The 60,948-nt window shown below is 42.7% G+C and overlaps 1 protein-coding gene across 2 annotated transcripts; it reads right to left on the bottom strand.

Moving 5' to 3' along the window:
- Positions 1 to 10,857: 10,857 nt before the first annotated feature.
- PRPH (peripherin) lies at positions 10,858 to 44,609 on the bottom strand. Of its 2 annotated transcripts, none has more exons than XM_069758356.1 (9): positions 43,966 to 44,609; positions 40,361 to 40,421; positions 32,562 to 32,657; positions 30,053 to 30,217; positions 29,600 to 29,725; positions 28,526 to 28,746; positions 23,439 to 23,488; positions 12,535 to 12,617; positions 10,858 to 11,563 (listed from the first exon to the last, which is right to left on the bottom strand). In XM_069758356.1, exons 1-9 carry the CDS (start codon positions 44,475 to 44,477, stop codon positions 11,513 to 11,515), a joined length of 1,365 nt encoding a protein of 454 aa, XP_069614457.1. In that variant the 5' UTR covers positions 44,478 to 44,609; the 3' UTR covers positions 10,858 to 11,512. The 2 variants fall into 2 exon arrangements, with proteins under 2 accessions (XP_069614457.1, XP_069614459.1); XM_069758358.1 differs by having other exon boundaries at positions 12,535 to 12,614.
- Between the last annotated feature and the right edge of the window lie 16,339 nt (positions 44,610 to 60,948).

Below are 60,948 nucleotides of genomic sequence, written 5' to 3'. Positions count from 1 at the left end.
ACAAAAGCACGCACATCGTGCGACAAGGAAGGCCACCAAAAGGACTTAGCAACCAAATCTCTGGTACCAAAAATCCCAGGATGACCAGCCAACACTGAACAATGAACCTCAGAAATTACCTTACTTGTCCATCTATCAGGAACAAACAGCTTCCCCACTGGACAGCGGTCAGGCCTATCAGCCTGAAATTCCTGAAGCACCCGCCGCAAATCAGGGGAGATAGCAGAAAGATTCACCCCCTCCTTAAGAATGCCAACCGGCTCAAGGACTCCAGGAGAATCAGGCGAAAAACTCCTAGAGAGGGCATCAGCCTTAACATTCTTAGATCCCGGAAGATACGAGACCACAAAATCAAAACGGGAGACAAACAGGGACCATCGAGCCTGTCTAGGATTCAGCCGCTTGGCCGACTCGAGGTAAATCAGATTCTTATGATCGGTCAGGACCACAACACGGTGTTTAGCTCCCTCAAGCCAATGTCGCCACTCCTCAAACGCCCACTTCATAGCCAACAACTCCCGATTGCCGACATCATAATTGCGTTCCGCAGGCAAAAACTTTCTGGAGAAAAAAGCACACGGTTTCATCAAAGAACCATCAGACTCCCTCTGAGACAAAACGGCCCCTGCCCCAATCTCAGAAGCGTCGACCTCAACCTGAAAAGGAAGAGAAATATCCGGCTGACGCAACACAGGGGCAGAAGTAAATCGGCGTTTAAGCTCCTGAAAGGCCTCAACAGCCGCAGAGGACCAATTCGTCACATCAGCGCCTTTCTTCGTCAAATCAGTAAGGGGCTTAACCACACTGGAAAAGTTGGCAATGAAACGGCGATAGAAATTAGCAAAGCCCAAAAATTTTTGAAGACCCTTCACAGATGTGGGTTGGATCCAGTCATGAATAGCTTGGACCTTAACAGGATCCATTTCTATAGACGAGGGAGAAAAAATAAAACCCAAAAAAGAGACCTTCTGAACTCTGAATAGGCACTTAGACCCCTTCACAAATAAAGCATCACGAAGGATCTGGAACACCATCCTGACCTGCTTCACATGAGACTCCCAATCATCGGAAAAAATCAAAATATCATCCAAATATACGACCATGAATTTATCAAGATAATTGCGGAAAATATCATGCATGAAAGACTGGAACACAGATGGAGCATTAGAGAGCCCAAATGGCATCACAAGGTATTCAAAATGGCCTTCGGGCGTATTAAATGCAGTTTTCCATTCGTCACCCTGTTTAATACGAACAAGATTATATGCCCCTCAGAGGTCAATCTTAGTAAACCAACTAGCCCCCTTAATCTGAGCAAACAAATCAGTAAGCAAAGGCAAGGGGTATTGGAATTTGACCGTGATCTTATTAAGAAGACGATAATCAATACAGGGTCTCAAGGAGCCATCCTTCTTAGCAACAAAAAAGAAACCCGCTCCCAATGGTGACGAAGAGGGCCGAATATGCCCCTTCTCCAAAGACTCCTTAACATAACTCCGCATGGCGGCATGCTCTGGCACAGACAGATTGAAAAGTCGGCCCTTAGGGAACTTGCAACCAGGAATCAAGTTAATAGCACAATCACAGTCCCTGTGCGGAGGAAGGGAACTGGACTTGGGCTCATCAAATACATCCTGGAAATCCGACAAAAACTCAGGGACCTCAGAAGAGGGGGAAGAGGAAATTGACATCAAAGGAACGTCACTATGTACTCCTCGACAACCCCAACTAGTCACCGACATAGTTTTCCAATCCAGCACCGGATTATGTTCCTGTAACCATGGAAATCCCAGTACAACAACATCATGCAGGTTATGCAACACCAGAAAACGGCAATCTTCCTGATGTGCAGGAGCCATGTACATAGTCATCTGTGTCCAGTACTGAGGTTTATCCTTGGCCAAGGGTGTAGCATCAATACCCCTCAAAGAAATAGGGCTCTGCAAAGGCTGCAAGGAAAAACCACAGCGCCTGGCGAATTCTAAGTCCATTAAGTTCAGGGCAGCGCCTGAATCCACAAATGCCATGACAGAAAAGGACGACAATGAGCAAATCAGGGTCACAGATAAGAGAAATTTAGGCTGTATAGTACTAATGGTAACAGACCTAGCGACTCTCTTAGTACGCTTAGGGCAATCAGAGATAACATGAGCCGAATCACCACAGTAAAAACACAGCCTATTCTGACTTCTGAATTCCTGCCGTTTATTCTAGTCAAAATCCTATCACATTGCATAGGTTCAGGACTTTGCTCAGAGGATACTGCCATATGGTGCACAGCTTTGCGCTCGCGCAGACGCCGATCAATCTGAATGGCTAGAGACATAGATTCGCTCAAACCGGCAGGCGTAGGAAAGCCCACCATAACATCTTTAAGGGTTTCAGAAAGACCTTTTCTGAAAATAGCAGCCAGAGCCTCTTCATTCCATTTAGTGAGCACAGACCATTTTCTAAATTTCTGGCAGTATAACTCTGCCACTTCTTGACCTTGACACAAGGCCAACAGGGTTTTTTCTGCATGATCCACAGAATTAGGTTCGTCATACATACAAGCGCTTGAAAAAATGCATCTACATTCAATAATGCCGGATCCCCTGTTTCAAGAGAAAAAGCCCAGTCTTGAGGGTCAACACGCAGCAAGGATATCATGATTTTTACTTGCTGAATGGGATCACCAGAAGAACGGGGTTTCAAAGCAAAAAACAATTTGCAGTTATTTTTAAAGTTCAAAAACTTGGATCTGTCCCCAAAAAACAAATCAGGAGTAGGAATTCTGGGCTCTAAAGCTGGAGTCTGGACAACATAGTCCTGGATACTCTGTACTCTTGCAGCAAGTTGATCCACACGAGAAAACAAACCCTGAACATCCATGCCAAAGCATATATCCTGAACCACCCAGATATCAAGAGGAAAAAAAAGACAAACCAGAGCACAGAAAAAAAAATGGTTCAGAACTTTCTTTTCCTTCTTTTGAGATGCATTTAATTCATTTTTGGCCACTTGTACTGTTATGATACGGTGGTCTAGGAGCAACATGGAACGAGCTCTGAAGGAAGTGGTAACTGTACTGACCGCAGTCCCTAAGCTCAACACAACACTAGAAGTAGCCGTGGAATGCTCCTAACTCTCCCTAGGCATCTCATCACAGCCTAAGAGCTAACTACCCCTAAAGAAAGAAGTAGGAAAGCTATCTTGCCTCAGAGAAAATCCCCAAAGGATAGATTAGCCCCCCACAAATAATGACTGTGAGTGGAGAGGGAAAAGACATACACAGAATGAAACCAGGATGAGCACAGGAGGCCAGTCTAGCTAAATAGATAGGACAGGATGGAATACTGTGCGGTCAGTATAAAACACTACAAAAATCCACGCAGAGTTTACAAAAAATCTCCACACCTGACTAAAGGTGTGGAGGGCAAATCTGCCTCCCAGAGCTTCCAGCAAGACAGAATTAATTCACACTGATAAGCTGGACAAACATAGAAAGCACAGAATGGATAAGTCCACAATCTATGGACAGAAAAGAGCAAGCAAAAACTTAGCTTTGCTGAACTGGTCAGGATAACAGGGAACTCCAAAGAGATGTGAATCCAACCAGGAACCATTTACAAGTGGCACTGGCTGAAGAAAGAGCCAGGCCTAAATAGCAGAGCAGAATAGACGATAAGTGGAGGCAGCTGATGACAGCTAACTCCAAGGAGCAGCCATACCACTAGAAACCACAAGAGGGAGCCCAAGAGCAGAACTCACAAAAGTGCCACTTACAACCACCGGAGGGAGCCCAAGAGCGGAATTCACAACACAACCCTAACTGTAGCCTTAACCCTAGCCCCAACCCTAACCTTAGCCCTAACCCTAGCCCTAACCCTAATGGGAAAATGGAAATAAATACATTTTTTTTTAATTTTTAATTTTTCCCTAACTAAGGGGGTGATGAAGGGGGGTTTGATTTACTTTTACAGCGGGTTATTTAGCGGTTTTTATGATTGGCAGCCGTCACACACTGAAAGACGCATTTTATTGCAAAAAACATTTTTTGCGTTACCACATTTTGAGAGCTATAATTTTTCCATATTTTGGTCCACAGAGTCATGTGAGGTCTTGTTTTTTGCGGGATGCGTTGATGTTTTTATTGGTAACATTTTCGAGCACGTGACAATTTTTGATCGCTTTTTATTCTGATTTTTGTGAGGCAGAATGACCAAAAACCAGCTATTCATGAATTTCTTTTGGGGGAGGCGTTTATACCGTTCTGCGTTTGGTAAAAAGGATATAGCAGTTTTATTCTTCGGGTCAGTATGATTACAGCGATACCTCATTTATATCATTTTTTATGTTTTGGCGCTTTTATACGATAAAAACTATTTTATAGACAAAATAATTATTTTTGCATCGCTTTATTCTGAGGACTTTTTTATTTTTTTGCTGATGATGCTGTATGGCAGCTCGTTTTTTGCGGGACAAGATGACGTTTTCATCGGTACCATGGTTATTTATTTCGGTCTTTTTGATCGCGTGTTATTCCACTTTTTGTTTGGCGGTATGATAATAAAGCGTTTTTTGCATCGTTTTTTTTGTTTGTTTTTTTAACCGCATTCACTGAAGGAGTTAACTAGCGGGGCAGTTTTATAGGTGGGGTCGTTACGGACGTTGCGATACTAAATATGTGTACTTTTATTGGTTTTTTTTATTTAGATAAAGAAAAGTATTTATAGGAACAAAATTTTTTTTTGGGGGGGATTATTGGGGGAATTTTTTTTATTTTTTTTAGACATGTGAATATTTTTTTTTTACACTATAACATTGCCCCAGGGGCCGCGGCCGATCGCTATGACGTACTATCCCGTCGGTGGTCATGCGGGCCCACCCCACCTCGACGGGATAGTACGTCATATAGTACGTCATAGGGCAGCACGGTGGCGCAGTGGTTAGCACTACAGCCTTGCAGCGCTGGGGTCCTGGGTTCTAATCCCACCCAGGACAACATCTGCAAAGAGTTTGTATGTTCTCTCCGTGTTTGCGTGGGTTTCCTCCGGGCACTCCGGTTTCCTCCCACATTCCAAAGACATACTGATAGGAATTCTAGATTGTGAGCCCAATCGGGGACAGTGATGATAATGTGTGCAAACTGTAAAGCGCTGTGGAATATATATGCGCTATATAAAAATAAAGATTATTATTATTATTATATGTCAGAAGGGGGTTAAAGGGCAATTTCATTAAGGGCTCGCTCACACTTGTGTATAAAAAAAATGTCCCATTCTCATCCAGAAAACTGGGAGGAGTGTGCGATTATTTTCTCTGCTCTCATCCATATGTGATCTGTGTGACGTGTTTTTACCTTCAACTTTACATACTATAATACTCTATGTACTGCATATACTCAAGTATAAGCCGAGATTTTCCGCCCATTTTTTTAGGCTGAAAGTGCCCCTCTCGGTTTAAACTCGAGTCACTTCCACCGGTCTGTCTCCCATCACTCCCACCAGTCTGTCTCCCCTCTCCCCCGGTCCGTCTGTCTTCCCAGGGGGTGTTTCTTACCCCCTCTTTCACAGCAGCAGCGGCGGAGCATGGCGATCCTGGCATGTATTGAGTCTTTGAGGGAAGCGGACTGCTGGGATCTGGGGCCGGGTGAGGGCTTATTTTTGCGTGCCGATCTGACGTTTTTATTTATACCATATTGGTGTGTATACGATCTTTTGATAGCACGTTATTTCATTTTATTGCAATTGTTGTAGCAACCAAAAAAACATAATTCTGGCGTTTCGATTTTTTTCTCACTGCACCGTTTACCGATTGGATTTATTCTTTTTTATATATTGATATATATTGATAGATTGGGCGATTCTGAATGCGGCGATACCAAATACGTGTATTTTTTTTATTGTTTTATTTTGGGGCAAGAGGGGGGGTGATGTGAACTTTTATATTTTTATTTTTTTTAAACTTTTTTTTTTTACTTGCTTCAAAAGCAGGTCAGAGGGTTTCTGGGCATCGTGGTCTACTACCGCCAGTTTATTCCTACCTTCGCCACTCCTCTGATGGACCTCCTTAAAGGGATGAAGGTGGCTATGGCCAAGTGGTCTCCAGAAGCTGAGATGGCCTTCCAGTACCTGAAGCTAGCCCTGTGTAAATAACCAGTGTTGGTGGCTCCCGACTTCTCCAAGCAGTTTGTAGTCCAGACAGACTCATCAGATGCCGGCCTGGATTCTGTCTTGTCACAGGAGGTGAACGAGGAAGAGCACTCCATAATATATCTATGTTGGAAGCTGTCTTCCTGCGAGAATAACTACTCTATCGTGGAGAAGGAGTGTTTGGCCAGCCGTTGGACACTCTAAGGTGCTACCTCTTAGGCAGGAAGTTCAGACTAGTGTGAAACCACGACCACTGAGGTGACTATGGAAAAAGAAGGGGAACAATGCCCGAGCGACCAGTTGTTTCCTAGCACTTCAAGATTTTAGATTCCATGTAGAGCATAGGCCTGGAAATCTACATGGCAATGCTAAGTCTCTGTGGGTCCCCTGTTTGATGGTGAAAGGTGCCAAGTCCCCTGGGAGGGCTCATGTAAGATGGCCACCGGACAGGTCCTTGAGGGGAGATATGTGTCTTCAAGGTTGGTAACCTCTTTGATGTAAGCCGGAAAAGCAAGCTAAAGCAAAAATAGTTCTGAGAGAGTTAATAGGGCATATCAGGGTCGGGTTTACGAGCAGTCAGAGAGATGGGTGGAACATATCCCCACCCTGGGTCTTGTTACTGCAGATATAAATCAGACCAGTTGTTTCTTATTCAGTGTCTGTGAGCGGAGGTGTACAGACCTCCAGTGTTGTTTGTCTTTGCTAAGGACTAAAGAGCTGGAAAGTAACCCGACCGGGCGTAACCGCACTACTGTATGGACTATTTACTTTATGTTTTCACTTTGTGCTAGAAAAGGCTGTTTTGTTTTGTTATCCTGAGCGTTTTATGGATTTTAATAAACCAGCCTGGACGTTTTACTGAAACAACTTCTCAAGCCTACCTGAAAACGCCAGTGTGAGTAGAAATTATACCGTGTGTAAATATCAGATGCCATACAGATGGTCAATGCGCCATCCGTGTTTTTTTTCTCTCACCCATAGACTTTCATTGGCGAGTCTCGTCCAATATACGTGGCCACTTGCAGCATGCTGCAATTTTTTTCTCATGCCGAATACAGCTGAGAAAAAAATTGCAGATCTGCACTGCCTCATTAAATAACAATGGTCCGAGTGCAATCCAATTTTTATCAGATTGCACTCGTCCGTTTTATACTCAAGTGTCAGTGAGCCCTTATTGTGAAAATAATTAATTGCCCCCTTAACTATTAACAAGTTAACCTAAAGTGGCTCTGTCAGCAGAGAATGACTGTTCAAACTAAGTCCAGCTGCTTGGTTCTGTAATGAAGCACCAATTATTGAAATGCACCTTCAAACCTGCTTGTTTTCCCCTCACTATCCACACCCAGCCATGTTACTTGCCAGATCTGGTGAATCCAATCATCACTTAAATAGAACTTGTTTGGCAATGTGAAGAAACTATGACATTGATTCAATAAGTCTGATGTTGTACATGCCAATCTTAATGAAGGCATGTGGTGGAGTAAGAGGTGCCTTATTCATCATGAGATGCACACCACTTAATGAGTCAGATGCATTTTCCAATTGGCATGTGGAGCGCCCCCAGACACAGGGCCGCGGGTTACTCGGTACCGGTCCTCTCTGTCTCGGTGCTGAGGTTGCCACGGTGGCTGGACCCGGTCCGTGTCCCTGCTAAGGGGCGTCCAATAAAAGGGGTGATGGTAGTTTGTCAATGGTGCGTGATGCCACCTGTGGTGTTCGGTCAGGGTGACCGACGCTGCTTAGGGGTCCGCTGGGGTGATGGAATGGCAGCTGGATGGTATACCTTCCCACAGGTGAAGTGTGTCCAAGGGCTTCCCAGTAGTGTAGGTGGCGATGGTGTGAGGCGCAGTTAATAACGAGGACACAGGGTTGCAGTCTCTTTACCTCTTTACTGGTGACTTCAGTCCTCAATCCAGAGCACTGTTAACAGGGCTGTCTGAGACCGGCCGGTCCGAAGGCACATCCAGAGTTCCCTTTGCAGGTGGAGATCAGTGCCTACCACTAGCTCCTGTGTGTTGTAGTCCTTCCCTGCTGAGCATTCGGGATAGTCCTCACAACTCTCGTGTTCGTTCTTTCTCTCTCTCTCTCCGTCCCCCAAGTTTATCTGGATAGGACGCACCCGTTTGACGGGAAAGCTCGGAGCTATTCTGGGACCCTAGAGATGCCCCTCTCCACGCTTGCCCCCTATGTCTTCTTAGGTGATGTAAGGTAGACAGCCAACCTATAATTAACTGTCCTGCGGTATTTGAAGTAATGCTTGAAGTCAGTTACTCCCTCGGTGTTCCGGTCACCGGCTACGCGCCTCAGTAGGATGTTGCCGTTCTCGGGGCACGACTCCTACTGGCTCTCCTTTGTGCTTTGATCTCATTTCTCACTTTTCCACAATATCCTTCTCTTCGTGTCCTTCCTTGGGATACCGCCGCAAGGTAGTGCAGGCGCGGTTCCATCACTCTCTATCCCTTTTGCTAGGCCCCTGTCAGGAACCCATCCCTGACAGGTCCTCCCTGGAGCTCTCCCAGGCTGTGTTCTGCCTAACTTCCTATCCAACCCCCAGTTTTACCAGTGTGAGGAGTGGCCTAGTACATAATGCCTTTTGCTCCCCCTGGTGGCCGGAGTGTGAAGTGTAATGTGTGCTTGTGATACCTGGTCAGGTGAATTCCTTTAGTGCAATCAGACATAACATCACTCCCCTTAGCGGTAGAGCGACATTACTGCAACGACCAGGACTCTGGGGCGCTGCACATGCTCCTATGCCAGAAATCTAACTTCAGCCTGAGACTGGAGTAAGATTTTTGGTGTAAAATACTCATGAATTAGATGGGTGGACCTTGCCATGCCCCAGTCTCGCTTACCTATATTGCACCCATTTTGGGCCGGACTAAACTACCACAAAACTGTCAAAAGTCGCATCATTTTTGAAAAAAAAAAATGAACACATTACAAAGTGTTTTACACCAGAACGTAGACACTTTGAGGTATTGGACCCATTCTCAAAAAAGCATACAATGCTAAGTTTTAAAGAGATTCAAATATAGATCCCAAATTATTGAAATCTATGAGTCTGGGAAGGGTTACAAAGTCATTGCTAAGTCTTTGAAAGTAAAAGCTGTTCTCCACAAGTGTAGAAATCCCAGGAATGACTGCTGTATCGAAATTTCAACAAGAGTACATCAACACTAGTGATGAGCGAATATACTCGTTACTCGAGATTTCCCGAGCACGCTCGGGTGACCTCCGAGTATTTTTTAGTGCTCGGAGATTTAGTTTTCATCACCTCAGCTGAATGATTTACATCTCTTTGCTAGCATAAGTACATGTGGGGATTCCCTAGCAACCAGGCAACCCCCACATGTACTTATGCTGGCTAACAGATGTAAATCATTCAGCTGCGGCAATGAAAACTAAATCTCCAAGCACTAAAAAATACTCGGAGGTCACCAGAGCGTGCTCGAGAAATCTTGAGTAACGAGTATATTCGCTCATCACTAATCAACACTCATCTAAGACGTCACAAAAGTACCAAGATGAAAGCTTTTACTTGCTTTAGGGTCAAATTTACACAATTACTTTTTAAGGGAAACTCTGGGTAAAAATCGCAAATGTAAAAAAAATTGCATGGGGCAGCAAACCACCTTTTCACAATTAAAGCACAAAGGCTCGCATTTGCCAAAAGACATCTAGGTTACCTCTAGACTTTTGGGATAATATTTTGTGGACTGAATCAAAGGTGCAACTTTTTGGACAATATGGGTCTTGATACATCTTGCAGAAACAAAACACTGCATTTTACGATAAAGACCCAAACCACACTAGCCCAACCATCTTTTCTAGTGGCCAAGTCAAAATTCTGACTTCAATCCCATTGAGATTTTGTGACAGAACCTTTGAAAGGACCTTTCAAAAAAATTTTCATGTTGAACTGGACACACCTTAGGCTAGGTTCCCACTGCGTTAATGGGACCGCGCTAACGGACAGCGTTGCACGGCGAAATTAACGCCGTGCAACGTGTCCGTTAGGGCGCCCATTAACAGCAATGAGGACGCGCATCACTAGTGCGTGCCATTTTCGGCACGCGCTAGCGATGTGCCGGTGTTTTGTGGCGCGCCGCGGACGCTGCTTGCAGCGTTCGAGGCGCGCCCGTGGTCCGTTCCCCGCTCTCGCAGATCAAAGATCTGCGAGAGCGGGAACGTTTAACGCGACCCCTTTACAACACATTGTGTTAGCGTAATCCGCTAGCGCTAGGCGCTAGACGGATTGCACTAACGCAATCTGAACCTAGCCTTAGGCTGCAGAGCAGAATTATATTTGTTTTGTTATTTCACCTCTTTTGTGGCGATAATAACAATAAAATATTTTTCAGCTAATTATTTAACTTTAATTAAGTCCAAGTGGGTATTTACTAGATAGATTTCACTTGTGGCGCGTACTTGTGCCTCCGGTATGATGCTGACCAATCATAAACAAGTAGCAACATAGAAGTGCAGAAGGCCCTAGATGATGTCATCAGGGTCATATTACCTGAGTCCACAGATCCTGCCAGTCAGAGTGTGCAACCTAAATAAGTTTTAAATATATAATACACAGTACAGAAGTATGGCACTACTGACTCCAGTATCAATTCAAATCCTTTAACCCTGTTTGGTCGACCTGAGCATAAAGATAAAATAATATTCAGTACAAAATACACATCCATACAAATAAAAGTGATCCGACTTCTTGTGCTTAGTTGCTGCAAATGTTTTATTAGCTGGTTAAGCAGACATGGCACTTGTACAATACATTACTACAATGCTAAAAGGGTTGTCCCATTCAAACAGGAAGGAATATATAGCACCAAAGTCGCTTTACAGCCATCTCATCTTTAAGCATTTCCTGTTTTTGGGAAGCAGCCGGAGCCCAAAACCAACTTGTGAACTTACATGTATGTGGTCAAAGTTTACGGAAGGGCTACACCTGTCACATTTATTAGGTTCATGGGGACAAATATTCATCTTTCTTAAAGCAGACACTATGTATTCTAATATGTTCAGTATTTGAGTTCATTGTACACAAATGTATGAAATATTTGAGTCACTCCTATTCTTGGCCTGAAGTTCTCGGGAGATGAAAAATTGAATGGGAAAATACATCATATATATATTTGTAGTCTGAGAAATCATTAGACTAGAAAATACATAACACAGTCTGGGACATAGGCACTTAAGAGATGTTTTACACTGACAGAAATGATTACTGATAACACATGAATTCAACACATGACATTCAAAATTAAAAAAGGTCACTCGTAGTATAGCACAGGCGGCTCCATGTTCTTTAGGTGTGTGATGTTGAGGGGTGTTACGTGGGCACCAGGCTTTCTAGATCTTTAAATGTCATTTTACTTCTCCCCTTCAGAAGACTGTTCCTTCCTGGACTCGGTCACAACTTGCTGTTAACAAATCGACAAAATGATTGTTATCTACAATATATGGCCCATTAAATGGGTGCACGGGGAAAAAAGGAATTATCACATGATCTGTAAGTGACCAGGCTGCCCTTACCTCTGTAAAGAGATTGTGCCACTTACTAGGGTATGTAGATATAGCCTCATTTTATTTATGAGGCAGAGTGGAGAGCTGTTACAAAAAGCAACTAATGGTCTTGTAGACTTGACGCAACTATTTATTATGTATGTGGTCATCCATTCATTTGAATGTTTGACATGTCATACTGCATTTTTTGTCCTAGTGGACACCAGGTTCCCTGGAGAGAAAAGTAGACTCCTGGGAGTTAAAGAAACCAGAATCGCAGTGACCAGTTGATTATTAAACTTCTCCGTCCTAAATGAGGTCATATCCATTTGATTAATGTTGACCAGATTTAATGATTTTGGTGAGATTGTCGACCATTTAATGTATATTACGGTATTCCGTCTTTCCACTGACATTGAACTTCAATCGAAAGAAGACTCAAATTTGTTGGATTTCAATAATCCCAATATATTGTTTTTAAGGCAGGTTTCACACGTCCGCTCTCAGATCGCAATATCCAATCTGACTCCTGGCTTTCTTGACCTGGGATAAATGCATCATACGCATATATATTACAGTTAGCTCAGGTCAGGAGAGCCAGCGGTTGGGCCAGATATTGCAAATCGAGCATAATCCGTGTTTCATAGAAATGCAAATTCGGCCAATGGAAGATAAGCCATTGGAAGGAGTGTCTATAAGTGGATCACTGCCAATAACTGTGATACAATGGATTTCCTTTATAAAAATATTTTTGATAGGAAGTAACTAATTCTATCAATAGGCAAGAAAAACATTACTGCTTTTTGTCATCTAAATTAGGCAAGATTCTGAAATGATAATCCTAATAAATGCATTATATATGCATCGACATATAGTCATTACAGCTTACCTCTCCATCTCGAGTCTCAATAGTTTTAATCACAACAGTTTTCCTGGTGTGAACTTCAGAGCTGTGATCTAATTCAGGAGCTGCTGAGAGATTAGAAAAAATGCATGCTGCATTTCAGGTCTAATATGGTGAGAAGCAGGAGAAGGTGACCATACTTAACCCCTCGTGACATTCGCCGTACATGTATGACAGGGCCGAACCGCTGTACATGTACGGCGTGACAATCGCGTGAGTTCACTCTGAGCGACGGCGCGATCAACAGCAGGTGTCGGCAGTATATGAGAGCTGACACCCTGCAACAATGCCCACAATCGGTGCTATCGCCGATCGCAGGAGTTTAACCAATCTGATGCCACTGTAGCATAGCAGGAACTCCCTCTTTGCTCCTATTGGCACAACGCAATTGCGATCGCGTTGTGCCGATGGTCACCATGGTGACTCCAAGCCGAAAGATGGCCACGGGGTCACCCAGGGACGGTGGCCTGTAAGCTCCTGCTCAGATCATGAGCTGCCACACCTCCTCCCTGCCTGTGAGACATTGAGTTACCGTAATACCCTGCAATGCAAAATTATGAGTATTAGATCAACGATCAGGGCAAGTAAAGTTGAGGTTCCATCCTGGTTGCAAGGTAAAAAAAAGTAAAGCAAAAGATTTTAAAAATTGTAAAAATATTTTTTTCTAAATCACAAAATAAAATAAATTGAAAAAAGCATTAATCTAAAAAATACATATATTTATGTAAAAACAAAAATAAATAAATAGAGTACACATATTTGGTATCGCCGAGTCCAGAACGATCTGACCTCTTAGACTGTCCCACTAGTTAACCCTTTCAATGAACACCATAAAAAAAATTAAAAAAACGTGGTAAAAAACTGGTGTTTTTTTTCATACCACTGAACAAAAAGTGGAATAAAACACGAACAAAATGTTGAATGTAAATAAAAAAGGTATAGCTGAAGACGTCATCTTGTCCAACAAACAACAAGCTGCCATACAGCTCCATCAGCAGAAAAGTAAAAATGTTACAGCTCTCAGAATAAAGCAATGCAAAAACAATAATTTTTCTCAATAAAATATTTTTTATTACATAAATGTGGTATCGCTGTAAATGTACTGACCTGAAAAATAAAGTTGCCCTATCACTTTTACCACATGATGGACGGCATAAAAAAAAAAAAAAAACATTTCCTAAGTTTCTGGTTTTTATTCATTCTGCCTCCCAAAAAATCGGAATATAAAGCAATCTAAAAACGTTGTGTGACTGAAAATGGTTCCAATAAAAATGTCAACTTGTCTTTCAAAAAAAACAAGCCCTCACATGACTTTGTTGGCAGAAATATAGAAAAATTACAGATCTTAAAATATGGTGATGCAAAAAGATTGTTTTGCAAAAAAAGGCTCTTTTAGTGTGTGACAGCATTCAAACACAAGAAACAGTATGTAGTAAATCTGGTATCACTATAATCACACTGACCGAAGAATAAAGTTGTCTAATCACTTATGCTGCACGAAGAATGGCATAAAAAATAATAAAACCAATTCTTCACTTGCTGTTGATTTTTTCATTCTGTCTCCCAAAAATCGCAGTAAGGCTCGGCTCACATTTATCCTTCACTCTACGCTGAGCACTTACATCGGGTTTTCCATATAAATCTCTGTAGTACGTGATTCAGAAATAACTCGCAACAGAAAATTTCTTATGATGAAACAGATAGGGATACTGTGGACTTCGTCTGGCCTATGACCTGGATGTGGCCGTCTTTTTAAGCATGCATAAAAACAAGGTTGACCAGTTTTGTGCACCTCTGAAAAGAAGGACACAGCTGAACAGAGGCCAGACTCAGTCCTGAGTTACTTTGCTGCCTAATTATAGTAAATGGATCCCTCTGGGGGTTCATCTGAATCACATCATTGGGAGATACTGATGGAATCCCCAATGTATGTAAGAGCTCAGCATAGAGCGCCGGATAAATGTAATCCCAAATGTTATGTAAAATGTTCTCAAGAAAAGCTTCAACTCAATCCACAAAAATAGCAAGTTAAGTCCTTAATCTGTCAATAGAAATATAGGGGGCTTACACGTTACTGATAGCACAAAGACTCTGGCTCAAAGCGCTAAGGCTCCTCGCCTCCAAAATAAATCAAGTGAATTCTGCATTCCCAATCCAAATGCCCGTTTCCTTCTGAGCCCCACAGTGTGCCTAAATTGCAGTTAGCATCCATGTTTGACATTTCTGTAGCGATGAGAGCCCACTAAATTTACGGGGTCAGTGTCTACAGAAGCACAAGCTGGGTACAATGTACTAGGTATTACAAGGTACGGGCACTAAAATGTATGACTACTCTAATGTACAGGCACTACACTGTACTGGGCACTACAGTGGCAGATTTGCAATTTTCACTCAGCAACATTCACTACTGCTTGTTTCTGGCAAACACCTATGGAGAAAAAATCGTTACTACTTCTGTAGATAAATTCCCAAAGGTGTGTAATTTCCAAAATGGAAACTTGAGGGGTGATTCTACTCTAGCATTTAGAGGCTCTGTATTTGGAGTATGCAAACTATTTTACAATAATTTGTTCTCGAAAAGTCAAATAGCGCTTTTTCCATTTCGAGTCTTGCCATGTGGCTAAGTCATACTGTACAGCCACATTTTCGATATTGCCATGTTCAACAGAAATTATATTACAAATTTTGGTGCCATTTTTTCCTATTGTGACAATATAAAATCTGGTGTTAAAACTATTTTTTGGCTGTAAAAATGTAATTGTTTTTTTCTTCACAGCCCAATGGTCTAAAAATCTGTGATACACCCGTGGTGTACTTGTGATCACTGTACCCCTAGATGAAATCACGGAGAGGTGTAGTTTGTAAAATGAGGTCACTTATGGGAGGTTCTGCTTTTCTGGCACGTCTGGGGCTATGCCAATGTGGCATGGCACCCGCAAACCATTCCAGCAAAATGTGCACTGAAATATGGCCCTCCTTCCGTTGTGAGCTTTGCACTGTGCCTTAAGGGCATGTGCACACGTAGGAAAAGAGGTGCAGAATTTTCTGCACAAAATCCGCACCTCCTGGCAGAAACCGCAGCTGCGGATTTGCCGTGGTTTTTATGCGGATTTTGTGCGGATTTTCAGCGGTTTTGGGCCACTGCGGAATTTTAACATGGAGGGGTGCAGAACCGCTGCAGATTCGTACAAAAGTAGTGACATGCACTTCTTTGAAATCCGCAGCAATTCCGCACAGCTTTTTTTTTTCCCCATAGAACAACATTATACTGTACATAACAGTGCGGATCTGCAACGTTTCTGCGCGGAAAAATCGGCTGCGGATCCGCAGCAAATCCGCATCGTGTGCACATAGCCTAAAAGTAGTTTTCGACCACATGAGGTATGGGCATACTCAGGAGAAAATGGACCATGAAATATGTTATGCAATTTCTCCTAATATCCCTTTTGAAAATTGAAAGCCTTGGGCCAAAGTAACATTTTAGTGGAAAAAATTATAATTTTCCATTGACTCAGCCCAATGTTATACAAATCTGTGAGCCACTTAAGAGTTAAAAATGCTCTGTACACCACTAAATGAATTCCTCAAGAGGTGTAGTTTCTTTCCAAAATTGGGTCACTTGTGAGGGTTTCTGCTGTTTTGGCATGTCAAGGGGTCTTCAAATGTGACATGGCATCCACAATCTTTCCCAGCCAAAATTGCGCTCCAGAATTCAATTGGCCTTGAATTCCCTTCTGAGCCCTGTCGTGTACTCAAACAGTAATTTTCCACCACATATGGGGTATAGGTACACTGAGGAGCAATTGCACAACAAATTTTAGGGTCCATTTCCTGTTATCCTTGTGAAAATGAAATATTTGGGGATTAAGCAATATTTTTGTGGGAAACATGTATTTTTTTCATTTTCACAGCTCAACATTATAAGATTTTGTGAAGCACCTGTGGGTTCAAGGTGCTCACCACACATCTAGATAAATTACTTTAGGGGTGTTGTTTCATCACTTGTTGGGAGTTGCCACTGTTTAGGCACATCAGGGGGTCTGCAAATGCGATGTGGTGTCTGCTATCTATTCTAGGCAATTTTGTGCTCCAAAAGTCAAATGGCGCTACTTTCCTCCAGAGCCATGGCGTGCAGCAAAACCGTAATTTTCCTCCACATATGGGTATCGGCGTATTCTGAAAAATCTGCACAACAAATTATATGGCCCATTTTCTCCTACTACTCTTGTAAAAATGAACATTTTTGTTGGAAAAATTTAAATGTTATTTTTTTTTCTTCCACATTGTTTTAATTGCTGTGAACCACATGAAGGGTTAATAAACTTCTTGAATGTGGTTTTGAGCACTTTGAGTGGTGCATTTTTTAAAATGGTGTCACTTTTGGGTATTTTCTGTGATATAATCCCCTCAAATTCACTTCAAACGTGACGTGGTCCCTAAAAAGAACAGTTTTGTAAATTTGGATGGAAAAATTAGAAATTGCTGACAAATTTTTAACCCTTCTAACTTCCTAACAAAACAAAATTATGTTTAAAAAATTATGCTGATGTGAAGACTTGTGGGAATGTTATAAATTATGTTGTACATCATGACTAACTGGTTTAAGGTTATAAAAATTTAAAGTTTGAAAATTGCAAAATTTTCAACCAAATTCCGATATTTTCACAAATACAAAAATTTCGACCTAAATTTACCACTAACATAAAGTACAATATGTCTCGGAAAAAACATTCTCGGATTCACTGGGATACGTTAAAGCTTTTTATAGTTAAAGTGACACTGGTCAGAATTGTAAACTTTGGCCTAGTCAGGAAGGTGAAAACCGCCTTCAGGGTGAAGGGGTTAAAGGGGTTTTCCCACGAGCACATATTAAGTACATATTAATCAATAGATCTTAGAATAAAAATAGGTTCCGTAATTGGATGTGTTAAAAAATGTTCCATTGCCCAAATAATCTTATACATGTGCTCCTGCTGTGTACTGTGTAAAAGCTGTGTCTGACTGTACAGAAACATAGTTGGATATATCACAGCTCCTGGGAAAGTGAGGAAGCAAAAGAGAATATGTACCGTATTTTCCGGTGTATAAGACGACTTTTTGACCCCTAAAAATTGTCGCAAAAGTCGGGGGTCATCTTATACGCCGGGTACGGCGTGTGCAGGGAGCGATCCTGCATTTCGGCGTGTGGTTCCCAGGGTCTGGAGGAGAGGAGACTCTCCTTTAGGCCCTGGGATCCATATTCATGTAAAAAATAAAGAATAAAAATAAAAAACATGGATATACTCACCCTCGGACGGGCCCTGGCTCATAGTGCTGCTAGCGTCTGCCTCTGTTCCTTAGAATGCGGTGAGTGAAGGACCTTCGATGACGTCGCGGTCACATGAGCGGTCAGGTGTTACAGCATAGTGGAGGGGATTTCCTGAAATCCCATCTCCACTATGCGTTAAAAGACACAGAACGCAGCATGTCTGTTTACATCGCCGTACCGTAAATTTCCCATAGACTATCATGAGATTAGATAAAACCGCATTTAATGATTAGTCACATGCATAGTAACTGCGTAAACGCAGCTTACTACTCATGTCTACAAATTTAAATAATCTCTTACCTATCACACCGCCGGAAGTCCGCGTCCACTGCAGTTCTTGCGATAACTTAGCTTACCGCGAGAACTACCGTGCACGTGACCGGGGTTTATCTCCAGTCACTAGGCTAGTTCTCACAATCAGCTGATCACCTGATTGTGAGAACAATGCTGTGTAGGTGATCACTGGAGAGTTATCTCCGGCAGTCATCTACAAGCTCTGCTATGTCTGGATGTCAGGCATCCAGATGTAGCAGTGCTGGACTCGTCGTGGGACACTCGTTATTAAATGGACTGCATTGGAACAGGGAGTATACTGTTGGTTTATTACTTTTTATTTTTTTCCAGGAGAACGATGGCGTCGCAGGAATGAGCGTACAATAAAGATGGCAAAACTGTGTGGTGTTTTATTTCATTAAAATACTTTATTCTGCATGTATGTGTGTTTTATTAACCCTTTACCAACTATAGGATTACATAGTAACATAGTAACATAGTTAGTAAGGCCGAAAAAAGACATTTGTCCATCCAGTTCAGCCTATATTCCATCATAATAAATCCCCAGATCTACGTCCTTCTACAGAACCTAATAATTGTATGATACAATATTGTTCTGCTCCAGGAAGACATCCAGGCCTCTCTTGAACCCCTTGACTGAGTTCGCCATCACCACCTCCTCAGGCAAGCAATTCCAGATTCTCACTGCCCTAACAGTAAAGAATCCTCTTCTATGTTGGTGGAAAAACCTTCTCTCCTCCAGACGCAAAGAATGCCCCCGTCACCTTCCTTGGTATAAACAGATCCTCAGCGAGATATTTGTATTGTCCCCTTATATACTTATACATGGTTATTAGATCGCCCCTCAGTCGTCTTTTTTCTAGACTAAATAATCCTAATTTCGCTAATCTATCTGGGTATTGTAGTTCTCCCATCCCCTTTATTAATTTTGTTGCCCTCCTTTGTACTCTCTCTAGTTCCATTATATCCTTCATGAGCACCGGTGCCCAAAACTGGACACAGTACTCCATGTGCGGTCTAACTAGGGATTTGTACAGAGGCAGTATAATGCTCTCATCATGTGTATCCAGACCTCTTTTAATGCACCCCATGATCCTGTTTGCCTTGGCAGCTGCTGCCTGGCACTGGCTGCTCCAGGTAAGTTTATCATTAACTAGGATCCCCAAGTCCTTCTCCCTGTCAGATTTACCCAGTGGTTTCCCATTCAGTGTGTAATGGTGATATTGATTCCTTCTTCCCATGTGTATAACCTTACATTTATCATTGTTAAACCTCATCTGCCACCTTTCAGCCCAAGTTTCCAACTTATCCAGATCCATCTGTAGCAGAATACTATCTTCTCTTGTATTAACTGCTTTACATAGTTTTGTATCATCTGCAAATATCGATATTTTACTGTGTAAACCTTCTACCAGATCATTAATGAATATGTTGAAGAGAACAGGTTCCAATACTGACCCCTGCGGTACCCCACTGGTCACAGCGACCCAGTTAGAGACTATACCATTTATAACCACCCTCTGCTTTCTATCACTAAGCCAGTTACTAACCCATTTACACACATTTTCCCCCAGACCAAGCATTCTCATTTTGTGTACCAACCTCTTGTGCGGCACGGTATCAAACGCTTTGGAAAAATCGAGATATACCACGTCCAATGACTCACCGTGGTCCAGCCTATAGCTTACCTCTTCATAAAAACTGATTAGATTGGTTTGACAGGAGCGATTTCTCATAAACCCATGCTGATATGGAGTTAAACAGTTATTCTCATTGAGATAATCCAGAATAACATCCCTCAGAAACCCTTCAAATATTTTACCAACAATAGAGGTTAGACTTACTGGCCTATAATTTCCAGGTTCACTTTTAGAGCCCTTTTTGAATATTGGCACCACATTTGCTATGCGCCAGTCCTGCGGAACAGATCCTGTCGCTATAGAGTCCCTAAAAATAAGAAATAATGGTTTATCTATTACATTACTTAGTTCTCTTAGTACTCGTGGGTGTATGCCATCCGGACCCGGAGATTTATCTATTTTAATCTTATTTAGCCGATTTCGCACCTCTTCTTGGGTTAGATTGGTGACCCTTAATATAGGGTTTTCATTGTTTCTTGGGATTTCACCTAGCATTTCATTTTCCACCGTGAATACCGTATAGAAGAAGGTGTTTAATATGTTAGCTTTTTCCTCGTCATCTACAACCATTCTTTCCTCACTATTTTTTAAGGGGCCTACATTTTCAGTTTTTATTCTTTTACTATTGATATAGTTGAAGAACAGCTTGGGATTAGTTTTACTCTCCTTAGCAATGTGCTTCTCTGTTTCCTTTTTGGCAGCTTTAATTAGTTTTTTAGATAAAGTATTTTTCTCCCTATAGTTTTTTAGAGCTTCAATGGTGCCATCCTACTTTAGTAGTGCAAATGCTTTCTTTTTACTGTTAATTGCCTGTCTTACTTCTTTGTTTAGCCACATTGGGTTTTTCCTATTTCTAGTCCTTTTATTCCCGCAAGGTATAAACCGCTTACACTGCCTATTTAGGATGTTCTTAAACATTTCCCATTTATTATCTGTATTCTTATTTCTGAGGATATTGTCCCAGTCTACCAGATTAAGGGCATCTCTAAGCTGGTCAAACTTTGCTTTCCTAAAGTTCAGTGTTTTTGTGACTCCCTGACAAGTCCCCCTAGTGAAAGACAGGTGAAACTGTACAATATTGTGGTCGCTATTTCCTAGATGCCCAACCACCTGCAGATTTGTTATTCTGTCAGGTCTATTAGATAGTATTAGGTCTAAAAGTGCTGCTCCTCTGGTTGGATTCTGCACCAATTGTGGAAGATAATTTTTCTTGGTTATTAGCAGAAACCTGTTGCCTTTATGGGTTTCACAGGTTTCACTTTCCCAGTTAATATCCGGGTAGTTAAAGTCCCCCATAACCAGGACCTCATTATGGGTTGCAGCTTCATCTATCTGCTTTAGAAGTAGACTTTCCATGGTTTCTGTTATATTTGGGGGTTTGTAACAGACCCCAATGAGAATTTTGTTACCATTTTTCCCTCCATGAATTTCGACCCATATGGACTCGACATCCTCATTTCCTTCGCTAATATCCTCCCTTAAAGTGGACTTTAGACAAGACTTTACATAGAGACAAACCCCTCCTCCTCTCCGATTTTTACGATCCTTTCTAAACAGACTGTAACCCTGTAAGTTAACTGCCCAGTCATAGCTTTCATCTAACCATGTCTCGGTTATTCCCACTATGTCAAAGTTACCTGTAGATATTTCTGCTTCTAGTTCTTCCATCTTGTTTGTCAGGCTTCTGGCGTTTGCGAGCATGCAGTTTAGAGGATTTTGTTTTGTTCCAATCTCCTCGCTGTGGATTGTTTTAGAAATGTTCTTACCTCCCTTCTGAGTATGTTTTCCTGGGTCTTCTTTGTTCAAGTCTAATGTTTTTCTTCCCGTCCCCTCTTCTTCTAGTTTAACGCCCTCCTGATGAGTGTAGCGAGTCTTCTGGCAAATGTGTGTTTCCCAGGTTTGTTGAGGTGTAGTCCATCTCTGGCGAGGAGTCCATCGTACCAGTAATTCACACCGTGGTCCAGGAATCCGAATCCTTGTTGTCTGCACCATCGTCTTAGCCAGTTGTTTGCATCAAGGATCCTGTTCCATCTCCTGGTGCCATGCCCGATTAGTAATGGTAGGTATCTTATTGACACCTATCCATTACTGAACCGGCTTAATATCACAAAGGTGACATTAACCCCTTATTACCCCATATGCCACCTCTACAGGGCAGTGGGAAGAGAGAGGCTAAGTGCCAGAATTAGTGCATCTTACAGATGCACCATTTCTGGAGCGGCTGGGAGTTGGTATTTGTAGGCAGGGGTGGCCAATATCCACGGCCCCTCTCTAGGCTATGAATATCAGCCCGCAGCTGTATGAATATCAGCCCGCAGCTGTATGAATATCAGCCCGCAGCTGTCTGCGTAGCCTTTCTGGCTATAAATTTTTTTGGGGGTCCCCTATTTTAATAGGCAGCAAAGGCTAAGTATACAGCTGCGGGCTGATATTCATAGCCTGGTAAGCTCCATGGGTATTAACCCTTTCCCACGCTACAAACATCGGCCCCCAGTCGCTGGCTTTCCCACTCTGGACTTGAAAATTGCGCTGGAGTCGGCACAATTCTTTTCCATTTTTTTTAATTAAACAGATATTGTTTTTAAGGCCGGGGTCACACTTGCGAGAAACTCGCACAAGACTCGCACCTCGATACCCGACACTGTCACCGGCACTCGGGACCGGAGCGTTCAGCTGCATACAAACATATGCAGCCGCACACTCCGGTCCCAAGTGCCGGCGGCAGTGCCGGGTAATGATGTGCGACTGTCATGCGAGTTTCTTGCAAGTGTGACCCCGGCCTAACGCAGATTTCGTGTGTGTGTGTCTTTATATAAGGCCGGGGTCACACATACGAGAAACTCGGACGAGTCTCACATCTTAATACCCGGCACTGCCGCAGTCACTCGGGAGCGGAGCGTGCAACTGCATAGAAACACATGAAGCTGCACGCTCTGCTCCCGAGTGCCGGCGGCAGTGCCGGGTATTAAGATGCGAAACTCGTCCGAGTTTCTCGCATGTGTGATCCCAGCTTAACTCTTTATGCATCATTTTATTATGTTTATTACTAAACAAAGGGCTTGGTATTATCTATCGATCTATCTATTGTATCTATCGATCTATCTTATCTATCTATCCCATATCTATCTATCGTATATATCCTATCTATTTATCTATCTATCGATATATCTATCTAGCTATCCATAGATATATCTTTCTATCGATATATCTATTATCTATCCATAGATATATCTATCGATAGTATTTTATTCTGAATACCTCTCCTCACATGTAAAGTGCCATGGATTAAATGGCACTATAATAATAATAAATAATAATAATAAAAGGTCAATAACTGGGGAATGAGTGTTCGTACAAACACTTGTTCCGAACTATCAAGTCTGTTGAAACTGGCTGGCAAAACGCTCGTTTATGGCAAGTGATGTTTTTTTAGCTGGCTTAAAAACCATTGTTGTCGGCTGCACATTATCCTGTGTAAATAGGACATAATATTATATGCACACAGAACAATGGTATTACCGATGGAACGGTGATCGACCAATCTAACGCTTTGATAGCTTGCATGTGGTTCATGAGCAAATGTTTAACAGCCGAGGTCAACAAGATTAAAAACCAGTATTAATGGACTATGAAGGAGAATCACCTACCTGGGCTTTTAATACTGAGAGATGTCATGGAATGAATCGGTACAACAATCCTAAAAAAAACAAAGGTTGAGTGAAAAATAACATTTCCTAAAAAAATTCATATAATGTACAAATCTTTTATAGGATGATTGCATTGACATGGATCTTCTTAAATAACAATAATATATAACCATCTGGCTCCGGATGTATTTGTCCACTTTTCTACATGCCCACTTTCATGTGCAGCCATTTATTTCAACTTACTAAAAGACTTTGTTAGTTGCCTGTTTAGTCAGTTTAGAGCAGTATTTCCCAAGCTCCAGTGCTCACGGCTCCCAATAGGTCATGTTTTCAGGATTTCCATAGTGCTGCACAAGTTTGAGAACTCCTGATACTTCCATCACCTGTGCAATACTAAGGAAATCCTGAAAACATGACCTGTTGGGGTCTGGGAGGACTGGAGTTTGTGAAACACTGGTTTAGGGTATGACCTTAGGGTATGTGCACACAAAGTTTTTTGAGAAGTTTTCTGGAGCAGATCTGCTCAAAAAAGGTCTGAAAATTGCTTCAAAATATTTCAAAGATTATTATTATCAACTTCTATTGGAGAAAAAAGTTTATAAGTTCAATCCTTATAATATTTTGTTATGCTGCACATTTTGAAAAATACCTGGTGAGAAAGTGGCTATTGATAAAATCTGCCCCATACTAAACAAATGTCCACTGAAAAAAAGGATGCAAAAAACACTTCAAAAAGTATTCAAGACCACTACAAGGGAAAGGAAACCTCCTCCAAAAACTCTCCGTGGCTATGTGTACACGGCACCTACTGGGCACTGGCATATGCATCAGGTTTTCCCAGGCAAAGCTGCTTCAGGAAAATGCTGATGCTTGTTTTCCTGAACCACCTCACTGGCGGCTTTGTTGTCGTTTTTGCGTCATTTGCTCTTTCGAAATATACAAAAAAGTTTATTGTCTGCTCACCATCTCCTAGAGCGCGCTGATCCTGCTTTGCAGCAAGTTTTTCAGAAATTGAAAGGAAAAAGTGCAGCGCTGTAAGTCCATAAAATCCATTTTCTTTTCATCCATAGCTTGAAATAACATTAAAACAATTAAGTCAATGATTAAGACGCACATTTTTGCATTGAAATGCTTATGATTTTAATGTCTGGACTATGACTTAACTGTTTTACTGTTATTTGAAGCTATGGATTAAAAGAAAACGGATTTTATGGACTTACAGCACTGGACTTAGGCTAGATTCATATTACGTTATGTGAACCCGTTAAATGGACTACGTTACACCGTGGCATAACGCGGTGTAACGTAGTCCGTTAACGCCGCCATTGCTTGTAATGGTGAACGCATCGCTAATGCACGTCCACATTGGACGTGCGCTAGCGATGTGCCGTCATTTGAGTGATGGACCTCGAACGCTGCTTGCAGCGTTCGCGGTCCGTTCCTCACTAGCGCAGATCGGTGATCTGCGCTAGTGGGATCGGCAATCGCGATCCCTTTTGGGACATTGCGTTAGCGCAGTCTGTAGCGCTATGCGCTAAACGGACTGCCCTAACGCAATGTGAACCTAGCCTTATTCCTTTCAATTTGCTCTTTTGCTCTGTACTGTCAAGTGTAGACAGCAGACAACATCCACTAGGAGGCATCCTAGTCTCTGAAACCCTGAAGCAATTAAGCAGGACATTTGACAGAACATGTGCACAGCAGCATAGTTTGACATTGCTGTGAATTATGGACATTTTATGGGGCACTTTTACCAGGTGGAATCCGCCTGAAAAAAAACAACGTGTGTCCACACACCAAAGTGAAAGCGTTTGTTGAAGAAAACTCATCGTTCATGACCACCTCAAAAAAAAAAACTCTGTGCACTTAGCCTTAAACATGGCTGGTATGTTCACGTGCAGCTGTTTTTTACGCATATAATAAATATGGTACATATCCTTTGTATGGGGCCAAGTTCACACTATCAGTATTTGGTCAGTATTTTATTTCAGTATTTGTAAGGTAAAACCAGGAGTGGAACAATCAGAGGAAAAGTATAATAGAAACAAATCACCACTTCTGTATTTATCACCCACTCCTGGTTTTGGCTTACAAATACTGAGGTAAAATACTGACCAAATACTAAATGTGGTGTGAACGTGGCCTCATGTTATTCTATGTATAATATAAGACTATTATTGTATATTCATCTCATAGATAAATGTCATATGACTTTTTCAAACCTACAGTACTTCAATATTAAAAATATCAGCTACTACAATTGATACTACTACTATATGATAATGAAAACTTGCCTTGTCTGGATGAGAAATATATTTCATTACAAATTTTGCACCATTTTGCTTTTGCAGGTTTTTTGTTTCTCTGCACATTCAACTTTATTGTGGTATGTGGTCATAAATCAGCAAAGAGGAGATCATAAAAAGAAAAATTTAAAAAAAGTTAAGTTGTCTGAAGAGACAATTTGCATATTTCCCAGAGGAGCATTGCGGCTTTAAGTCTCCTCACCTCGACATGCTTAACATGTCACTCTCCGCAAGGAGAAAGGATTCTTCTTGGATCCCGGTCATGACGCCTCTCACTCAGCCAAACTAGATCTCCACTTTGCAATGACGAGGGGCATTATCCCGAAACACAGTGTCTGCAAATTGAGATCTGGTTTGGCTCTTATCCTAAGTCATATGACAAGGCTCACTAAAGGGTCGACATTGACTCTTAGGATTGCTACTTCCAATAGGTGGCACTAGAGTTCTAGTCCTCTTCCTCTCTGAAGAGACAATTTGCATATTTCCCAGAGGAGCATTGCGCCTTTAAGCCTCCTCATCTCGACATGCTTATCATGTCACTCTCTGCAAGGAGAAACGATGCTTCTTAAAAAAAGTTACAAACTTTCCTGTCAGAATGAGCGCACTGACGGATTATTAGGTAAGAGGTCCAATAGAAAACAGCTTAACTATGTGAGGTGTTTTACAATTGGTGGAGGCTGCCAAGTTTGGTCACATGCTCCAACACCAGCCGCCACTGTATGGACAGACGTGCTACTCAATGTGTGAGGAAATTACACTAACAAGGGAAAGTGACCAAACTTTTTAACTGAGAATCTCTCAGTTCATTTTGACAGTCAAAAAGGAAGGTTTCTAACGTTTTTTTCTGAGCTCCTCTCAGAGGATTTATGAGCGAGTGTGCTTGTTACTCGAGATTTACGAGCATGCTCGGGTGTTCTCTGAGTATTTTGGCCAAGCTCGGAGATTATGTTTGAGTCACCCAGCTGCATGATTTGCGGCTGCTAGACAGCCTGAACACATGTGGGGGTTGCCTGCTTGTTGGGGAATCCCCACATGTATTCAGGCCACAAATCATGCAGCTGCGGCGACTCAAACATAATCTCCGAGCAGTCCAAAATACTCGGAAAACACCCGAGCATGCTCGGAAGTCACGATTAACGAGCACACTCATCACTATTTATTACCAAAGACTACATGAAAACTGAATGTGCAGTGAAAAAAAGAACCTGTAAAAGCAAAACAGTGGAAAAATTGTAATGAAACCAAATTGCAAAAAAAATTATCCCCAAACTCATGTATTTAAGTCAAAAAAATGTCCTCAAAAGTGGCCAACCTCTGGAGAATAAAAGTCTGCAATCACTCTATGTCTATCTTCTCAGGATTTACACAATAATGCACAAGTGATAACTCCATCACCTGTGCAATAGCAATACTACCGTAAGTGTATCCTGAGAATATGACCTGTTGGTGGGAATTGAAAACTGAATTTGAGAAACACTGCTCTAGGTGACTGCCGAATAACGAATTATGGCATTGTGCGATGCACACACTATCACTATTTCCATTTATTCCCATGTGATCTCCATACTTGTGGTCACGTACCATCTAGATTCTTCTACACTTCCCTCAGTAGAACATTGAGCGAAGCGGGGGATAGTGTAGTCGGCACGTGACCACAACAATGGCAATTGCATACATATGGTCACGTGACTGCCCACTTACATGGAGAATGCAGAGGATTCATTACAGTATTCTTATTGAACACTCTCACTATTCGACAGTCTGCAGGCAACACAGAATGATTGTAGACTTTTTTTCTCAGCCTGGAAAACTCTAAATTTTAGCACTAGTTTACTACATCTTATATATAATTGCCTAGAATACTACTTCCTGCAATTTGTGCCAACTTCCGTGGCTTTGTCCGGAGCTAATGTCCGGAGCTAATGTCCGGAGATAAGTGACGTCAACAGTGTCCAGTGTCTGATTGGTTGCCGCCTGCTGCGAGCGACCAATCAGAAACGTGCCGTACTGTGACACACTCCGCCCGCCATTTTGGTGTGATTTTTGAATTTTTACCTCACAGCAAGTTTCTACTGCGTGGAGGCGGGCCCAGTGACGTTGCTCTTCAAGCTCCTGCCGAATTTCAAGTATATATGGATTCTAGACTCCCGATTCTTTAGAATCGGGCTGCCATCTAGTTTTAAATAATATGCTTATAAATACCCTAAGTATGAAGTACAGCTCTGTATATTGTATTCTAAAAAAAAAAAAAAGGGCCATAACAGTTCACACAGATATATACTATGCGTACAATATGTATGTGTATATTATCTCTAATGCTACATTGAAAAGGGAATCTATCAATGGGATCAACCCTCCTAAGCCATCTATATGGGCATGTAGGTCATTAAAATATAGTGATACCTTGATATCTGAGATCAGATGTCTTATTCCTGAGAAATTCACATTTTTTTGTTAAAATCTATGGACCAGAAATAGATCTCACTGAGAATTTGCATTTAAGAGTTAATTTATAGGAATGGCGGCATCACCAATGTGACACACGTTGATTAGGAGAGCAGACTGTCAATCATTACATGTCTCACACTGGTAACGCCCCCATTCATTTAGATTAACCTTTGATTGCAGATTCTCAGGGAGATCAGTGTTCGGTTTGTAGATCTTAACAGCTCATTTACATATTAGGAAAATGTGGATTTTTAGGAGGGACCATCCTACTGACAGGTTCCCTTTAATCTTCCCATAACACTAACTATCATGTAGCAATCAATCATTCTTCACCTGCTTTCCTCTCCTTCTAGGAGTTTTCTGTACGTTGCAATCTCAATATCTAATGCCATCTTGACATTGAGGAGATCTTGGTATTCTCTCAAATGACGCGCCATTTCTTCTTTCATATGTTGCACTTCTTGCTCCAGACGTACAATTGAATCCTGGTAATTTCCTGCTTCTAACCCAAATTGTTCTTCCATATCCTTCATCTGACGGAGCAGAGCTTCATTCTATACAGGAGAATAAAACATCATGCATCCATATCAACCTCATTACTATGACTAGATGTAGGCAGATATAAGGGAATACTGTGGGTGTCACGCCGTTTATGGCGATAAAGGGGCAGGACGGCGTACTGGGACCCGCACCTGTCCCTGCCACTATAAGGGGCCCTGGCTTTCCCTTATCTCAGGGGTACCTATAATAGTTAGGAGGCCTGAGTCGCCAGCGTATCCCTGTCTCCTGTGCAGGCCCTATCAGTGGCCCCCTCTCCCCCCCAGGGAGGAGGACCGCACCAGTGTATTAATATGACAAGTAAACAGGGTATGCAGACAAGGTAACTAAAGTCTCAGACTCACCAAATGCTCACACAGCCACAGATGAAACACAGAGAAGGGAAAAGGGGGGAAAAAACTAGGAAGGAAAACAGGTTTAACATGCAACCAAAACAGCAGACATCAATCTCTGTAGATAAACCTCCAAGCTCCAAACACCACGCTCCTTCCCACTTCAAGCCAGGCAGCAGAACTCATCACTGACAACAGTTGTAGTCAAAGCTGAGTCTATATAGGAGAGGAGATTACAAAAAACAATTCAGCTGAGAGACCAAGCTCTCAGCAACTTCAGCAACAAGATTTAACTCCTGCCCTGCTGGCACAAGACAGCCAGGTCAGAATTCAGGAGAAGAGCTCCTGTTCATCGTGTGTGCATGAGGCCCAGAGCGCTGCGGTTCTCTGGAACCTCTCTGTCGCGGTAGCCCCGTGACAGTGGGTTGTATGTATGTATACTGTGTGTATGTGTGTGTGTATATATATATATATATATATGTATATATAACATGGTTAATGAAAATAAATGACTCACTATCCCTTTAAGTCCATCAATCTCGCAGGTCAAGCTGTGGATCTGTCTCCGGGATTCGTTCATTTCCTGCTTGGCCTGACGCAATGCCTCATTATGGCGGCTTGCAGCATCAGACAGGTCAGCAAACTATATGGAAAGTAACAGAACAACTTTGTTTAGGTATTGGCTATTGATAATGAGATTCTCTACTATACATATTACAGCATAATGATATGAAATAATTATACTAAATTAGATCATTTAAAATTAAACCAAAATATTGTCAATGACTGATGAAATCACATTGGTGATATGCGCAAATACAAATATGGAGCTGCTGAATTAACGGTTTTATTCTTTATTAGTCTTGTCATTCACTCTTTTACTTGTGACCTACAAACCATTTGCACCTCCTATATAAAGAGGCATATTTGGTTTAATAATGGTCTAATGTTATCAACAATTTCCATTTACCTTGGATTTATACCACTCTTCAGACTCTTGCAGATTCTTGGCAGCAATGTTCTCATACTGGCTGCGAATATCCCGAAGTGCAGAGGTCAAGTCAGGCTGCTTGGTTGCTTCGATTTCCATGTGAATTGGTTGTACCTGTACAGAGACTTGCACATCTCGGAGTTCCTGTGTCGGGGTGAAATTACAAACTTTAATATACAGTATATATATATTTATGCCACCCAGCACTTCACCCCGCACACTCATGATTCATTTTGTAATAAATTCATAACTATTTTTGTCCCTAAGAAAAAATGTGTTCCAATCAGATCGTTAGTTGCACGATACTCACTAATTAAAACTCCAAGAGGTGCAGAGTCCATACACATAGTTTAACCCCTTATTTCAGTTTTTAAATTTCTGTTTTTGCTCCACTTCTTCACAGACCCATAACTTTTTTATTTTTCTGTCAATATGGCCATGTGAGGGCTTGTTTTTTGAGGAACGAGTTGTACTTTTGAATTACACCATTGGTTTTAACATATCGTGTACTGGAAAACAGAAAAAAAAATCAAAGTGTGGTGAAATTGCAAAAAAAGTGCAGCTCCACACTTGTTTTTTTGTTTTGTTTTTACCATGTTCGCTAAATGCTAAAACTGACCTGCCATTATGATTCTCCAGGTCATTATGAGTTCATAGACAACAAACATATATACAGTAGGTTCTTTCTTATTTAAGTAATGAAAAAAAATTTAAATTTGTAAAAAAAAATAAAAAAGGTGCCATTTTTCAAGACCTGTAGCGTCTCCATTTTTCATGATCAGGGGCTGGGTGAGAGCTTATTTTTTGCGTGCAGAGCTGACATTTTTATTGATGCCATTTTGGTGTAGATACGATCTTTTGGTTGCCCGTTGTTGCATTTTATTGCAATGTAGCACCAACCAAAAGACGTAATTCTGGTGTTTTGAATTTTTGTCTTGTTACGCCGTTAAGCGATTGGTTAATTCTTTTTCGTATTGATGGATCATAGATCGGGCGATTCTGAACTCGGCAATACCAAACATGTGTATATTTTATGTTTTTTTTAATTATTTTAATTTGAATGGAGCCCAGCGGGGGTGATTTTAACTTTTATTTTTTTTTTATATTTTTAAAAAACATTTTTTGTTACTTTCTGCATGCTTCAATACTTTGATAGCTTCTGCTACACACAGGCGATGATCAGATCGTCTGTGTGTGTAGCAGAAATGCTCACTTGCTATGAGTGCTGACCGCGAGGTGGCGCTCACAGCAGCCCGGCAATGACAACTATAGAGGTCTGCTTCAGACCTCTGGTTGTCATGCTGACCCATCGGTGACACGCAATCATATGACTGAGTCACCAATGGGCGAGATTTTCATTGCGCTTCCAGTAAGCGCGAGTTAAATGCCTCTGTCAGAAATTGACAGTGGCATTTAACTAGTTAACAGCCGCGGGTGGATTGCGATTCCACCCGAGGCTGTTTCATGCTGACATGCTCATTCTTAGGGTGGCTTCCGCTGGGAGCCCGCCTGTTCTCTATATTTAACAGTATTGCGTAAAGCCACCGTCGGCAGAGTCACTACATGAACCAGGGCAAGACCACCTGCAAAGCCTCCACGGGATAATGACTATCCAACATTCTCCTGAAGTGACTTTACCTGGAAAAACGTGCCAGCTGCGCTGGGGTCTAAATACTGTCATGCGCACATACCCACATGGTATGTAAAGATAGATTTTTTAATGGAGTTTTTGTAGAAGATACTGAGTGGAAACTCTGCTCAAAATTCAAACAAACCATCCTCCTGAAAAGTACAAACCCTCCTCAAAATTCTAAGAAGATTTTGAATATCTACTCAAGTTTCTGCTCCAAAAACACAGAAAAAAACTTCTTGTACACAAACTCTCAGATGTCTATTTTTCTGCTTCTGATTTTAAAAATCTCCTGGAAGGATCCATTCTTCCTTACTTGACTGTAGTGAGGAAGAACTTGAGTTGAGCAGTATTAACCATGCATTTATATAACGACCATAGCCATGATTCATCAAGACCGGTGTTGTTCTCACAGCTCTTGATGAAGGAGCATGTTGGAGTCAGAGGTACCTGATCCATTAAGAGGCACACGCCTTTTAATGAATCAGGCACATCTTAAAAGTGAATTGGAGAAAGATTTGTGGCGCAAGGAACACTACAGCTTCTCATGAATTAGACAAGCAGGTTTTGTCCCACCCTGTCCCACGCCAGCTCTGCCCATTTTATAAGAGCTGACCAAACTTGGCATGAAAAAGTTAAAAGTCGCAATTTTGGGGCACAAGCACAAGTTACGTAAAAATGTGCAGCTTTTCAAAGACTTTTATGACCTGGTTGATAAATCAGGCCTTTGGCGTTTTTTTCAAATTAATGAGTAAAGAACATGAGTCCGCACGGTGCAAGACCTCAATATTATGGACTTTTTTTGAGACAACCGTGTGGCAAAGATAATATCTTGTGCCATGGGTGTTACACACTTACTTCTTCATGAAGTTTCTTTAGAAATTCTATTTCATCCATCAGAGATTCAATCTTCCTTTCCAGTTCCAAGCGAGAGAGGGTTGCATCATCTACGTCCTGCCAGATAATAAGGAAATTAGTTATACACTATTACTTACTATATTAAAGGGAACTTGTCACCTGTTCTGGCCGGTATAAGATGCGGCCACTGCCTTCCAGGGCTTATCTACAGCATTCTATAATGCTGTAGATAAGCCCCCAATCCGACCTGCAAGTGAAGAAAACTAAGTTTTATTAAACTCACCTCGGGGGGGGGGGGGGGGCGGTCTGGTCCAACGGGTGTCGCAGGTCCGACTCCGGCGCCTCCCATCTTCTTGCGACACCACCCTCCTGCTTGCTTCATCGCTCCCTGGCATCGCGCTCCTACACAGGCGTACAGTACAGACCAAAAGTTTGGACACAGCTTCTCATTTAAAGATTTTTCTGTATTTTAATGACTATGAAAATTGTACATTCACACTGAAGGCATAAAAACTATGAATTAACACATGGGGAATTATATACTTATAATTATAAAAAATATAAAAAAGTGTGAAACAACTGAAATTATGTCTTATATTCTAGGTTCTTCAAAGTAGCCACCTTTTGATTTGATGACTGCTTTGCACACTTTTGGCATTCTCTTGATGAGCTTCAAGAGGTAGTCACCGGGAATGGTCTTCCAACAATCTTGAAGGAGTTCCCAGAGATGCTTAGAAATTGTTGGCCCTTTTGCCTTCACTGTGCGGTCCAGCTCACCCCAAACCATCTCGATTGGGTTCAGGTCTGGTGACTGTGGAGGCCAGGCCATCTGGCGTAGTACCCCATCACTCTCATTCTTGGTCAAATAGCCCTTACACAGCCTGGAGGTATGTTTGGGGTCATTGTCCTGTTGAAAAATAAATGATGGTCCAACTAAACGCAAACCGGGTGGAATAGCATGCCGCTGCAAGATGCTGTTGCAGCCATGCTGGTTCAGTATGCCATCAATTTTGAATAAATCCCCAACAGTGTCACCAGCAAAGCACCCCCACACCATCACACCTCCTCCTCCATGCTTCACGGTGGGAACCAGACTTGTAGAGTCCATCCGTTCACCTTTTCTGCGTCTCACAAAGACACGGTGGTTGGAACCAAAGATCTCAAATTTTGACTCATTAGACCAAAGCACAGTTTTCCACTGGTCTAATGTCCATTCCTTGTGTTCTTTAGCCCAAACAAGTCTCTTCTGCTTGTTGCCTGTCCATAGCAGTGGTTTCCTAGCAGCTATTTTACCATGAAGGCCTGCTGCACAAAGTCTCCACTTAACAGTTGTTGTAGAGATGTGTCTGCTGCTAAAACTCTGTGTGGCATTGACCTGGTCTCTAATTTGAGCTGCTGTTAACCTGCGATTTCTGAGGCTGGTGACTCGGATAAACTTCTCCTCAGAAGCAGAGGTGACTCTTGGTCTTCCTTTCCGGGGTGGTCCTCATGTGAGCCAGTTTCTTTGTAGCGCTTGAGGGTTTTTGCCACTGCACGTGGGGACACTTTCAAAGTTTGCCCAATTTTTCAGACTGACTGACCTTCTGTAACAACCCTGCATCACTGCATGGCCTCCCATCCCCCACCTGCATTACACTCAACTCACTCACTTCTCTGGGCCATCTTGAGACTTCTCTCGGCTGCCAGCTCCATGTTGTGTGCCTCATGTCTGCTGCTTGCTCTGTGCATGCTCTGTCTGTGTGCATAGTGGGCGGCGCCAGCAACTCCTGTGCACCTTGCTAAAGTGTCCCCGGCCAATTGCCATGAGGCTTCCTGTATTTACGACTTCCTCACCCATTGGTGGGGGCCTGTGCAAATTACTCCCTCAGTCAGTTCTTAGCTGCTGAGGTGCCAGGCCCTGTCTCTGTTACTCTTATGTCCGCCACCCAGAGGGGCGTTGTACCCTGGTCTGTGTCCTGTGTTTGCCATCCAGTGGGGCCTTGTACCCTGGCCTATGTCCGCCACCCAGTGGGGCATCGTACCCTGGCTTGTGTCCATGTCTCTGTGCCTTGTCATGTTCCTGACTTTGTCTTAGCCTAGTCCTGTTCCAGTGTCCGTTTATATTCCTGCCTTGGTTTCCTTTCCCTGCTGTGCGTACTCTGTGTCTTGCTTTGCGATGCTTTTCGCTCTGCTCTCTGCGACCTTGCTTTGCTCCTTGCTCTGCATTCTGTGACCTTGCTCTGCTCTCTGTGGTTTTGCTCTGGGCTCTTCACTCTGTGTCTTGCTCTGCACTCTGACATTGCTCTGCTCTCAGCTCTGCACTCTGTGGCTTTGCTCTCAGCTCTGCACTTTGTGTCTTAATCTGCACTCAGCTCTGCACTCTGACTATGTTCTGCTCTTAGCTCTGCACTCTGTGGCTTTGCTCACAGCTCTGCTCTCTGTAACTTTGCTCTGCACTCTGACCTTGCTCTGCACTCTGTGGCTTTGCTCTGCTCCTTGCAGTTCTACCTGGCTCCGCTCCTTGCGGTTCTACGCCTCTTGCTCTTGGCTCCGCCTCCAGCTCTGCATTTGGCTCCGCCTCCAGCTCTTGGCTCCACCGCCTGCGTTTCTGCACGTGGCTCCACCTCCTGATCTTGGCTCCGCCTCCTGCATTTCTGCACGTGGCTCCGCCTCTTGCGTTTCTGCACTTGCCTCCTCCTCGCTCCACCTCCTGCATCTCTGTTCTTGGCTCTAGCTCCTGTGCTTTCGCTCTGCATCCGCTCTTGCGGTCTTTCTCTACCTATTCTTAAGTCCTCCTGTCTGAACAGGCTCTTACCTGTTTTACATACCTGCCTGCAGACCGTTCCCTACCGGTTCTTCCAGTGTACAAGTGTAGTCTGCCTGTCCTGCCAGAGAGCCACCTGTATCTGCCTGCCAACAAGAGAGTCAGGCGTGCCCGCCTGCCAGTGTCTCTGTAGTACCCATACCTGCCTGCCAGAGAGCCAGCCATGCCCGCCTGCCAGTGTCTCTGTAGTACCCATACCTGCCTGCCAGATAGCCAGCCGTGCCTGCCTGCCAGTGTCTCTGTTGTACCCGTCTGCCTGCCTGTGTCCCAGCTGTGCCCGCCTGTCTGCTAGAATGCCTGTCTATGTTCCGTTCCCCGGTGGGATCAGCAGCGACAGCCAGACACCACCCTGGAGTGGTACCTGGTAGCTTCCTGCCGCCCAAGTCTGACCTCACCATCAGAGGCTCCAGCGAAGACCAAGGAAGCTACTTAGTTACGCCCCTTCCAGGGTAGTCTGGTTTGTGGTCCAGTGGGGCCATACCCCCAGACGCCCGTGCCAACCAGTCTGGGCACGAGCGTGACACCTTCATTTCTTAAAGTAATGATGGCCACTCGTTTTTCTTTACTTAGCTGCTTTTTTCTTGCCATAATACAAATTCTAACAGTCTATTCAGTAGGACTATCAGCTGTGTATCCACCAGACTTCTGCACAACACAACTGATTGTCCCAACCCCATTTATAAGGCAAGAAATCCCACTTATTAAACCTGACAGGGCACACCTGTGAAGTGAAAACCATTCCCGGTGACTACCTCTTGAAGCTCATCAAGAGAATGCCAAGAGTGTGCAAAGCAGTCATCAAAGCAAAAGGTGGCTACTTTGAAGAACTTAGAATATAAGACATAATTTCAGTTGTTTCACACTTTTTTGTTAAGTATATAATTCCACATGTGTTAATTCATAGTTTTGATGCCTTCAGTGTGAATGTACAATTTTCATAGTCATGAAAATACAGAAAAATCTTTTACTTGAAGGTGTGTCCAAACTTTTGGTCTGTATTGTTCTTATCTGCCCTATTGAGGGCAGACTAAAGACGAAGAAAAAAACCCGACACAAAGTCCGAAAATAGGGTATAATATAACAATATTTATTAAAATAGATATGAATTGAAAAGTGGTACAGTGAGAAAATACCATAAAAAGGCACTACACCAGGGACATAAATATGGCAATAAAATGATTCAAAAAACCACAATAGAAGTTTTTCCTTATATGTGCATAGTTATTTATATAAATGCCATACAGCCATAAATGGCGGTAATACCAGATCTAGAATATAAGGTGCATGTGCAAAATCAATAAAGTGGCTACAACCTGATAGAAAAAGATAAAGAAAGAATATCAATATGTGATATGACCCATAATATGGCAGCCCATGTAATAGTGAGCAATATGCGGGCTAAAGAACTACTATATGTGCAAAAGAACAAACATAGATAAAGAAAGAGCCACCTGGTATTTACCTGCTATGTAGGATGTAAGTCCCTGGGATGTGCCAAGCCCCGATGCGCATTTCGGCGTCTGCCTTCGTCAGGCAGACGACGAAGGCAGATGCCGAAACGCGCGTCGGGGCTTGGCACATCCCAGGGACTTACATCCTACATAGCAGGTAAATACCAGGTGGCTCTTTCTTCATCTATGTTTGTTCTTTTGCACATATAGTAGTTCTTTAGGGGGGTAGTTCAGGGGGTGACCCCTGACGAAGGCAGACGCCGAAACGCGCGTCGGGGCTTGGCACATCCCAGGGACTTACATCCTATATAGCAGGTAAATACCAGGTGGCTCTTTCTTCATCTATGTTTGTTCTTTTGCACATATAGTAGTTCTTTAGCCCGCATATTGCTCACTATTACATGGGCTGCCATATTATGGGTCATATCACATATTGATATTCTTCCTTTATCTTTTTCTATCAGGTTGTAGCCACTTTATTGATTTTGCACATGCACCTTATATTCTAGATCTGGTATTACCGCCATTTATGGCTGTATGGCATTTATATAAATAACTATGCATATATAAGAAAAAACTCCCATTGTGGTTTTTTGAATCATTTTATTGCCATATTTATGTCCCTGGTGTAGTGCCTTTTTATGGTATTTTCTCACCGTACCACTTTTCAATTCATATATATTTTAATAAATATTGTTATATTATACCCTATTTTCGGACTTTGTGTCGGGTTTTTTTCTTCGTCTTTAGTGATCTTTTTCCGATTGTCCAGTACAATTCCAATTGGTGCACACTGGTGGTGATGTTCCCTCCCTTACATAAAGTACCTGTGTGCACTGTGCCTTGAGTTTTTTATATTTACCTATTGAGGGCAGAGTAAAGTGCTGTAGTGCGCAGGCGCTGGGCCTCTCTGACCTTTCCCGGCGCCTGCGCACTGCAGTACTTGGCTCTGCCCTCAACAGGACAGATATAGTACGCCTGTGCCGGAGCTCGATGCCGGGGAGCGATGAAGAAGCAGGAGGGCGGCGTCACAAGAAGAAGGGAGGCGCCGGACCCGGACCTGTGACACCCTTTGGACCGGACCGCCCCCGGGTGAGTATAATAAAACTTATTTTTCTTCTCTTGCAGGTTGGATTGGGGGATTATCAACAGACTTATAGAATGTTGTATATAAGTCCTGAAAGGCAGTGGCCGCATCTTATAGCGGCTAAAACAACTGACAGGTTCGCTTTAACATATACTAACACTTTTGTGACATAGTTTTCTTTAAACCAGCTTGAAAGTAAATTGATTTTTTCACAAAAAGGTTTATCTTTCACGGGTCCTCCATTCCATAGAGAACCTGGTGATGATGTTAGTATTAAGAGTTCGTCCTGCTATGTGAGGATCTGTAAATAATAGGGGTGGTCATAATCAGGAGGAGGAGATAATAACTACTACACTATAACAGTAATATAACAGGAAACAGAGGACCGGATAGAGAATATTTGTTTAAAAGTGGTAATGTATGGCAATTAATGCAAAGCAAAAGGGTTAATTATTTTGTGACATAGGATCTCAGATATGGGAAAAGGGAAATGGAATCAGTGTGTTTACACATGAATGCAAAACTTTCTGTATTGAGTGCAATTTGTGATCAGTGACCATTTCCAACAAAGATATTCTATTAACTGGAATCTATTAAAGGGATTCTGTCACTGGGTTTTGGCTACCTCATCTGAGAGCAGCAAAATGTAGAAAAGAGACCCTGAATCTAGCGATGTTTCACTTAGCTTACTGGGTGCAACAGTTGTGATATAATCAAAGCTTTTAGATGTAGCATGTATCAGAGCTCAGAAAGCTAATCCCGCCCACACCATTATTTTGTGTACATTGTATATTAACAGTGAGCTGCTTATAACAGAAGGGGGGCGCGGTCGTACCTGGATGGATGCAGGCACCTAGTCCTGCAGTTAAAATCTAATGCTGATAAAATGCTATTTGATTTAAAACAGCACACAGCCTAATAAGTGACCCATTGCTAAAGTCAGTGTCTCAGTCCTTACCTCATGCTGCCCTCATATTACTTAGCAAAAACTGCTGACAGATTCCCTTTAATTCTGAACTGTGTTATGGGACTGCAAAAAAAATGCACATTACTTACTAGTATAGACTTTACTGAAACTGAGCAAAGAGTACAGTTACAAGACTCAAGGATTTGCCACAGCATTAATTAAAATCTTTATGTAAATGAAGGGTCATTGACACAATATAATTATTATACATTTAAAGTCATTTTGCCACGAACAAAAGTCTTAGAATAAAAATAATTTCCACAAATGGATGTGTTTAAAAAATGTCCCTGTGCCGAGATAATCTTATAAATGTTCCCCTGCTGTGTACTGCGTAATGGCTGTTTCTGACCGTGCATCGAATCATGTGACCTGGGCACATAGTGATGACACTATGTCGGCACAAACCCAGGAAGAGCCACGGGGAACTGGGAGCACGGAGCCATCATCGGAAGTGAGTTAAAGGGACTCTGTCACCTGAATTTGGAGGGAACAATCCTCAGCCATAGGGCGGGGTTTTTGGGTGTTTGATTCACCCTTTCCTTACCCGCTGGCTGCAATATTGGATTGAAGTTCATTCTCTGTCCTCCATAGCACACGCCTGCGCAAGGCAAGATTGCACCTTGTGCCTTGTGCCTGGGGGGCCATATCCATGATGGGGGGAGTGCAGGCACATGCAATATGCCCCGCTCCCCTGTCAACCAACTCGACAGCTACAGCACCAAGGTGATGGACAGCCGCTGCAGTGAATATTACATGAGGCTAATGAGCGGGAGCAAGTGAACTCCCACTGTCTCTGCAGCTGGCAGCCAGCCCACCCCAGCCCCCTGACACCACTCCAGAGCCCCCCCCCCTCTACAGCACAGCACACAGATTCAGACAACAAGATGCACCCCCGAATTCCCCCAAAATTTGGGGGAACAAAAGTGCGTCTTATAATCCGAAAAAATACAGTAAATCTAAGAATCTGGTAACTTCATCAAATAATACATTTACCGATGTGAATAGATTAATTTCAAAACACTATATTGTTGAGTGTATTAATAGAAAAGTGAGCTTATAAGGGTATGTGCAGACAATCAGGAATTGGCAGCTCTTTGGACGCAGTACATGCCCGCTGCCATCTATTGAATGCAAGTGAATCCGCATGTGATCACTGAACCGCCCGGATTCACCGAGTCCAATACATTGCACGGGGGGGGAAATTTCTCTTGCGGAGGCTCGTGTCTCCACAAGATAAATAGACATGTTGTGGTCTGGAGAGACAGGCCACATGTCCGTCTCCGCAGGTGAACCGCGTGCGTCTCTGGACACATAGTGGGCATGGGATTTCTTAAAACCCCATCCACTATGCTGTAACATCTGGACGCTGCGGATTGGACGCTGCACAAGTACACTACGTCCAACCCGCAGTGTTTACTGATAGTCTGCACATACCCTTAGGCTTTTATATCTACTGTATGGTCATCTTTACACAGATGATATATACTTTACCTTTCTGAACAGAACTAAATTGCTCTCAGCATCTTCTCTCTTGTGAACTTCTTCATCTAGCCTACAAAAGAAATTAATAGTTACCCCTAAATATTACATAAATAAAGGTAAACGTCTTCCAAAGACCACCTCTTTCAGGAGACCACCTCTTTATCTCAACCAGATTTCATGTGACAGATTTTCAGTTCTACCATATTTTATCAAGGCTAGTAATTTTATTTGAGAAGACCACACCTTAGAAGATCTCTTCTCAATGCAAATATGGTGACGATATCAAATAGGTTTTCTGTCTCTGTCTGTCTGCATGATTCAGTTTGTTCTCATATGCTAATGTCTTCTTGTCTTTGGTTAATATGTCTGGCACAGACAGTCTGGCTGGACATCTGCCAGATATTCAAGGAGAAGCCCTCTATCTACCACACCCTTAAATTGATCAGTAATGGTTAGTCTGCGATCAGAAAGGCAGGATGTAGCCATCACTGAGCAGAGGTGGTTTACATTGATATTTGTCACTTCCTAGTAATATGTAACTGTCAATATACTAGTTCATAGACTAGAATGTAAATAATTGATGATATTTTGGAAAAAAAAGTACAAATAGCCCCTTTTTTATCTTCTTTAAAAATGTAAATAATAAGAAAAATCTTTCTTATATTTATAAACAGACTTGTTGTCCTGTCATTTCTACTTTTGCCAGTTCCATAACTAGAAGTACTATTTTTCCTGGTTTCCAGTAGCTAACTAGTGAACAATACAATTTATACAGTATATGTGGAGGATACGTAACAGAACACAAGAAAGCCAACAGTGCACATTGTATTCTTTTAGGAAATGCTGATTGGACACATGAGTTTAATTACAGTCATTAGCATTTTATTTCAGTTTTCACTTGGGGAAAACCATTGTTAACCCTGACAGTTGGTTGGCATTCTGCCAGTTACATCTAAATGCTTTTACTGACATTCTTGTGCAGGCCCCCATAAAAATAAGACTAATGATGGCTGAACCCGTAGATACCAGCCAGCTCACCTGAGAGTCTAATAAGCGTAGGGGTCTCACTACTCTCCTCCAACAGATGATCTCCAAGATAATGTACAGTTTTGAACTGATGATCCTTTTTGTTCTTGGTGAGATAAGCTGCCACCAGAAGAGTTAAGGTACCGTCACACTCAGCGACGCTGCAGCGATATAGACAACGAGCCGATCGCTGGAGCGTCGCTGTTTAGGTCGCTGTAGAGACGTCAAACACAGCAACACCAGAACGATGCAGGAGCGATCCAGTGACGTAATGGCGACTCACCGTTCTTGCTGGTTGTTAGCTCCATGTAAAACGTTGCTGGCGTCGTTGCTTTTGTTGTCAAACACGACGATACACGCCGACGTGACGACCAAATAAAGTTCCGGACTTCTAGGTCTGACCAGCGATGTCACAGCGGGATCCAGATCGCTGCTGCGTGTCAAACACAACGAGATCGCTATCCAGGACGCTGCAACGTCACGGATCGTTGTCGTTCTCGTTGCAAAGTTGCTGAGTGTGACGGTACCTTTAGGCAGAGGCCCTCTTGGAGAGAACTCAGGAGTGCTTAGCAAAACGAGCACTTGTGTGTATGGCGGAATTGGGAGAAATAGCTGTGAAGCAAACAATCGTCCAAACCGTCATTCAGCCAACGTCTTTCTATTGTTCAAGAGGGGCTTTAGATGTAATATTCTATTAATTTTGGTTAAATTCTTCAAGAGTCTAAAGACACCCATATTGATAAGACAGGCACACCTATTGATTTTGGCAGGACTAGCCGAATATCTTATGTATGGGGGCCTCCCAACTCTGCTCTGCAGATAAGATCATGAAAAAGGATGATTGGGTATGTTGAATTTTAATGCCTGAACATTTTGTTCTCCTGGGACATAAGCCGTCTTCAGAGGTGTGGTACCTTACTCTCTTCACAGACTAAGAGCAGTGTATGCTCCAAAATAGCTTATCATAGAGTACTCACTCATTTTTTATTCAGTTAAAAGACTGTATGAAGCAGATTTTAGGGGGGGGGGGGGGGAAGGTTGTCACACTTTTTTCTTTTTCCATGCAATTTTTGAAGTAAAGCCAGGAGAGTGTTTATAAGCCAAGTGGAGATATATACGAAGAACTTAGCCTTCTTCTTGCTTGATCAACTTTGGCTTTGGCTAAAAAAGGCCTACATCAAATACTAAAGCAGTGAAAGTGACCTTAAAAAATAGTTTCAGCTGTAAAAATAAATTTGAAGCTAGACTAAATGAATTTGCTAATAACTGGAGATATGTAAAATAAAGCTGAAGTGATCATAATAGTGAACAATATTTGGACTTCTTATGACTTTATCTGTTTAGGAACAATATAATCAACCTCTTCTCCAGTTAAAGTAGTTGCAACTCAACAATAAGAGTTAATACATTAATTAGAGAAAGGTAGACTAATAAGGCGGTGTAGTTTTATTGCTTCACTCATTTACTAAGAAAAATACCAATCTCAGTTTCATTAACAATGGCCGGACTATAGCTGTGCTTTGTTGTTGGGGCAGCTTGCAGATAAAACCTGTCCCTTTCTTGACAGTGACCTGTGAGTGACATATTCCATGGGAAAATTAGGACAACAATACCTTCACTATCTCTTGTGTTCCCACTCCTTTAGTAAGAATTATCTTAAATAAATGTGAATAAAATCAGAGAACTTCAGTAAATACCTACTAGGAAAAACATTCTTAGCAAAACTAAACTTACCGTATGTCAAAACATTTAAAATAACAGCAAAATAGCTCAGATGAGCAATACATAACAATTAAAAATATAATTAATTAAAAAGTTTTTTTGTTTTCTTTTCTATTTGTTATATAGAATACAAACTTCACTGGAGAAGCGTCCAATGCTAAATTTCGATCTATATGGAGAACCACACCCTGTTTGTTCTAACAATCGTTACCTGTTGGGGGCGCTAATTCTCATGTGATATGATGTATCTTAAAGCTCTTACTTATGTGTTTCATATTACGAGGTCTGTTAGAAGAAGGCATTTGCTATTGGAAATAATTCAACATATTTTGCACCTAACAAGTGTTGTTTCAATGAAAACTACGTCCCACAAGGGACCATGTCACTACAAGAAAACTATTTGTACTAAATATGTGGCATATCTCTGGTTCGCAAGCCAAATTTAGGTTGTTCTACTAATTATGGTTGCTTTATTGATATTAGATTGTGTATCTATTACTTCCTGCTAACTAATGCAGTAAAATAATTAGCATTTCTCATTCTTATTGTGCATGTCTAGCCTGCTCACACAATATTTCGTCTTTTTGCAGGCAAACACAATGGTTACAATGATTTCTGACAGCTTTGCATCCAAATTTCATATTAAAAGTTGGATTTGAGTTGTTTAATCTCATATTGTAATTTCCATCAGATGGTTTGTCAATATATGCGATTTCATCTATATTATACTGTCACTATTTTTCAATACAATAAAGTGCAACATATGCTAATAATCACCCAACTGGTGAAGAATATTTGTTTTAAATAATGCATTATCTCTTTAGGACTCTTTGAGACTTGTGCCACCCATGACCCAAACATCTCACCTCTGCTTGAGAAAACTGAGATCCTCTGCAAAGTTGTCCCTTTCTACCTGGATGCGGTCCCTGTCCTTTCCCAGGGCATCCAGCTGCCTTCTTAACTCTCTCAACTCTTGTTGGCACAGGTCCTCAGCCCTTGTGGGTTCTTTAGACTTGACTTGATTGATCTCAGTCACCAGCACTGCATTCTGCTGCTCCAAGTAGCGGACTTTCTCTATGAAACTAGCAAACCGATCATTGAGTTCTTGGAGTTCTGCCTTTTCATTACTGCGTGTGGTCAGGAACTCCTGATTGATAGCCTCAGCCACTGAGAAGTCCACTCTGTCCGAAACCCGAACTGGGGTGCTGGACCTCACTCTAAAGGCTGATGAGGAACGACCAGCAGGGCCTGGGGAGGGGCTCCCCAAATGCCTTGATGTAGAAAATCTAGATGAGGAGTAGGACACTGGAGATAGGAGAGGAGCCCCAAAAGTGCGTCTGTAGGAGGTGGAAGTGGTCCTTAGTCCAGAGTGACTCATGATGATGGAGATATTGCTGCTCCAAGTTGTCTATAGAACGTTAGCTAAAGAAATGCCCTTCTGTACTTCTGATAAGCTGTGAAGAAAGTCTGTGTCTAAAGCAGGCTGCTTTATAGGACTGCATTGAGCATCATTGTGCCCCTCCCTATGGGACCACATGGATCTATTATCCTGGCCTTAGGGAGGAGGGGGCCGCATCTCCATCCTACCACACCCACACTGTCAGCTGCTGGCCTCTCTGTTCACTGTGCTTGCCAATGCTGGCTGTGATGAAAATTTGGGACTTTATTCAAGTCATTTAACGGTAAATTGATTGTTGATGTAGCAGATTTCTGTACCTGAATATAATATCCTGCATTAAATTTAGTAAGTCTTTTTAGAGGACCCACACTTTACATCTGTAAACATTAATTAATTGCAGACTAAAATGTCCTGGAATAATGTGAATATCAAGAAGAGTTTCCTTAATAATTCAAGTCTTAAGTGGTTGAATATATACTGTTCATAGTGCAGGCAATATAGTTTTAGTTGACAAGTTCCTGTTTATACATATAAAATACACTATCACAAGTAAAATGTATCTACAATGTTTTGGGTCCATCTGGCATGTGATATTGTGACTGATCCTCATTGTCATGTAATGGTCATCAGACGTAAGTGACATGAGTTTCATGTGTCAGGACATCTGCTGCATGGGTAAGCACCAGGGGGAAAGGAGGAGCAGGTCACACTATATCGGGTGTTCAAATTGCCTCTTCAGAAAGGAAGAGAACTAGAACTCTATAGCGCCACCTGTTGGAATCAGCGATCCTACAAGTCAATATCAACCATTTAACGAGTCTTGCAATATGACTTAGGATAAAAGCCAAATCAGAATCACATTTTTTCAGATACGGTGTTTCGAGGTACTGCCCCTCTTCGGTCCAAAGTATGAGATCTGATTTGGCTCGGTGAGAGGCTCTCGACTGAGAGCTAAAGAGTAACCTTTCTCCTTGTGGAGAGTGCAATACCAGCTCTGACATGCCAATGTAAAGAGGCTTTTTCACCGTGCAATGCTCCTCTGGGAAATTGGTTTGTATTTCTTTAGCGATTGTGGTCAGCATTGTAAATATTGAACAAAGCAATACCACAGTCCAGGGACTGCAGTGCTTAGGGTGCCATACCGCAGTCCGTAAAGGAAAATGTCGCTATGATTTAGGTGACTAAACAGGGTTACAAAATTGATAGAGTATGTATCTCTCCAACCAGTCATATGAGAGGTGCAGTGGTGCGGACTAGTCACAGTCTCCTTATTGGACGCACATCCACTCTGCCTTGATTGACATCCTCTCCAGTGTTTGAGGCATACAGGTTCTCATTAAAAAGAGTTTTTCTGCTCATAACGGGATCTTTTAGCAGATTTACTACTTACCCCTTATCGTTCTATAAATCATTATTCAGATAAAAAAAAATTCACATGTAATGTAAATCGTTTTGGAATCATTAGCAGGTTGTCATTACAGCGTCAGGTTTTGGATAGTCATATAGGTGAAATATGTACCATGTTACTATATAAACGCCTATCCACAATGAGGTACCTAGTTAGAGCATAAAGAGGATTGTGCAACTGTGAAAGATAAGCAAATTGATTTTGTGTATATCAAAGTTGTGTTGAATCTTTATGAATTCATTGAAACCTGAAAATTCAATTTACAATTTGATTATCATGAATTGCCTAAAATGGCCACCGCCATTTTAAACATTACAGGAGACTGCATTAGCCAGAGAAAGCTCACATGAGCTCAGCGCAGCTAGATCTACTTCCCTATAATGGCACCCAGCTATCACAACATGTGGCACAAACCGATCAGGAGATACTATCATAGCCTGTACAAAAGCAGAGGCAGGGAAGGCAGCAGCCATGTTGTTGTGAATCTGAATCACAAGAGGACATGTAAACTTAGTAATAGACAGAGAATGAAAGTCATAAAACACTGAATAAACATTACAGATAGTTGTGTGACATCAAAGCAGTGAATAACAGTTACCATCCGTTCACCCATAGTCATATATGTTAAGGACGCTTACTGATTACTAAGGCTGTATTTGCAGTAAAGAGCTTGAAATAAGTTGCATAAAGTATTAGGTGACTTCGGAGTGTTGTACACAACTTTTCATGGCAATAGGAACTCTCCACAAATCTAATTTAAAAAAAAAAAAATTGGCAAATTTGAATTTCAAAAAATGTGCTCATGTCTAACTATTGAATAGAGCCACGGGTAACAGACCACTGTTGTACACCATATTAGCAAAAATCTTAAATCAGCTGGGAGGGAGCAGGAGCTGCTGACTGTTTGCAGATGCAGATTAGTAGTGCAGTGGACTTACAAAGCCGAATAGGCCTTTTAACTGCGACTAGTATGCCAGTCCCAGTTACATTAGAAATTGGCAATAATAAATGAGTCTTTAAATGTTGTAGTGCCCTCCATAGGGCTTTTGCAAACATATAGGAGGTACAAAATTTGTGAGGTAAATGAGAAAATAAAAAACCAGGAGAAGAAAATACATTTAAACAAATTTAAAAAACCATTGCCAATTTGCATTGTTGTTTCCAGACCCACACACTTTGAAAAATCAATCAATGGGTCTGATACAAAAAAAATAATATATAATAATATATAAGGGTTAAAAGGGTTTTCCGACAAACAAAGTACATTTTAATCAATAGATCTTGGAATAAAAATCAGTTCCACAATTGGATAAGATTAAAAAAAAGGTTATATGTATCTTATAAATGTAGCTTTGCTGTGTACTGTGTAATGGCTGTGTCCCACCGTGCAGGTTACATTGTCTGGTCATTGTACAGCTACAGGCATGAAAGGACGCAAAAGAGAGTATATAGACAGGACAGCATGGGATCACAGCAGATTCTTTATGTCATGTAAAACATTTTCCTGCCTATTTTTACCTGTTTTACCTCACAGAAAGAATCAGCTGTGATCTCATGCTGTCCAGTCTGTCTCCTACTACTACTACATACAAAGCCATCCACAACCTGTCTCCTCCATACATCTGTGACCTCGTCTCCTGGTACTTACCTACACGCAACCTCCGATCCTCACAAGATCTTTTTCTCTACTCCCCTCTTATCTCCTCTTCCCACAATCGCATACAAGATTTCTCCTGCACATCCCCCATACTCTGGAACTCTCTACCCCAACATATCAGACTCTCACCTTCCGTGAAAACCTTCAAAAAGAGTCTGAAGACCTACCTCTTCCGGCAAGCCTATAATCTGCAGTAACCACCGATAGACTAAACCGCTGCATGACCAGCTCTACCCTCGCCTACTGTATCCTCACCCATCCCTTGTACATTGTGAGCCTTCGCGGGCAGGGTCCTCTCTCCTTATGTACCAGTCAGGGACTTGTATTGTATAAGATTACTGTACTTGTTTTTTACTATGTATACCCCTCCTCACATGTAGAGCGCTATGGAATAAATGGCGCTATAATAATAAATAATAATAATACTCTTTTGCTTCCTCCATTGCCCAGGAGCTGTGGTATGATCTGACGATGTTCCTGCATGGGCAGACAACCATTACACAGCAGGGGTACACGTATAAGATGATCTCAACACAGGAACATTTTATTTAACATCCAATTGTGCAAGCTGTTATTATCCTAAGATCTATTGATTAAAATGAACATTGTTCATCTGAAAACCCCTTTAACACTTTTTTTTACTTTAAAATGTATTTTAGTGATCATTTGTAGTCATGTAAACATATAAAAAACTAGCTGAAGAGCCCGGCGTTGCCTGGGCATAGTAAATATCTGTGGTTAGTTATAGCACCTCACTTCTCTTATTTTCCCATCACGCCTCTAATTTTCCCCATCACATCTTTCATTTTCTCCCTCACACCTCTCATTTTCTCCCACACTCCTCTTATTTTCCCCCTCACTCCTCTCATTCCCCCTAACACTTGTCATTTCGACCTCACATCTGTCATTTTCCGATCACTATTTTCCCTCACTCCTCTCATTTTGCACTCACACCTTTTCATTTTCACCTCACACCTCTCATTTCACATCAGTATATACATGTTTGTCATCTCCCTTATAAATAGTATACACCTGTATGTCTGTTGTGAGTTCTGTTTTTGGGCTCCCTCTGGTGGTTACTGATGGTACTGGGTGACTTGTCTTTCCTGGGTTTCTGGGTTCCACCTGTTCCATCAGCATATGGGAGTTTCCTATTTAACCTGGCTTTGCTGGCATTTCCTCGCCGGTTATCAATGTATCCAGTGTGTCTTGTTACCTCTGCTCCCTGCTCCTAGAACCTTCTGGACAAGCTAAGTTTGGATTTTCCTGTTTTGTGTTTTGCTTAATTTGGTTTTTAGTCCAGCCTGCAGATATGTGATTCTCTGCTGCTGGTTGCTCTAGTGGGCTGAAATTGCTTTTCATGTACCATGAGTTGGCACATGAGTTCAAGTAATTTCAGGATGGTTTTTTGAAGGGTTTTTCGCTGACCGCGCAGTTCACTTTTGTATCCTCTGCTATCTAGCTTTAGCGGGCCTCATTTTGCTGAAACTGTTTTCATACTACGTATGTGCTTTCCTCTCATTTCACCGTCATTATATGTGGGGGGCTGCTATTTGCTGTGGGGTATTTCTCTGGAGGCAAGAGAGGACTGTGTTTCTTCTGATAGGGGAAGTTAGATCTTCGGCTGGAGCGAGACGTCTAGGATCATCGTAGGCACGTTCCCCGGCTACTTTTATTTGTGTGTTAGGTTCAGGGTCGCAGTCAGCTCAGGTTCCATCGCCCTAGAGCTTGTTTGTATCTGTGCTTGTCCTTTTTGTGATCCCCTGCTATTGGGATCATGACAGTATAACCGGCCCACAAAGTGTTAATTGTATTGGCTGAAGTAGGAGGATAAGTAGTCTGAGGAAGTTTTTTTTTTTTTTTTTTTTTCCCCTCAGAGTTTGCTGCCTAGCCTTATTGCAGCCTGGCTACTTCCTCCTCCTCTTAATCTTTGAATGGCTCTGATCTCAGCTGTTTATCATGGACGTCCAGAGTTTGGCTTCCAGCCTGAATAATCTTGCCACTAAGGTTCAAAATATACAGGATTTTGTTGTACATGCTCCTATGTCTGAACCTAGAATTCCTGTCCCAGAGTTTTTTTCTGGAGATAGATCTCGTTTTCTGAATTTTAGGAACAATTGCAAGTTGTTTCTTTCTTTGAAATCTCGCTCCTCTGGAGACCCTGCTCAGCAAGTCAAGATAATTATATCTTTCCTGCGGGGTGACCCTCAGGATTGGGCATTTGCATTGGCACCAGGGGACCCTGCGTTGCTTAATGCAGATGCGTTTTTTCTGGCATTGGGTTTGCTCTATGAGGAACCTAACCAAGAGATTCAGGCTGAAAAAGCTTTGTTGGCCCTCTCTCAGGGGCAAGATGAAGCAGAAATTTATTGTCAAAAATTTCGGAAGTGGTCGGTACTTACTCAGTGGAATGAGTGCGCTCTGGCTGCAAAGTTTAGAGATGGCCTTTCTGAGGCCATTAAAGATGTTATGGTGGGGTTCCCTGCGCCTGCTGGTCTGAATGAGTCTATGACTATGGCTATTCAGATTGATCGGCGTTTACGGGAGCGCAAACCTGTGCATCATTTGGCGGTGTCGTCTGAACCGTCACCTGAGATAATGCAATGTGATAGAATTCAGTCCAGAAGTGAACGGCAAAAGTATAGGCGGAAAAAAGGGTTGTGCTTTTATTGTGGTGATTCAGCTCATGTTATATCAGCATGCTCTAAACGCACAAAAAAGGTTGATAAGTCTGTTGCCATTAGTACTTTACAGTCTAAGTTCATTCTGTCTGTGACTCTGATTTGTTCATTATCATCCATTTCCGTCGATGCCTATGTGGATTCAGGCGCTGCCCTGAGTCTTATGGATTGGTCATTTGCCAATCGCTGTGGGTTTAGTCTGGAGCCTCTGGAAGTCCCTATTCCTTTGAAGGGAATTGACTCTACACCTTTGGCTATGAATAAACCTCAGTACTGGACACAAGTGACCATGCGTATGACTCCCGTTCATCAGGAGGTGATTCGCTTCCTGGTACTGTATAATTTGCATGATGTTCTAGTACTTGGTCTGCCATGGTTACAAACTCATAATCCAGTCCTTGACTGGAAATCAGTGTCTGTGTTAAGCTGGGATTGTCAGGGGGTTCATGATGATGCACCTCCGATTTCTATCGCTTCATCTACTCCTTCTGAGATTCCTGTGTTTTTGTCTGACTATCGGGATGTTTTTGAGGAGCCTAAGCTCAGTTCGCTTCCTCCTCACAGGGATTGCGATTGTGCAATAAATTTAATTCCGGGCAGTAAATTTCCTAAAGGTCGTTTGTTCAATCTGTCAGTGCCAGAGCATACTGCTATGCGGGATTATGTTAAGGAGTCCTTGGAAAAGGGACATATCCGTCCATCTTTGTCCCCTTTGGGAGCAGGTTTTTTTTTCGTGGCCAAGAAAGATGGTTCCTTGAGGCCTTGTATAGATTATCGTCTTTTGAATAAGATTACCGTAAAATATCAGTATCCTTTGCCATTGTTGACTGATTTGTTTGCTCGCATTAAGGGGGCTAAATGGTTCACTAAGATTGATCTTCGGGGTGCGTATAATCTTATACGAATAAAGCAAGGTGATGAGTGGAAAACCGCATTTAATACGCCTGAGGGCCATTTTGAGTATTTGGTAATGCCTTTTGGACTTTCTAATGCTCCTTCAGTCTTCCAGTCCTTTATGCACGATATTTTCCGTGAATATCTGGATAAATTTATGATTGTGTATTTGGATGATATTTTGGTTTTTTCTGATGACTGGGAGTCTCATGTTCAGCAGGTCAGGAAAGTGTTTCAGGTCCTGCGGGCCAATTCCTTGTTTGTAAAAGGCTCAAAGTGTCTCTTTGGAGTCCAGAAGATTTCTTTCTTGGGGTATATTTTTTCCCCTTCTACTATTGAGATGGATCCCGTCAAGGTTCAGGCTATTTGTGACTGGACGCAGCCTACATCTCTTAAGAGTCTACAGAAGTTCTTGGGCTTTGCTAATTTCTATCGTCGTTTTATAACTAATTTTTCTAGTGTTGTTAAGCCTTTGACGGATTTGACTAAGAAGGGTGCTGATGTTGCTAATTGGTCTCCTGCGGCTGTGGAGGCCTTTCAGGAACTTAAGCGCCGGTTTTCTTCTGCTCCTGTGTTGCGTCAGCCAGATGTTTCACTCCCTTTTCAGGTTGAGGTTGATGCTTCCGAGATTGGAGCGGGGGCGGTTTTGTCACAGAGAAGCTCCGATGGCTCAGTGATGAAGCCATGCGCGTTTTTTTTTCTAGAAAGTTTTCGCCGGCTGAGCGGAATTATGATGTTGGTAATCGGGAACTTTTGGCCATGAAGTGGGCATTTGAGGAGTGGCGTCATTGGCTAGAGGGTGCTAGACATCGTGTGGTGGTCTTGACTGATCACAAAAATTTGATTTACCTTGAGTCTGCCAGGCGTCTGAATCCTAGACAGGCTCGTTGGTCACTGTTTTTCTCTCGTTTCAATTTTGTGGTTTCATACCTGCCAGGTTCAAAGAATGTGAAGGCGGATGCTCTTTCTAGGAGTTTTGTGCCTGACTCCCTTGGAAATTCTGAGCCCTCTGGTATCCTTAGGGATGGGGTGATTTTGTCTGCTGTCTCCCCAGACTTGCGACGTGCTTTGCAGGAGTTTCAGGTGGCTAAACCTGATCGTTGTCCGCCTGAGAGACTGTTTGTTCCGGATAATTGGACCAGTAGAGTCATCTCCGAGGTCCATTCTTCTGCGTTGGCAGGTCATCCTGGAATATTTGGTACTAGAGACTTGGTGGCCAGGTCTTTTTGGTGGCCTTCCTTGTCGAGGGATGTGCGTTCTTTTGTGCAGTCTTGTGAGGTTTGTGCTCGGGCTAAGCCTTGCTGTTCTCGGGCCAGTGGATTGTTGTCACCTTTGCCTATCCCGAAGAGGCCTTGGATGCACATTTCCATGGACTTTATTTCGGATCTCCCTGTCTCTCAAAAAATGTCCGTCATCTGGGTTGTGTGTGATCGCTTTTCTAAAATGGTTCATCTGGTACCCTTGCCTAAGTTGCCTTCCTCCTCTGAGTTGGTCCCTCTGTTTTTTCAGAATGTGGTTCGTTTGCATGGGATTCCTGAGAACATCGTTTCTGACAGGGGATCCCAGTTTGTGTCTAGATTTTGGCGGACTTTCTGTGCTAAGATGGGCATTGATTTGTCCTTTTCGTCTGCATTCCATCCTCAGACAAATGGCCAGACTGAACGAACTAATCAGACCTTGGAAACTTATTTAAGGTGTTTTGTTTCTGCTGATCAGGATGACTGGGTTACCTTTTTGCCGCTGGCCGAGTTTGCGCTTAATAATCGGGCTAGTTCTGCTACCTTGGTTTCTCCTTTCTTTTGTAATTCGGGGTTTCATCCTCGTTTTTCCTCTGGTCAGGTGGAACCTTCTGATTGTCCTGGAGTGGACATGGTGGTGGATAGGTTGCATCGGATTTGGAGTCATGTGGTGGACAATTTGAAGTTGTCCCAGGAGAAGGCTCAGCAGTTTGCTAATCGCCGTCGCCGCGTGGGTCCTCGACTTCTTGTTGGTGACTTGGTGTGGTTGTCTTCTCGTTTTGTTCCTATGAAGGTCTCTTCTCCTAAGTTCAAGCCTCGGTTCATCGGTCCCTATAGGATCTTGGAAATTCTTAACCCTGTGTCGTTTCGTTTGGATCTCCCGGCATCGTTTGCTATTCATAATGTGTTTCATCGGTCGTTGTTGCGGAAGTATGAGGTACCTGTTGTTCCTTCTCTTGAGCCTCCTGCTCCAGTGCTGGTGGAGGGAGAATTGGAGTATGTTGTGGAGAAGATCTTGGATTCTCGTGTTTCCAGACGGAAACTCCAGTATTTGGTCAAGTGGAAGGGTTATGGTCAGGAGGATAATTCTTGGGTGGTTGCCTTGGATGTTCATGCTGATGATTTGGTTCGCGCTTTTCATAGGGCTCATCCTGGTCGCCCTGGTGGTTCTCGTGAGGGTTCGGTGACCCCTCCTCAAGGGGGGGGTACTGTTGTGAGTTCTGTTTTTGGGCTCCCTCTGGTGGTTACTGATGGTACTGGGTGACTTGTCTTTCCTGGGTTTCTGGGTTCCACCTGTTCCATCAGCATATGGGAGTTTCCTATTTAACCTGGCTTTGCTGGCCCTCGCCGGTTATCAATGTATCCAGTGTGTCTTGTTACCTCTGCTCCCTGCTCCTAGAACCTTCTGGACAAGCTAAGTTTGGATTTTCCTGTTTTGTGTTTTGCTTAATTTGGTTTTTAGTCCAGCCTGCAGATATGTGATTCTCTGCTGCTGGTTGCTCTAGTGGGCTGAAATTGCTTTTCATGTACCATGAGTTGGCACATGAGTTCAAGTAATTTCAGGATGGTTTTTTGAAGGGTTTTTCGCTGACCGCGCAGTTCACTTTTGTATCCTCTGCTATCTAGCTTTAGCGGGCCTCATTTTGCTGAAACTGTTTTCATACTACGTATGTGCTTTCCTCTCATTTCACCGTCTTTATATGTGGGGGGCTGCTATTTGCTGTGGGGTATTTCTCTGGAGGCAAGAGAGGTCTGTGTTTCTTCTGATAGGGGAAGTTAGATCTTCGGCTGGAGCGAGACGTCTAGGATCATCGTAGGCACGTTCCCCGGCTACTTTTATTTGTGTGTTAGGTTCAGGGTCGCGGTCAGCTCAGGTTCCATCGCCCTAGAGCTTGTTTGTATCTGTGCTTGTCCTTTTTGTGATCCCCTGCCATTGGGATCATGACATATGTCATCTCCTGTATATAGTATATACCTGTATGTCATCTCCCCTGTATATAGTATATACCTGTATTTCATCTCCTCCTATATATAGTATATACCTGTATGTCATCTCCTCCTGTATATAGTATACAGGTCCTTCTCAAAAAATTAGCATATAGTGTTAAATTTCATTATTTACCATAATGTAATGATTACAATTAAACTTTCATATATTATAGATTCATTATCCACCAACTGAAATTTGTCAGGTCTTTTATTGTTTTAATACTGATGATTTTGGCATACAACTCCTGATAACCCAAAAAACCTGTCTCAATAAATTAGCATATTTCACCCATCCAATCAAATAAAAGTGTTTTTTAATAACAAACAAAAAAACCATCAAATAATAATGTTCAGTTATGCACTCAATACTTGGTCGGGAATCCTTTGGCAGAAATGACTGCTTCAATGCGGCGTGGCATGGAGGCAATCAGCCTGTGACACTGCTGAGATGTTATGGAGGCCCAGGATGCTTCAATAGCGGCCTTAAGCTCATCCAGAGTGTTGGGTCTTGCGTCTCTCAACTTTCTCTTCACAATATCCCACAGATTCTCTATGGGGTTCAGGTCAGGAGAGTTGGCAGGCCAATTGAGCACAGTAATACCATGGTCAGTAAACCATTTACCAGTGGTTTTGGCACTGTGAGCAGGTGCCAGGTCGTGCTGAAAAATGAAATCTTCATCTCCATAAAGCATTTCAGCCGATGGAAGCATGAAGTGCTCCAAAATCTCCTGATAGCTAGCTGCATTGACCCTGCCCTTGATGAAACACAGTGGACCAACACCAGCAGCTGACATGGCACCCCACACCATCACTGACTGTGGGTACTTGACACTGGACTTCAGGCATTTTGGCATTTCCTTCTCCCCAGTCTTCCTCCAGACTCTGGCACCTTGATTTCCGAATGACATGCAAAATTTGCTTTCATCAGAAAAAAGTACTTGGGACCACTTAGCAACAGTCCAGTGCTGCTTCTCTGTAGCCCAGGTCAGGCGCCTCTGCCGCTGTTTATGGTTCAAAAGTGGCTTTACCTGGGGAATGCGGCACCTGTAGCCCATTTCCTGCACACGCCTGTGCACGGTGGCTCTGGATGTTTCCACACCAGACTCAGTCCACTGCTTCCTCAGGTTCCCCAAGGTCTGGAATCGGTCCTTCTCCACAATCTTCCTCAGGGTCCGGTCTCCTCTTCTCGTTGTACAGCGTTTTCTGCCACATTGTTTCCTTCCAACAGACTTACCATTGAGGTGCCTTGATACAGCACTCTGGGAACAGCCTATTTGTTGAGAAATTTCTTTCTGGGTCTTACCCTCTTGCTTGAGGGTGTCAATGATGGCCTTCTTGACATCTGTCAGGTCGCTAGTCTTACCCATGATGGGGGTTTTGAGTAATGAACCAGGCAGGGAGTTTATAAAAGCCTCAGGTATCTTTTGCATGTGTTTAGAGTTAATTAGTTGATTCAGAAGATTAGGGTAATAGGTCGTTTAGAGAACCTTTTCTTGATATGCTAATTTATTGAGACAGGTTTTTTGGGTTATCAGGAGTTGTATGCCAAAATCATCAGTATTAAAACAATAAAAGACCTGACAAATTTCAGTTGGTGGAAAATGAATCTATAATATATGAAAGTTTAATTGTAATCATTACATTATGGTAAATAATGAAATTTAACACTATATGCTAATTTTTTGAGAAGGACCTGTATATAGTATATACCTGTGTGTCATCTCTCCTGTATATAGTATATACCTGTGTGTTATCTCCCCTGTACATAGTATATATCTGTATGTCATTTCCTCCTGTTTAGAACTCGTTCACACGTTATTTGGTCAATATTTTTACCTCAGTATTTGTAAGCTAAATTGGCAGCCTGATAAATCCCCAGCCAACAGGAAGCCCTCCCCCCTGGCAGTATATATTGTCATGATCCCAATGGCAGGGGATCACTAAAGGACAAGCACAGATACAAACAAGCTCTAGGGCGATGGAACCTGAGCTGACCGCGACCCTGAACCTAACACACAAATAAAAGTAGCCGGAGAACGTGCCTACGATGATCCTAGACGTCTCGCTCCAGCCGAAGATCTAACTTCCCCTATTAGAAGAAACACAGACCTCTCTTGCCTCCAGAGAAATCCCCCACAGAAATAGCAGCCCCCCACATATAATGACGGTGAAATGAGAGGAAAGCACATACGCAGTATGAAAACAGTTTCAGCAAAATGAGGCCCTCTAAAGCTAGATAGCAGAGGATACAAAAGTGAACTGCGCGGTCAGCGAAAAACCCTTCAAAAAACCATCCTGAAATTACTTGAACTCATGTGCCAACTCATGGTACATGAGGAGCAATTTCAGCCCACTAGAGCAACCAGCAGCAAGAAACACATATCTGCAGGCTGGACTAAAAACCAAATAAAGCAAAACACCAAAACAGGAAAATCCAAACTTAGCTTGACCAGAAGGTTCTAGGAGCAGGGAGCAGAGGTAACAAGACACACTGGATACATTGATAACCGGCGAGGAAATGCCAGCAAAGCCAGGTTAAATAGGAAACTCCCATATGCTGATGGAACAGGTGGAACCCAGAAACCCAGGAAAGACAAGTCACCCAGTACCATCAGTAACCACCAGAGGGAGCCCAAAAACAGAACTCACAACAGTACCCCCCCCCTTGAGGAGGGGTCACCGAACCCTCACGAGAACCACCAGGGCGACCAGGATGAGCCCTATGAAAAGCGCGAACCAAATCATCAGCATGAACATCCGAGGCAACCACCCAAGAATTATCCTCCTGACCATAACCCTTCCACTTGACCAAATACTGGAGTTTCCGTCTGGAAACACGAGAATCCAAGATCTTCTCCACAACATACTCCAATTCTCCCTCCACCAGCACTGGAGCAGGAGGCTCAAGCGAAGGAACAACAGGTACCTCATACTTCCGCAACAACGACCGATGAAACACATTATGAATAGCAAACGATGCCGGGAGATCCAAACGAAACGACACAGGGTTAAGAATTTCCAAGATCCTATAGGGACCGATGAACCGAGGCTTGAACTTAGGAGAAGAGACCTTCATAGGAACAAAACGAGAAGACAACCACACCAAGTCACCAACAAGAAGTCGAGGACCCACGCGGCGACGGCGATTAGCAAACTGCTGAGCCTTCTCCTGGGACAACTTCAAATTGTCCACCACATGACTCCAAATCCGATGCAACCTATCCACCACCATGTCCACTCCAGGACAATCAGAAGGTTCCACCTGACCAGAGGAAAAACGAGGATGAAACCCCGAATTACAAAAGAAAGGAGAAACCAAGGTAGCAGAACTAGCCCGATTATTAAGGGCAAACTCGGCCAACGGCAAAAAGGTAACCCAGTCATCCTGATCAGCAGAAACAAAACACCTTAAATAAGTTTCCAAGGTCTGATTAGTTCGTTCAGTCTGGCCATTCGTCTGAGGATGGAATGCAGACGAAAAGGACAAATCAATGCCCATCTTAGCACAGAACGTCCGCCAAAATCTAGACACAAACTGGGATCCCCTGTCAGAAACGATGTTCTCAGGAATCCCATGCAAACGAACCACATTCTGAAAAAACAGAGGGACCAACTCAGAGGAGGAAGGCAACTTAGGCAAGGGTACCAGATGAACCATTTTAGAAAAGCGATCACACACAACCCAGATGACGGACATTTTTTGAGAGACAGGGAGATCCGAAATAAAGTCCATGGAAATGTGCGTCCAAGGCCTCTTCGGGATAGGCAAAGGTGACAACAATCCACTGGCCCGAGAACAGCAAGGCTTAGCCCGAGCACAAACCTCACAAGACTGCACAAAAGAACGCACATCCCTCGACAAGGAAGGCCACCAAAAAGACCTGGCCACCAAGTCTCTAGTACCAAATATTCCAGGATGACCTGCCAACGCAGAAGAATGGACCTCGGAGATGACTCTACTGGTCCAATTATCCGGAACAAACAGTCTCTCAGGCGGACAACGATCAGGTTTACCCGCCTGAAACTCCTGCAAAGCACGTCGCAAGTCTGGGGAGACAGCAGACAAAATCACCCCATCCCTAAGGATACCAGAGGGCTCAGAATTTCCAAGGGAGTCAGGCACAAAACTCCTAGAAAGAGCATCCGCCTTCACATTCTTTGAACCTGGCAGGTATGAAACCACAAAATTGAAACGAGAGAAAAACAGTGACCAACGAGCCTGTCCAGGATTCAGACGCCTGGCAGACTCAAGGTAAATCAAATTTTTGTGATCAGTCAAGACCACCACACGATGTCTAGCACCCTCTAGCCAATGACGCCACTCCTCAAATGCCCACTTCATGGCCAAAAGTTCCCGATTACCAACATCATAATTCCGCTCAGCCGGCGAAAACTTTCTAGAAAAAAACACGCATGGCTTCATCACTGAGCCATCGGAGCTTCTCTGTGACAAAACCGCCCCCGCTCCAATCTCGGAAGCATCAACCTCAACCTGAAAAGGGAGCGAAACATCTGGCTGACGCAACACAGAAGCAGAAGAAAACCGGCGCTTAAGTTCCTGAAAGGCCTCCACAGCCGCAGGAGACCAATTAGCAACATCAGCACCCTTCTTAGTCAAATCCGTCAAAGGCTTAACAACACTAGAAAAATTAGTTATAAAACGACGATAGAAATTAGCAAAGCCCAAGAACTTCTGTAGACTCTTAAGAGATGTAGGCTGCGTCCAGTCACAAATAGCCTGAACCTTGACGGGATCCATCTCAATAGTAGAAGGGGAAAAAATATACCCCAAGAAAGAAATCTTCTGGACTCCAAAGAGACACTTTGAGCCTTTTACAAACAAGGAATTGGCCCGCAGGACCTGAAACACCTTCCTGACCTGCTGAACATGAGACTCCCAGTCATCAGAAAAAACCAAAATATCATCCAAATACACAATCATAAATTTATCCAGATATTCACGGAAAATATCGTGCATAAAGGACTGGAAGACTGAAGGAGCATTAGAAAGTCCAAAAGGCATTACCAAATACTCAAAATGGCCCTCAGGCGTATTAAATGCGGTTTTCCACTCATCACCTTGCTTTATTCGTATAAGATTATACGCACCCCGAAGATCAATCTTAGTGAACCATTTAGCCCCCTTAATGCGAGCAAACAAATCAGTCAACAATGGCAAAGGATACTGATATTTTACGGTAATCTTATTCAAAAGACGATAATCTATACAAGGCCTCAAGGAACCATCTTTTTTGGCCACGAAAAAAAAACCTGCTCCCAAAGGGGACAAAGATGGACGGATATGTCCCTTTTCCAAGGACTCCTTAACATAATCCCGCATAGCAGTATGCTCTGGCACTGACAGATTGAACAAACGACCTTTAGGAAATTTACTGCCTGGAATTAAATTTATAGCACAATCGCAATCCCTGTGAGGAGGAAGCGAACTGAGCTTAGGCTCCTCAAAAACATCCCGATAGTCAGACAAAAACACAGGAATCTCAGAAGGAGTAGATGAAGCGATAGAAATCGGAGGTGCATCATCATGAACCCCCTGACAATCCCAGCTTAACACAGACATTGATTTCCAGTCAAGGACTGGATTATGAGTTTGTAACCATGGCAGACCAAGTACTAGAACATCATGCAAATTATACAGTACCAGGAAGCGAATCACCTCCTGGTGAACGGGAGTCATACGCATGGTCACTTGTGTCCAGTACTGAGGTTTATTCATAGCCAAAGGTGTAGAGTCAATTCCCTTCAAAGGAATAGGGACTTCCAGAGGCTCCAGACTAAACCCACAGCGATTGGCAAATGACCAATCCATAAGACTCAGGGCAGCGCCTGAATCCACATAGGCATCGACGGAAATGGATGATAATGAACAAATCAGAGTCACAGACAGAATGAACTTAGACTGTAAAGTACTAATGGCAACAGACTTATCAACCTTTTTTGTGCGTTTAGAGCATGCTGATATAACATGAGCTGAATCACCACAATAAAAGCACAACCCTTTTTTCCGCCTATACTTTTGCCGTTCACTTCTGGACTGAATTCTATCACATTGCATTATCTCAGGTGACGGTTCAGACGACACCGCCAAATGATGTACAGGTTTGCGCTCCCGTAAACGCCGATCAATCTGAACAGCCATAGTCATAGACTCATTCAGACCAGCAGGCGCAGGGAACCCCACCATAACATCTTTAATGGCCTCAGAAAGGCCATCTCTAAACTTTGCAGCCAGAGCGCACTCATTCCACTGAGTAAGTACCGACCACTTCCGAAATTTTTGACAATAAATTTCTGCTTCATCTTGCCCCTGAGAGAGGGCCAACAAAGCTTTTTCAGCCTGAATCTCTTGGTTAGGTTCCTCATAGAGCAAACCTAATGCCAGAAAAAACGCATCCGCATTAAGCAACGCAGGGTCCCCTGGTGCCAATGCAAATGCCCAATCCTGAGGGTCACCCCGCAGGAAAGATATAATTATCTTGACTTGCTGAGCAGGGTCTCCAGAGGAGCGAGATTTCAAAGAAAGAAACAACTTGCAATTGTTCCTAAAATTCAGAAAACGAGA

Source organism: Ranitomeya imitator, chromosome 3 (genome assembly GCF_032444005.1).
Source record: "Ranitomeya imitator isolate aRanImi1 chromosome 3, aRanImi1.pri, whole genome shotgun sequence".
Classification (NCBI taxonomy): domain Eukaryota; kingdom Metazoa; phylum Chordata; class Amphibia; order Anura; family Dendrobatidae; genus Ranitomeya; species Ranitomeya imitator.
This window is presented reverse-complemented; position numbering and strand designations above follow the sequence as displayed.

Coding starts and splice junctions, on each gene's coding strand:
- PRPH (XM_069758356.1), bottom strand. CDS start 44,477: ATGAGTCACTCTGGACTAAGGACCACTTCCACCTCCTACAGACGCACT. Junction 30,218..32,561: donor TAAAGAAACTTCATGAAGAA/GTAAGTGTGTAA, acceptor ACCCCGACACAG/GAACTCCGAGATGTGCAAGT. Junction 12,618..23,438: donor TCTCAGTATTAAAAGCCCAG/GTAGGTGATTCT, acceptor CTAATCTCTCAG/CAGCTCCTGAATTAGATCAC.